The sequence below is a fragment of the Bos javanicus genome, chromosome 5 (assembly GCF_032452875.1).
Source record: "Bos javanicus breed banteng chromosome 5, ARS-OSU_banteng_1.0, whole genome shotgun sequence".
NCBI classification, from domain to species: Eukaryota; Metazoa; Chordata; class Mammalia; order Artiodactyla; family Bovidae; genus Bos; species Bos javanicus.
The window spans coordinates 101419483-101490721 of NC_083872.1; the positions used below are offsets into that span (position 1 = coordinate 101419483).

Sequence of the window (71239 nt, forward strand, 5' to 3'; positions counted from 1 at the left end):
TTCTTTTCTGACAAAATCTTAATATAACCCTGTGGCAAAATTATTGGTGTCCTTCTCTTCATTTCATAGCCAGAAAAACAGAGATGCCTAGAATTTGCACAGCTGGTCCACAGTTGCCCCAAACATTCACAAAGAGATAAAGTTCTCCCAACAAATTTCTTGCTTTAGTTCAGGAGCAATAAAGACAAAATTGCCCCAGCTTGTGTTTCATAGATAAGATGATAGAAGTGAAGGGTTAGAAAACAATTTACCTGAAACCTAAGATCAGATCCTCAACCACATACAAAATTTTCATATTCCAACTCTGGACTTCAAAATGAACTGAAGGCATTTCTCCAAATGACCCTCTATTTTTCTGCATTCTCTACTCCAAATGTATTCTCCATCTCATTTATTCACCTAGCCTACGGTGACAATGGACAGTTTTCCACACTTGATCGGTTAACTCACCTTCTTGCTGCTGTCGGTCGTCCTTCAGAGCTTGGCGTGCAGCAGAAGACTTAATTATGGAATAAGTAACATTGTCAGTCATCTTCGTCTAATATCTTTCACATTCAGTTGAGAGAATAAAATTATACAAGCATGAAGAGACAGGGGTAAGTGAGGAAACAGCCCAATCTCTAAACTGCTAGCAGGAAACTTGAAGGTTTTATAAAAAAAAAAAAAAAATGGGCCAGCATGACAAAAGCAGAAGTAATTTTTCAGGAAATGATTCAAACTCTGGGGCTGCCTATAGAAATTAATATTCTAAACTCTGATTTTTTTATGTTTTATTTAATCTCACGATACTCTCTAGATCCTCATTAAGTACAAATTAAATTGACTCCCTATCTCATCTAATTCTATTGACCAAGGAAACGTTGCCCTTAAATTCAGTAATTCAATTATGGAAACTGGAATAAAAATATGAGAGTGGTTCCTAGCTATGAATTTATTTCAGATTTTATATTTGCTCGTTCCCTTTTAAGAAAACAGATGAAAAAATAAATAAATAAATAAAAGGAAAACAGAGGCATGCCAAATGGGACTGATCTCATTGTTCCTTGGAGCTTTGGGTAGTGGTATAAGATAGAGAAATGGGAGGTTGGTTTGCATGTGGCTGGAATTATAGGAGAAATGGGCTCTTGCCCAGATATATGTTCTGTGAGTGTGTTATACCTCTGTGTTCCCCAAAACATTCTCCCAATTATGATTTAATCTTTACCCTTCACAGGCAAGAAATTTCATTTAATTTTCTCTCCTTGTTCTCTTATTTTTATATGCTGAGACAACCACAAAGAGGAATAAATTAAGTAACTACATAGTAAGGTGTCAGCTGCTATTGTTCAGTTGCCCAGTCGTGTTCAACTCTTTGCGACCCCATGGACTGCAGCACGCCAGCCTTCCCTGTCCTTCACTATCTCACAGAGTTTGCTTAAACTCATGTCCACTGAGTCAGTGATGCCATTCAACAATCTCATCCTCTGTCACCCTCTTCTCCTCCTGCCTTCAATCTTTCCCCAAATCAGGGTCTTTTCCAAAGAGTCTGCTCTTTGCATCAGGTGGCCAAAGTATTGGAACTTCAGCTTCGGCATCAGTCCTTCCGATGAATATTCAGTGTTGATTTCCTTTAGGATTGACTGGTATCGATAATTTATTTCAAATAGGTGAAATTGAAATAAAAAGTTAAAGACAATAAAAGGGAACTTAAATTCCAGGAATAGATAAGGTCACCAAGTCAGAATGTATAAAGACAGAAGCTAGGGAAGAGAAACAGGGAGAGCATAGTAATTAAAAACTAATAAAATTCTATTTCCGGCCGGGACAGAGTGATACTGGACTTGGCCTTCAGCCAAAACACTCTACATGACAAAATACATGAGGCAGCTGTTTTCAGGGATGGATCAGGCAGCCCTGTGACCCTTGAGAGAACACAACGCACAAAGGTAAGCGCTAAGGTCACTCTGGTATTCTGCCGAGGACCACTTTCCGGCCCAAAACAGGAAAATGAATCCTAAAATAGAGCAGGAGTCTCATGAAGCTGAGGAGGCAGAGATCCAAGTCTTGAGCTGCTTGTTGTTGTTCAGTCACTCAGTCATGTTTGATTCTTTGCGACCCCATGGACTGTAGCACGCCAGGCTTCTGGTCCTTCACCATCTCCTGGAGTTTGCTCATACTCAATGTCCATTGAGTCAGTGTCCATTGAGTCAGTGATGCCATCCAACCATCTCATCCTCTGTCGTCCCCTTCTCCTCCTGCCTTCAGTCTTTCACATACCTGGAATTTGCAGATCAGGGTGACTGACATGAGAAAGTGGCACAGAGAAAGGTGTCCAAAAGCCATCATGTGAGCTCATCCTCTAAGTCCCTGGCCGAGAGCCAGATGCACAGATAGAACAAGACTCTGTGGTCCCTGCTGAGATGAACTTCTGTGGTCGTGCACCAGTGGTGGTGCAGTGCTGACCAGGGCAAACAAAAAAACAAAGCACAACCGGACAAAAAGATCCACCAATAATTGAGCTGCCTTTGAGAATGAATGTTGATGCCCTTAAAAGGAAGACAACATAAACAAAATGTGGTCTATATATATGTTGGGGAGGAGGAAATCCCCCACACACACCCCTCTAGAGTACTTGTGGCTGGACTAATAATAAAATTGACACGACAGATTAACAGGAGAAAGAAAAACATTTTAATTCATGAACATGGAGGATTCATAGAAATTGGACCTAAGAGGTGACCAAAGCAGGCAGCTTTTATATTTCGCAGACAAAGAAACAATAAATTTGTGAGGAGCTGACAAGGCAAAGAAACTTGGGTTTTGAGTGACCAATCAGTGAAGAATATAGACAGAGTTGGGCACTGGGGTAATAAATAAAAGAAGTAACAAGGTTTGTTTATACGAGATTCTTGGCCCCAAATTCTGTCTTTGGTGATAAGGGTGGACTTCTATCAGTACCTCCAGAGGTGGGAAGCACTCCTTTCACAGAAGAGGCTTACTTCCTGCTTTCAGGGAGACAGAGAGGAAGGCCACAGAGTCACTCTTGAATAGGCCATTTCTTAAGTAACTTTAATTGAGAATAATCAATGTGCCACTGAGGCACATTTGGGGGTAGTCTACCCTGGGCCCCAACAAACACATACAGTGAAATAATATTCAGTCTTTAAAATGAAGAAAATCCTGTCACATCCCATAACATGGATAAACCTTGAAGGCCTTAGTTTAGTTTCTGCTTCACTCTTGTCCAACTCTTTGCAACCTCAGGGACTATAGCCTGCCAGGCTCCTCTGTCCATGGAATTTTCCAGGCAAGAAAAGTGTGTTGCCATTTCCTCCTCGGGAGGATCTTCCTGACCCAGAGATGGAACCCACATCTCCTGCCTCTCCTGCACTGCAGGCAGAAAGGAAATACACTGATTGCAAAAAGACAAACACTGTGATTCTTTCCACTTGTATGAAGTATCCAAAACATTCAAATTCATACAAACAGAAAATAGATTGGTGGTGGCCAGGAACTGGGGAGGGGGAGAAATGGGTTGTTGTTTAATGGCTTAAGAGTTTCAGTTTTGCAACATGAAAAACTTCTGGAGATTGGCTACATAACAATGTGAATATACTTGTATTAGCCTGCCTAGGCTGTCATGGCAAAATGCCATAGACTTAAACAATCGAAATTTATTTTCTCACTGTTACAGACACTGGAAATCCACAATTAACAGGCCTGAAGAACTGGGGTCTAGTGAGACCACCCACCTTGGGTTGCAGCAGCTACCTTCTCACTATGGTCTCACATGGCCTTTGCTCTGTGCAGGTATACAAAAGAGAGAGAGCAAGGGAGCTCTGTACTGTCTCTTCTGATAAGGACACTAAGCTGCTCAGATTAGGACCCCACTGTTATGAAGTCATTAACCTTAATTATTACTTCCTTACAGGCCCTTCTCCAATAGAGCCACACTGGAGGTTAAGCCTTCAGCATATGAACTTGGGGGTGGGAGGCGACACAAATATTCAGTCCATAACAATACTTAACACTACTGAACCGACAAACTTTAAAATGGTTAAGATGTTTTTTAAAAAAAAAAAAAAAGGAAGAAGGAAAAAAGGAAGGCAACATAAGAACCAGGGCTCCTTGAGGAAATGACTAATTCTAGGCCCAGGATGGAAAATACACAAGATGAACCTGGAGCATCTTTCAGTCTTTTAGTGCTGGAAAAGCTCCTGAAATCCAAAATGAAACAATTAAGAGCAATAAAATTAATTGGATTATATTGCAAGTATTGGATGTATTGCATTATAACCCAGGAATTAAAAAAAAAAATTTATGAATCCACAGCAACTTATTTTTATTTATTCTCAACAAATAAAGATTGTATACATTTAAGATATACAATGTGAAAGTTTTGATATAAGTATTCATTGTGAAATAATTACAATAAAATTAATAAAAATATCCATCACCTCCAATAGTTAACATGTGTGTGTGTGTGTGTGTGTGTGTGTGTTATGTAGTGGTGGTAACACTTGAAATCTGCTCTCTTAGAAAATTTCAAGTAAACGGTCATCACTATGATATACATTAGGTCTCAAGAACTTACTCATCTTATAACTGAAAGTTTATACCCTTGATCAATATTTCCCATTTTCCTCCACCCACCAATCCCTGGTAACCTTTCTACCCTGTGTTACTATGAGTTCAACCTTTTTAGTTTCAAATAGTGAGGTCATGTGAGATTGGTCTTTCTGCAGACAGTTTCACTTAGATAATATCCTCTGGGTTTATCTATGCTGTGGCAGAATGGCAGAATTCCCTTCTTTCTAAAAGTTGAATAATTTTCCTTTTTATACATACATCTCACATTTTCTTTATTCATTCGTCTATCACCAGACACAAAGGCTGTTTCCATATCACAGTCATTTTGAGTAATGCTGCAAAGAACATAATAGTGCAGGTATCTCTTTGAAATAGTGATTTTTTCTTGGATACATACCCAGAAGTGGGATTGCTGCATCATATGGTGGCTCTATTTTTCATTTTTTGAGGGGCCTCAATGTTCTTTCTCATAGTGATTATATAAATTTACACTTCCATTCATTTTGATTTTTCTTTGCCCTGCAGAAACAGTTTGATTTTGTGTGTGTGTGTGTGTTAGTTGCTTAGTCGTGTCCGACTCTGCAACGCCATAGACCACAGCCCCATCAGGCCCCTCTGTCCATGGGATTCTCCAGGCAAGAACACTGGAGTGGGTTACCATTTCCTCCTCCAAAAGGAACTATAGAAAGAAAGAAAGTGAAGTCACTCAGTCATGTCCGACTCTTTGCGACCCCATGGACTGTAGCCTCCCAGGCTCACCCATCCATGGAATTTTCCAGGCAAGAGTACTGGAGTGGGCTGCCAGTTCCCTCTCCAGGTAGATTTGCTGTAGTCCAACATATTTATTTTGGCTTAGTTGCCTGTGCTTTTGGTGTATATTCCAAAAAACTCATTGCCAAGACCAAGGTCAAGGAGGTTTCCCCCTATGTTTCCTACTAGGGGTTTCATGGTTTCAGATCTTACTTTTAATTTTTTAATCCATTTTGAGTCATTTTTGTGCATGGTGTAAAAAAAAAAAGGTGTGTGTGTGGGGGGGGGGGTGCAATTTCATTCCTTTGCATGTAGAAATCCTATGGACAGAGAAGCCTGATAGGTTATAGTCCATGGGGTTGTAAAGAGTCAGACATGACTTAGCAGCTAACAACAAAAACAATCCAGTTTTCCCAATATCATTTATTTAAGAGACTATCCTTTCTCCATTGCACAGACTTGATTCCTTTGTCAGAAATTAGTTGATTAATAAACATGAAGTTGACTTCCTTCATATACATAAAGAAGGAATGATGCAGGCAAAATGAAACTGTTTTTCCTACCATTTTTTTTTCATGGTTATTCTCAAGTTTTTGGCTCTGTTGTGTTGCTAATGCTTCTTACGTGAACTCCTGAGGTCACCCAGAGCAATTTTTGTTAGTAGATACCTGTCTAATTGTTGTTCTTTGTGGGAAGGACAGAGGTTGGACTCTCCTTCTTTGCCATCATGCTGATGTCACTCCTCTAAATCTGTACTGATTTAAATAAATAACTGAATAAATACATAAATGGGGGAGAAGTTAAAACTTTCCTTACAGAGATTCCAAACAATATATGGAGATATTCCTGCCTCATGATGTGCAATTTATTCCTTCTCCCCTTGAGCATTGGCAAGACTTAGCGACTCACTTCTGAATAATAAGGTATGGATGTGAAACACAGTAATTTTATGCCAGAGAAACCTGGCATATACAACTGAAACCCATGAACAGGGTTAAAAGTGTGAACCATTAGAGATGTCTTGTTGATATCATGCACCTGAACATGATGCAATGAGAAAGACACCTAATCACTAAAGTATATTTCACCAAAACCCTTAACATCAGACAAACATGAAAAATAATCAAATCACTACAGTCTGAGAAGTATTCTCAGTTCAGTTCAGTTCAGTCGCTCAGTCATGTCCGACTCTTTGCAACCGCATGAATCACAGCACACCAGGCCTCCCTGTCCATCACCAACTCTCGGAGTTCACTGAGACTCATGTCCATCGAGTCAGTGATGCCATCCAGCCATCTCATCCTCTGTCGTCCCCTTCTCCTCCTGCCCCCAATCCCTCCCAGCATCAGGGTCTTTTCCAATGAGTCAGCTCTTCGCATCAGGTGGCCAAAGTATTGGAGTTTCAGCTTTAGCATCAGTCCTTCCAATGAACACCCAGGACTGATCTCCTTTAGAATGGACCGGTTGGATCTCCTTGCAGTCCAAGGGACTCTCAAGAGTCTTCCCTAACACCACAGTTCAAAAGCATCAATTCTTCGGGCTCAGCTTTCTTCACAGTCCAACTCTCACATCCATACATGACCACTGGAAAAACCATAGCCTTGACTAGATGGACCTTTGTTGGCAAAGTAATGTCTCTGCTTTTGAATATGCTATCTAGGTTGGTCATAACTTTCCTTCCGAGGAGTACGTGTCTTTTAATTTCATGGCTGCAATCACCATCTGCAGTGATTTTGGAGCCCCAAAAAATAAAGTCTGACACTGTTTCCACTGTTTCCCCATCTATTTCCCATGAAGAGAAGTATTCTGAATATCTAATCACTACTCTTCAAATTCATCAAGGTCATAACACATAAAACACCAGAGAAAACTACAAAATAAGGAAAACTAAATGCAAATGTAAAAAACTAAATGCAAATGGGTTACATCCTGGAGTAGGAAAAAAAATAATAATGGAAAACTGGTGAGATTCAAAGAAAACCTGGAGTTAGTTAATAATAATGTAGCAATGTTTATTTCTTGGCTTTGACAAATGTACCATGATTATTTAAATGTTGACATTGGGGGAGTGGGGTGAAGGGTATAAAGGAATGCTTTCTACTATCTTTGAAACTTTGAAGAAGTTCAGCAGAGAAGTAGAAACTATAAAATAGAACCAAGTGAATATTCTAAAACAGAAAAAAAAATCCACAAATTTTTACTTTAACATTTTTTTTTAAATGAGATTAACAGCAAATTTGAGAGAACAAAAGAAAAAGTCAGTGAATGTGAAGATCTATTGCTAAGAATTATCTAATATGAAGAAAAGAGGAAGAAATGAACTTCTCTTGAGTTCCCAGAGTTTTAGTGACCTGTAGGATAATGTCAAGTAGTGTAACGTAAGTGCTATATTTATAAGGTTCTAGAAATACAGGAGAAATGTAATAGAGAAGCACAAGAATTTGAAGAATTAATGGTCAAATAATCCCCAAATATAGTGCAAAACTTAACAGCTATGAGAAAATGAATCCCAATGAGGATAAAAGGAATATCACACATAAAGAATAATGTGATAAAACTGCTGAAAACCAAGGATAAAGAGAAAAGGTTGCAAGCAGTCAGACTAAAATAACACATTAACAAAGGATAACAATGACATGAATGGTAGCTGAATTTTCATCAGAAACCAAAAAAGAGAAAGACAACAGAATGATATTTTTAGTAAGGTAACAGAATAACACTATTGGTTCAGCCACTACGAAAAACAGTATGGAGGTTCCTCAAAAACTTAAAAATAAAACTACCATATGATCCAGAAATTCCATTTCTGGGGACATATCCAAGGGAAATTAAGTCACATTCTCAAAGAGATACTGTGCCTCCATGTTCACTGCAGCATCATTTTTCATAGTTAAGACATGGCAATAACATGTGTCCATCAATTAATGAATGGTTAAAGAAAATGTAAGACATATATCTGTCTCACATTTATATATACATATACGTATGTATGCATGTATGTTCAGTTCAGTTCAGTTGACTAAACTGTTTCCACTGTTTCCCCATCTATTTGCCATGAAGTGATAGGACTGGATGCCATGATCTTACTTTTCTGAATGTTGAATTTAAGCCAACTTTTTCACTCTCCTCTTTCACTTTCATCAAGATGCTCTTTAGTTCTTCTTCCCTTTCTGCCATAAGGGTGGTGTCATCTGCACATCTGAGGTTATTGATATTTCTCCTGGCAATCTTGATTCCAGCTTGTGCTTCCTCCAGCCCAGCGTTTCTCATGATGTACTCTGCATAGAAGTTAAATAAACAGGCTGACAATATACAGCCTTGACGTACTCCTTTTCCTATTTGGAACCAGTCTGTTCTAACTGTTCTAACTGTTGCTTCCTGATCTGCATACAGGTTTCTTAAGAGGCAGGTTAGGTGGTCTCGTATTCCCATCTCTTTCAGCATTTTCCAGTTTATTGTGATCCACACAGTCAAAGGCTTTGGCATAGTCAATAAAACAGAAATAGATGTTTTTCTGGAACTCTCTTGCTTTTTCCATGATCCAGCAGATATTGGCAATTTGATCTCTGGTTCCTCTGCCTTTTCTAAAACCAGCTTGAACATCTGGAAGTTTACAGTTCACTTATTGCTGAAGCCTGGCTTGGAGAATTTTGAGCATTACTTTGCTAGCATGTGAGATGAGTGCAATTGTGTGGTAGTCTGAGCATTCTTTGGCATTGCCTTTCTTTGGGATTGGGATGAAAACTGACCTTTTCCAATCCTGTGGCCACTGCTGAGTTTTCCAAATTTGCTGGCATATTGAGTGCAGCACTTTCACAGCATCATCTTTTAGGATTTGAAATAACTCAACTGGAATTCCATCACCTCCACTAGCTTTGTTCGTAGTGATGCTTCCTAAGGCCCACTTGACTTCACATTCCAGGATGTCTGGCTCTAGGTGAGTGATCACACCATCATGGTTATCTGGGTCATGAAGATCTTTATATCATTCAGCCATAAAACAGAAGAGAAGGAAATTCTGCTACTTGTGACAACATGGATAGACCCCGAACTCATAGAAAGAGAAAGTGTAACAGTGGCTGTCAGGGACCAGGGAAGGAGAAATGGAGAGATGTTGGTCAAAAGGTACAAGCTTCCAGTTACAAGATGAATAAATTCTAGAGATTTAAAGTACAATATAGTGGCTATACCTAACAACACTGTATTGTATACTTCAAATTTGCTGAGAGTAAATCTTAAATGTTATTCCTGTCATAAAAAAATAAAGGTAAGTATGTGAGCTGACTGATTTAGAAATTAACTTTACTGTGGTAATCATTTCACAACATAAATATGTATCAAATCATCAGGTTGCACACCTTAAATTTACACAATGATATATGCCAATCATGGGCTTCCTGGATAGGTCAGCTGGTAAAAAAAATCCGCCTGTAATGCAAAAGACCCCAGTTCAATTCCTGGGTCAGGAAGGTCCCCTGGAGAAGGAAAAGGCACCCCAGTATTCTTGGGCTTCCCTAGTGGCTCAGACAGCAAAGGATCTGCTTGCAATGTGGGAGACCTGGGTTCAGTCCCTGAGTTGGGAAGATCCCCTGGAGAAGGGAATGGCTATCCACTCCAGTATTCTTGCCTGGAGAATCCCCATGGACAGAGGGCTACAGTCCATGGAGTCAAAAAGAGCCAGACACAACTCAGCAACTATCCACAGCACAGAGTAATTAAGGTGACTTTTTGTACATCTAAAAAAAAAAATGCACACATTTCTAAATAATACATGGGTCAAATTTTGAAAATATTAATTATTATAAAAACACAATAGGAAAATTTGTAGAACACAGCTAAAACAGAGGCTTAGAGGGAATTCTAAAGCTATAAGTGAATACAGAAGCAGAAAGACTTTAAATAATCAAGTTTAAGAAAATAGAAAAAGAAGGGCAAATTAAAACCAAAGTAAGCAGAAGAAAGGTCAGAATTTTAAAATCTGAACTCAAGCAGCAATAGAAACCAAGCAATAGAAATTTTAAAAACCAATCAATAGAAAAATTAACAAAACCAAAATTTGGTTCTTTGATAAGATTATTGACTGATAAACTTTTTTTCCTTAATATATATATTTTATTAAAGTATAGTTGACTTATAACGCTTCAGGTGCAGAGCAAGGTGATTCAATTAAACATATACACATATATGATTTTTAAGATTACTTTCCACTACAGCTTATTACAAGAGATTGACTATAGTTCCCTGTACTATACAGTAAACCTTTGTTGCTTCTTGCATATATTTTTTTAATTAGACATCTACCATTCTATTCATACTAAGTCAAGTAAGTGGAATCAAAATATCATAAATTTTTTACTTAGGCAAAAATTCATAAATTTTCTAAAATATATCTTATACATACTATTTATATATATGTATACAAAAGCTTTTCTACTATGCTTCATAAAGTCTTGAGAAAGAACATAAAAAAAATAGATGGAGAAACTGGAAAACATAAACTAAAATGGGATTACTGAATATGAAATAAAAAAAGTGAAACAAGCTAGATAAAAATAAAGATCATCATATAGTCCTGTTGTTTTTAAACATGGCTGCTCGTTAGAAACATATCTGGAGTTTTGGAGGGAAAAAGCTATAATACCTGGGCATTTGTATTTTTCAAAAAAATTCCAAGATAATTCTGATATACATCTGGATTTTTAAAAGTGATTACAGATTTTTCTATTAAATAGTAGTTTGGTGATATAGAATTCTATTATATTTCTGTATCTTGAAATAAAAGGAAGATTTACACTAGCTTACTTCAAGACTTATAAAATTAGAAGAATCAAGACAGCGTATTTTTGGCATAATAATAAACAAGAAGATCAATGGAACAGAATTAAGTCTAGCAATAGAACCACATTTATACAGTCAACTGATTTTCAACAAATGTACAAAGCAACTTAAGGAGAAAGAAAAGTCAACAAATGTTACTGGAAGACCTATATATCAACATGGGAAAAAAACTGACCTTGACTCAATTATACAAAAAAAAAATTAATTTAAAATTGGCTTAAATTGAAGAAAGTAGGGAAAACCACTAGACCATTCAGGTATGACCTAAATCAAATCCCTTATGATTATACAGTGGAAGGGACAGATTCAAAGGAAGAGATCTGATAGACACGGAGGTTCATGATATTGTACAGGAGGCACTGATCAAGATCATCCCCAAGAAAAAGAAATGCAAAAAGGCAAAGTGGTTTTCTGACAAGGCCTTACAAATAGCTGAGAAAAGAAGAGAAACTAAAGCCAAAGGAGAAAAAGAAAGATATACCCATTTGAATGCAGACTTCCAAAGAATAGCAAGGAGAGATAAGAAAGCCTCCACCAGTGATCAATGCAAAGAAATAGAGGGAAACAATAGAATGGGAAAGACCAAAGATCTCTTCAAGAAAATTAGAGATACCAAGGGAACATTTCATGCAAAGATGGGCTCAATAAAGGACAGAAATGGTAGGCACCTAACAGAAGCAGAAGATATTAAGAAGAGGTGGCAAGAATACACAGAAGAACTATACAAAAAATATCTTCATGACCCAGATAACCATGATGGTGTGATCACTTACCTAGAGCCAGACACCCTGGAATGTGAAGTCAAGTGAGCCTTAGGAAGCATCATTATAAACAAAACTAGTGGAGGTGATGGAATTCCAGTTATTTCAAATCCTAAAAGATGATGCTGTGAAAGTGCTGCACTCAATATGCCAGCAAATTTGGAAAACTCAGCAGTGGCCACAGGATTGGAAACGGTCAGTTTTCATCCCAATCCCAAAGAAAGGCAATGCCAAAGAATGCTCAGACTACCACACAATTGCACTCATCTCACATGCTAGCAAAGTAATGCTCAAAATTCTCCAAGCCAGGCTTCAGCAATAAGTGAACTGTAAACTTCCAGATGTTCAAGCTGGTTTTAGAAAAGGCAGAGGAACCAGAGATCAAATTGCCAATACCTGCTGGATCATGAAAAAAGCAAGAGAGTTCCAGAAAAACATCTATTTCTGTTTTATTGACTATGCCAAAGCCTTTGACTGTGTGGATCCCAATAAACTGGAAAATTCTGAAAGAGATGAGAATACCAGACCACCTGATCTGCCTCTTGATAAACCTATATGCAGGTCAGGAAGCAACAGTTAGAACTGGACATGGAACAACAGACTGGTTCCAAATAGGAAAAGGAGTACATCAAGGCTGTATATTGTCAGCCTGTTTATTTAACTTCTATGCAGAGTACATCATGAGAAACGCTGGGCTGTAAGAAGCACAAGCCGGAATCAAGATTGCCGGGAGAAATATCAATAACCTCAGATATGCAGATGACACCACTCTTATGGCAAAAAGTGAAGAGGAACTAAAAAGCCTCTTGATGAAAGTTAAAGAGGAGCGTGAAAAAGTTGGCTTAAAGTTCAACATTCAGAAAACGAAGATCATGGCATCTGGTCCCATCACTGCATGGGAAATAGATGGGGAAACGGTGGAAACAGCGTCAGACTTTATTTTTTGGGGCTCCAAAATCACTGCAGATGGTGACTGCAGCCATGAAATTAAAAGACGCTTACTCCTTGGAAGGAAAGTTATGACCTGCTACTGCTGCTGCTGCTGCTAAGTCGATTCAGTCGTGTCTGACTCTGTGCGACCCCAGAGACAGCAGCCCACCAGGCTCCCCCGTCCCTGGTATTCTCCAGGCAAGAACACTGGAGTGGGTTGCCATTTCCTTCTCCAGTGCATGAAAGTAAAGAGTGAAAGTGAAGTTGCTCAGTCATGTCCGACTCCTAGCGACCCCATGGACTGCAGCCCACCAGGCTCCTCCATCCATGGGATTTTCCAGGCAAGAGTGCTGGAGTGGGGTACCATTGCCTTCTCCGAGTTATGACCTAGATAGCATATTAAAAAGCAGAGGTATTACTTTGAGAACACAGGTCTGTCTAGTCAAGGCTATGGTTTTTCCAGTGGTCATGTATGGATGTGAGAGTTGGACTGTGAAGAAAGCTTAGCGCTGAAGAATTGATGCTTTTCAACTGCGGTGCTGGAGAAGACTCTTGCAAGTCCATTGAACTGCAAGCAGATCCAGCCAGTCCATCCTAAAGGAGACCAGTCCTGGGTGTTCATTGGAAGGACTGATGCTCAGGCTGAAACTCCAATACTTTGGCCACCTCATGTGAAGAGCTGACTCATTGGAAAAGACCCTGATGCTGGGAGAGATTGCGGGCAAGAGGAGAAGGGGACGACAGAGGATGAGTTGGCTGGATGGCATCACCAACTCGATGCACATGAGTTTGGGTGAACTCCAGGAGTTGGTGATGGACAGGGAGGCCTGGCATGGTGCAATTCATGGGGTCACAAAGAGTCGGACAGGACTGAGCAACTGAACTGAAGTGCTACTAGAGCCATCTTACAGAAAAAAACAAATGAACCTTTCAGCCAACCCAATATATAATTCAATTTTATATGAAATTCTGGAATAGACAAAATTAATCCATGGTAAAAATTTCAGAGCCTCTAGGGCTAGGAGAAATGACTGGAAAGGGGCATGAAGAAATTATCTTGGGTGATGAAATTTTTCTAAATCTGGATTAGAGGGTGTTATAGTTTTTCTAGTAGTCATGTATGGATATGAGAGTTGGACTGTGAAGAAAGCTGAGCGCCGAAGAATTGATGCTTTTGGACTGTGGTGTTGGAGAAGACTCTTGAGAGTCCCTTGGACTGCAAGGAGATCCAACCAGTCCATTCTGAAGGAGATCAGTCCTGGGTGTTCTTTGGAAGGACTGATGCTAAAGCTGGAACTTCAATACTTTGGCCACCTCATGTGAAGAGTTGACTCATTGGAAAAGACTCTGATGCTGGGAGGGATAGGGGGCAGGACGAGAAGGGGATGACAGAGGATGAGATGGCTGGATGGCATCACCGACTCGATGGATGTGAGTTTGAGTAAACTCCGGGAGGTGGTGACGGACAGGGAGGCCTGGCGTGCTGCAATTCATGGGATCTCAAAGAGTCAGACACAACTGAGCAACTGAATTGAACTGATAGTTGTGATGCACTTACCAAGATTCACTGAATTATATACTTAACAGTTGTGAATTTCATGATTTATACATTTTACTGCAACAACAAAAAATAAAGCTTTAAACAAATATTGAACTCTAATTAGTAGACTTTCTTTACCAGCTATAAAACTACTTCCTGTATTTTTCTCATGTATGAGCAAACATATAAATATACTGAATATAATTGGTGATGATGTCTCACCTTTGGCAAGATATATAGATTTCCTGTCTGCTGAGAAAGGCAAAAGCAATGATCACAAGTAACAATAAACATGCACTGTAATCAGATCTCAGTTTCTCAATACCCTTCTCCACTAAAAGGAACCAGGCCCCCTTTGAGATATGACTGATACTAGGGTAAGAAAAGTTCAAGACCCACATGGAACATCTATATACCCAAAAGTAAAAAAACTGCTCAAAAAATTACAGGGACCAGTCAAAAGGACAAAGAAGCCATCATAAAGAGGCTCCCACTGACAGTTCACCTAGTGACCCAAGTCCTCTGGCAATTTTTCTGTCATATCATCAGTCACCTGCAAATTCCTGTGGCAGGAACCACACTCTTTTTTCAAAGGCCTGAATCTCTCCCATGTGGTTGGCAAGGTAGCACTTACCTTAGGTTTCTAAGTCGCTTTCTTGTTAACTCAATTTCAGCCCTCAAGGCTGTAGCTATATTTTGTAGTTCCGACTTCTGCACAACTATTACAGTCCTCTCTTACCCCTTTTAGTAATTATTTTTTACTAAGAAACAATTCTTTACACAAAATTTTTCCTTAAAAATCCCTTATGTGGTGTCTGTCTTCTGATGGGATCCTGAGTGTGACACAATATTTCTGTCTTAGTCCTATCAAGCAATGCATACCTAAATCATGAGGCAACATCAGACCAAACCAAAATGAGAGACATTCTACAAAATAAGTGACCTGTACTTTTCAAAATGTCAAGGTCAAATATGATAAAGAAAAATGACAACTAATTGCAATGTGTCACTCTGACTTGGTTTCCATGGTTGGGAAAGGGAAAAAAGTGCTATAGATCCTAATTTTGATAATTATACTGTACTAATATAAGAATGTCTTTATTCTTAGGAAATACACACTGATGTACTTAGCAGTAATACTTAGTGGTAAAGGGGAACCTACCCTCATATTGTTCAAAATAAACGTGTATGCCTGTGTGTGTAGGGAGGATGGAAAAGCACGAGAGAGACTAACAAAGCAAATGGGGCAACATGTAAACACTTGGTGAATCTGGTAGTCTATGCAAGAGTTCTTTGTACTATTCTTGCATCTCTTCTAAAAATTTTAAGTTATATTAAAATTGAAAATTATATATTTAGTTCTTGAAATATGTTAAATATGATCATTTTTAAAAGGATAGCACCAATAAAAGTTCAAGATCGAAATCTGGTTCAAGAGGGCAAATTAAATACATGATGTATAATGGGACTGAGAAGCTACCAAACAAATTTTGAAAGATCACTGAACAGATCAGAAAATATAATAGAGTATATTTGATAGTGAAACCATAGAAAAATCCATTACACAGAATTCATACAGAACAAACCTGTTGAGAGCTTAAAAAAAGGCATTCCCAATGAAGTTCCCATCTCAATTTACTTTGTTTAGAAAGCAGTTCTATTGACATATACACACGACCTCAAAGCAATGAATTGAAGGAAGGATTCAGAATACCTAGCTCTTTCAAGCATCCTTCCCTTTTCTGCATGTAGGAAAGAAGAGGCATCCTTAGCATTTGATTTTAAGAACCTCCTGGAATCACTTTCTTAATACTTTTTACCAGAGTATTGTTGATTTACAATGTTGTGTTAGTTTCGGCTGTATAGCAAAGTGTCAGTTATACATACACATATATCCACTTTTTTTTAGATTCTTTTCCCATATAGGTCATTCAGACCAGTTCACTTTAGTTCAGTCGCTCAGTCGTGTCCGACTCTTTGCGACCCCATGAACCACAGCACGCCAGGCCTCCCTGTACATCACCAACTCCCGGAGTTCACCCAAACTCATGTCCATAGAGTCAGTGATGCCATCCAACCATCTCATCTTCTGTTGTCCCCTTCCCCTCCTGCCTTCAGTCTTTCCCAGCATCAGGGTCTTTTCAAATGAGTCAGCATCAGGTGGCCAAAGTATTGGAGTTTCAGCTTTGACATCAGTCCTTCCAATGAACACCCAGGACTGATCTCCTTTAGGATGGACTGCTTGGATCTCCTTGCAGTCCAAGGGACTCTCAAGAGTCTTCTCCAACACCACAGTCCAAAAGCATCAATTTTTTGGTGCTCAGCTTTGTTTATAGTCCAACTCTCACATCCATACATGACCACTGGAAAAACCATAGACTTGACTAGACGGACCTTTGTTGGCAAAGTAATGTCTCTGCTTTTTCATATGCTGTCTAGGTTGGTCATAACTTTCCTTCCAAGGAACAAGCGTCTTTTATTTATTTATTTATTTTCCTGCCACAGTATATTTATTTATTTACTTATTTTTTAATTTTATTTTTAAACTTTACAATATTGTATTGGTTTTGCCAAATATCGAAATGAATCCGCCACAGGTATACATGTGTTCCCCATCCTGAACCCTCCTCTCTCCTCATACCATCCCTCTGGGTCGTCCCAGTGCACCAGCTCCAAGCACCCAGTATCGTGCATCAAACCTGGACTGGCGACTCATCTCATACATGATAGTATACATGTTTCAATGCCATTCTCCCAAATTTTCCCACCCTCTCCCTCTCCCACAGAGTCCATAAGACTGTTCTATACATCAGTGTCTCTTTTGCAATCTCGTATACAGGGTTATTGTTACCATCTTTCTAAATTTCATATATATATGTTAGTATACTGTATTGGTGTCTTTCTTTCTGGCTTACTTCACTCTGTATAATAGGCTCCAGTTTCATCCATCTCATTAGAACTGATTCAAATGAATTCTTTTTAATGGCTGAGTAATACTCCATTGTGTATATGTACCACAGCTTTCTTTATCCATTCATCTGCTGATGGACATCTAGGTTGCTTCCACGTCCTGGCTATTATAAACAGTGCTGTGATGAACATTGGGGTACACGTGTCTCTTTCCCTTCTGGTTTCCTCAGCGTGTGTGCCCAGCAGTGGGATTGCTGGATCATAAGGCAGTTCTATTTCCAGTTTTTTAAGGAATCTCCACACTGTTCTCCATAGTGGCTGTGCTAGTTTGCATTCCCACCAACAGTGTAAGAGGGTTCCCTTTTCTCCACACCCTCTCCAGCATTTATTGCTTGTAGACTTTTGGATCACAGCCATTCTGACTGGCGTGAAGTGGTACCTCGTAGTAGTTTTGATTTGCATTTCTCTGATAATGAGTGATGTTGAGCATCTTTTCATGTGTTTGTTAGCCATCTGTATGTCTTCTTTGGAGAATTGTCTATTTAGTCCTTTGGCCCATTTTTTGATTGGGTCATTTATTTTTCTGGAATTGAGGTGTAGGAGTTGCTTGTATATTTTTGAGATTAGTTGTTTGTCAGTTGCTTCATAAGCGTCTTTTAATTTCATGGCTGCACTCACCACCTGCAGTGATTTTGGAGCCCAAAAAATAAAGTCAGCCACTGTTTCCATTGTTTCCCCATCTATTTGCCATGAAGTGATGGGACCGGATGCCATGATCTCAGTTTTCTGAATGTTGAGCTTTAAGCCAACTTTTTCACTCTCCTCTTTCAACTTTCAAGAGGCTCTTTAGTCATTCTTCCCTTTCTGCCATAAGGGTGTTGTCATCTGCATATATAGGTAATTACAGAGTGCTGAATAGAGCTTCCTGTGCTATTAAGTAGGTTATTATTAGTAATCTATTCTATGTATAGTCATGTGTATATGTGAATAAAATCACTTTCTAAACAAAGTAAACTAGTTTATTAGATTCCATTAGTAGACCCCATTACTTTGCGTGTGGGAGGAGAGGATGGATGTGGTGCAGTGTGGGGAGCATCCTTGCTAATGAAGAGCTACAGGCCCAGAGCAGGAAGGCAAAAATAACCTCTAACTTCAACTTGTACCTCTGACAAGATCCTTGAGATCAGTTCTGACAGATGGCTCCCAGAAAGGCCCCTGAGCCCAAGAAGCAGGGAGTGACCCAGGTCATTTGCAACTGGATGGAAAAGGAAGTTATCCCTTGCCCCCACTCCTGAAGAAGAAATTATTCCACTTTTGTTGTTGTTTAGTTTCTAAGTTCTGTCCAGCTCTTTTGCAATCCCATAGACTGTAGTCTGCCAGGCTCCTCTGTCCATGGGATTTCCCAGGTAAGAATATCAGAGTGGGTTGCCATTTCCTTCTCAGAGGATCTTACCGACTGCGGATTTAACCCATGTCCTCTGCATTGGCAGGCGGATTCTTTACTGGGAAGCCCTGCTGCTGCTGATGGTGCTGCCGCTGCTGCTGCCACTGCTGCTGCTGCTGCTAAGTCACTTCAGTCATGTCCGACTCTGTGTGACCCCATAGACGGCAGCCCACCAGGCTCCGCCGTTCCTGGGATTCTCCAGGCAAGAACACTGGAGTGGGTTGCCATTTCCTTCTCCAATGCATGAAAGTGAAAAGTCAAAGTGAAGTCGCTCAGTCCTGTCCGACTCTCAGCGACCCCATGGACTGCAGCCCACCAGGCTCCTCCATCCATGGGATTTTCCAGGCAAGAGTACTGGAGTGGGGACTGGGAAGCCCTACTCAGTTGCATTTCAGTACCTTTCTCCACCTCCCACATGTACACTTCTCTCCCTCCAGCCCAACACTACTCTGGGAAATGACCAAGAGGAAGACTTCTGAAATGACCAACAAATGAACATCAATTTTAGAATTAAAGTTCATTGTAAAGGGGATTTTTGCTTTTTTTCCCTGCTGTATCCCCCAAACTTGAATAAATTGAAAAGGTCAAATCAATAGAAATGACTTAAATGACTGGCAATCCATGCAGCTAATTATACAACCATTTAAAAATGTATTTGTAAATTTCATGATATGGAGAAATACTTAAGGTTTGTTTTTTTTTTTTTAAGAGGAAAGGAATAACCCTCATGAAGGAAATACACAACCTCGTGGTAACTTTATGGATTTTTGATTAATAGTACTGTGTTTTCTGATTACAAGTTACTTTTATTACCAGAAAGCAACTCATCTTTCAATTTTTTTTAAAAGACACATCCAAACCCAACCCAAATATGCCACCTAGCCTGAACTGAATGCCCCAGTTAATTAAAAACAAACTCAGGATGGATTCTATACACGTATACAACTAATTTGGAGAAGGAAATGGCAATCCACTCCAGTGTTCTTGCCTGGAGAATCCCAGGGACAGGGGAGCCTGGTGGGCTGCCGTCTATGGGGTCGCACAGAGTCGGACACGACTGAAGCGACTTAGCAGCAGCAGCACACAACTAATTTACCCCTAAACGATGAAAACTGAATGCTAACTCCACAAGAGCTGGGGAGCCCAAGGTTAAGTCAATTAACCTCCATCGCCTTTAATTTATTCATCTGTAAGATTGGGATAAGGTACTTCCTCATTAAGGTGAGCTTGGAGGTGAATTCATTCTCGTCTAAAGCACTTCCAACAGTGCCAGGCACCGCGGGGCTACGCAAGTGTTGGCTTCTTTTATTTCATTCAAAACGCTGTTCAAGCTCCGCCGAGTATAACTCAAAATCTAGTCCCCATCCGCCAAGACGGAGGGAGGCAAATGCAACGGAGGAATCCGAGCAGAAGGAAGCCAGCCTGAAGATGATAGGAGCAACCAGCGGGCACTCGAAGGACGAAGGAATTCCTTCTCAAGAGGGTGAGTCCCAGAGTCACTGGTGATCTGAACCGAGTTCTCACTACGGGTAGGGCTTCAACACGCGGCTAAGACGTCAGACCTGAGGGACACCGCAAAGGCTCTCGGCCAAGACGCAAAGACCGAAACGGAGTTGCTCGGGTCAGAATTGGTTACAGTGTTCATCACACAAAATGCCACAGGGGTGACAAGGTTAAGTCGAATAGTAACACTTCGAATAAACAAGTCGAATATATCACACTTTAGGGTACTAAACCGTAGACAGGACGTAAAGTGACGTTAACAAAGTCAGGATGACGACCCAGTCATCGCTCTCCACTATCGTCTAAGTGCCGACGTGGGACACGAAGCAACTCGCGGCCTGCACACGGCGAATCAGCGTCCCCCTCAGGCGGTAAACGTTCTGAGCCAGCACAAGAGAGATGCGGTCGCGCGCGAGAACTACAACTCCCGCCGCGGCCTGGGGGGCAGGCTCCGCCCCGCACTTCCGCTTCCGCCACCGCCCTCTCGGGCCGCCACCGCTCTCACGTGCCCCCTCCGTCCAACCTACCAGGGAGCGTGACCGCGCGTGACCCCGCGTGACTGGGGGCCGGAGCCGAAGAGGCCAGGAGGTGGGACTCTGGGACCCCCGTTAGTAGAAAGGCAACCCGAAAAGGTGGAACTAAACTTGCAACTCTCGATAGGGATTGGAGTTGTTACGGTAGAGGAGGAGCCTAACGCCCACGACCCTGGCCAATCAGCGTCCGGGATGATCTGAAAGGCCGGAAAGGGGAAAGGGGCCAAATGGTTCTGCGGTCACATGCCGCGGGGTCTAGTGGGAGGAGCAGTTGCCTAGAGGCCGCCCAGAGCTTCCTGTTTCCGGTTCCCAGAGTGGCGCTCAGCTAGTCGCTAGGAGGGACGCTGGCTCCGCCACGAGCTCTGGGACCCGGGTCTGTGGCCGGCCCCTCGCTGGCCCTGTCTCCCAGCGACGGGCAGCTACTGGGCCGGGGATTCTGAGCTTTGCCTGCTCTCTTTGCACGTGACATGTGAGTATGAGGGGCGTGGAGGAGGAGGGGCTGGAGAGTGCTCCCCCCTCGTGGCTGTGACGGGGTCCGGGATCTTTTTAAGTCTCGCTTGACCCGGGTTTTAGCCCAAAACTCCACATAAGGAGGCCGAGGGCAGAAAAACAAAGGTGTGAGGTTGGGGAGTCACAGAATCCCCAAGGGAGTGAGGGAGAAAGGATCTCCAAGACTGGAGAAGGGATTTAAGTGTTTGGAAGGCACGGAAAGGAAGATCGCTAAGTCTGGAGTCCGCTCTAGGTGTTACCGCATACCCGTAGACTGGGTTTTGGCCCGCATCGTGGAGGGAGGTCAAGGGGCATCATTTGTAAAGAGTATGGCCCTTAGTAGTTGGAAAGTCGGGAGACTAGACGCAGCGCGATTGTCTGGAGCCCTCGAAGAAGTTTGAGGGAGATGAATGTGTGTAAAGAGTCCTCATAGAGGAATTTGTGTTCCTCTTTGTAGGGAGCTTCCGCCCTTGGTCCATAGAGCTGATTTCCTAAGGCTTTCAACGTTGAGCGGTCAGCTAGTTAGGGCTACTCTTCCAGAAGTGTGAGCTACTAGAGACTGGAGATAAGGACCGCCGTGTCAAAAATGAGCCAGAGAGAAGAAAGTAGAAATTGCACTGACAAACGGAAAATGTTCATGGCTAGTCTTAAGGACTGGGAAAAGTGAGTGGTACAGGGGCCCAGCGATGTAAAGTTCTTTCCAGTTCCTGGCTCCATCATTGGTCATCCCATTGAAGGAGAGTTTTTTAGCATTAACCTAAATGAATCTATCATTATAGAACAAGAAAATTGAAAGGGATGCTTCAAAATCTTTAAGCCTTGCTGCTTAAACTTGCACCTTGAGAATCTTAATTGTAGCACATTAAAAAGAGACTCCCCAGCCCTTGGATTTCATTCCTTTGTGTGTGCTTGCTTAGATGCTCAGTCTTGTCCGACCCTTTGGGCTGTAGCCTGCCAGGCTCCTCTCTCCATGGGGTTTTCCTGGCAGGAATACTGGAGTGGCTTGCCATTTCCTTCTCCAATTCATCCCATTACTGATACATTGTTGCACTCCTTTTTTTATCAGAAAGTTTTCAGAAAATATCTTTATGCCATGATTCATTCCAGTTGCCTTACTAATAACTTCATACACCTTTTAATACTTGTATAACCTAAAGCAAGTAACTTCAGCTCTATAAGAATCAGTTTCCTCATCTGTGAAGTGGGGGAAATTATACCTGCTTTTCTGGGTTGTGAAGATTAATGAACATAATCTGGATAAAGCTCTTAGTGCATACACCACGGAATCAAAGAGAAGCAGCTCAAATGCAGCCAAACCTTAAGCAAGAAAGAGAAGACTATAAGTTTATTCTTATCCTATCTTTTTGAACCAATGAGCAAATAAAAGATAGCTCAAGTCAACTAATGCTTACTGCAGGGTGTTTAGCTGTTCTTCTTTTCCTAGTTGTGTGAGAGTCTGTTCTAATTTGGGAAAAGAAATCCTCAACTGTCAACAGATAAGGAACTAACTTTGAGGCCAGAGGACACAGCCTTCTGTGCGAGCATCCCTCCAGAAAACTGGTCCTGGAAAAAAGAATATCAATCTAATAAAAGGAGCCTCATCTCATTTTAGTCAGTTGGTCGCATTGTGTGTTGAGCAGTGAGTTAATTTAGGGAAGACAGGAATTGGAGGTCTGGGTTCTTCATTCTGCCTTCTGTTCTGTGAACTGTGAGAGGTCACTTCCCCTTCTTGCTTTGTCAAAAAGAAAGCAAAACTTTGGCAGCCTGCTCTGATCATCCCAAAAAATTAATGTGAAAGAAGATGTACATATAGTGGTTAAGTGTAGACAGTGAGCTCAGAGCCTGACTACCTGGTTCACACTGCTCACTTACTATGTCTAGTTTTCTCATCTGTAGAATAAGAATAATTGTATTTGCTTCATAGGGTTTGGTAAGGCTTAACTGGTTAATGTATGTTAAATTCCTAGCAAAAAGCAAGTGCTCTGTTAAGTATTTATTGTTGATCCTTTAAATGTGTTTATGGGAGAGAGTCTCAAATTTGGGGGGCTTCTCAGGTGGTATTAGTGGTAGAGAACCTGCCTACCAATGCAGGAGACTTAATAAGAGGCTTGGGTTCGATTGCTGGGTTGGGAAGATCCCCTGGAGAAGGGCATGGCAACGACTCCAGTACTCTTGCCCAGAGACTTCCATGGACAGAGGAGCCTGGTGGGCCACCATCCATAGGGTCACAGAGTTGAACAAGACTGAAGCAACTTAGGACACATGCATGCTCAGACTTTGGGGTTGGCTATACTTACTCTCTGCAGATACCTTAATGTTACTACAATGAATTGATGTTTGGATAACACCAAGTCAGGGAGATGACTTCCCAAGTATTGGTTGCCCTAGTGAATGTGGGAAACAGAACATCAAGTGTAATTTTGTTTTTGTGGTGCCTTGGAGGTATGGTGACCCACTTCAGGATGAAGCTGAACATCTCTTTCCCAGCCACTGGTTGTCAGAAACTTATTGAAATGGATGATGAACAAAAACTTCGTATCTTTTCTGAGAAGCGTATGGACACAGAAGTTGCTATTGACGCTCTGGGTGAAAAATGGAAGAGTTGTGTGGTCCGAATCAGTGGTGGGACCAGCAAACAAGGTGTCCCCATGAAGGAGGTGTCTGGACCCATGTCAGAGCCTGCACCTCCTACTGAGTAAGGGGCATTCCTGTTACAGACCAAGGAGGATTGGAGAAAGTGCAAATCTGTACATGGATGCCAGTCTGAGTGTTCTCAATTTGGTCATCGTAAAAGAGAAGAATATTCCTGGCCTCACTGATACAACTGTGGCTCATCACTTGGGGTTAGCAGAAGAGCTAGCAGAATCCACTGTGGTCTCTCTGTGTGGCCGCCAGTATGCTGTGAGATAGCCCCTAAACAAAGAAGGTGAGAAACCTAGCACCAGAGCACCCAAGATTCAGCATCTTGTTATTCCAGTATTGTGCAACACGAATGTTAATGTATTGTCAGAAGAAATAGCATACTAAGAAAAATGAAGAACAGGCTCCAGAAGATGCTCAACTTTTGGCCAAGAGAATGAAGTGGGCCAAAGAAAGACTCCAGGAACAGATTGCTAAGAGATGAAAGCTGTCCTTTCTCAGAGCTTCTTACCTCTGAGTCTTGAGTCCAGTCAAAAATCAGATGTTCTATTAAAAAAAAAAAAAAAAATGAGATGGTCTCAGGGTAACAAATAAGTAAGATCAGACATCAAAAAAAAAAAGTATGTTTAGGATAGTGGAGAAAATTTATTCAGGTACCTATTAAATTCTGCTTATTTTAAGTTTTAAATAGAATCAATGGAATCAGTGGACCAGCATGAAGAAGAATTAGAGGACTTGCCAAAGAACTGATGCTTTTGAACTGTGGTGTTGGAGAAGACTCTTGAGAGTCCCTTGGACTGCAAGGAGATCCAACCAGTCCATTCTGAAGGAGATCAGTCCTGGGTGTTCTTTGGAAGGACTGATGGCTAAAGCTGCAACTCCAGTACTTTGGCCACCTCATGGGAAGAGTTGACTCATTGGAAAAGACCCTGATGCTGGGAGGGATTGGGGGCAGGAGGAGAAGGGGACAACAGAGGATGAGATGGCTGGATGGCATCACCAACTCGATGGACATGAGTTTGAGTGAACTCCGGGAGTTGGTGATGGCCAGGGAGGCCTGGCGTGCTGCCATTCATGGGGTCTCAAAGAGTCAGACACGACTGAGCAACTGAACTGAAAGAGTATTTAAGCCAAAGTCTATAGACTTGTAGTATGAAAATATTTTATTGTAAGTGAGAAAAAGTTGGAAGAATTGAATCTTTGTATCAGGAAAATTGGTGATACTTTATAAAATTAACACGCAGCAATGGCCTGAGGGATGATTAATGAATACCAAAGTGAATTCTTACCAAAGTAAATCAGTGTATCCTGGGTATATAAAGGGGCTTCCCAGGTGGCGCTTGTGGTAAAGAACCTGCCTGCTTGTGCAGGAGATATAAGAGACGTGGGTTCGATCCCTGGGTCAGGAAGATTCCCCAGGAGGAGGTCGTGGCAACCCATTCCAGTATTCTTAGTTGGAGAATCCTGTGGACACAGTAGCCTGACAGGCTTCCCTGGTAGCTCAGCTGGTAAAGAATCCACCTGCAATGCAGGAGACCCCCATTCAATTCCTGGGTTGAGAAGATCCCCTGGAGAAGGGAAAGACTACCCACTCCAGTATTCTGGCCTGGAGAATTCCATAGAAAGAGGAGTCTGGCAGGCTACAGTCCGTGGGGTCGCAAAGAGTCGGCCGTGACTGAGCAACTTTCACTACAGTCCGTGCATAGGTGTACAGATGAGATTAGAGAAAAGAAAATGAGTTTGGAAAACAGAGCCACATGTTTCCATGCCTAAAACAGTTCAAGCATCGTATGAATTGGGTGTGTTAATTGTAAAGTGACTTGGTGATTCTCAAGAGTTATCAGCAACTGGAATGTAGGAAGACAGTTATACTTACTAGAAATCAAGAAACTCTTGAATTTCATGGCTTGAAGTGGGTTTAGAATACTTACTCAGACCACTGATCTGGACCTCATGAAGTTTGTTCATCCTATCATTTATAAATGGTTGAATGATTTTTTTTAGAGATGAGACAGAACAGATAGATGTCAAATCTTAGGTGCTGTGGTTATGTTAATCTCTTTATCATTTTTGTGATAAGTATGAACAAAGATTGTTAGATGCTTCTGAATATTAAAACAAGGACTTAGGGCCCAAAGTAGTCAGGTCTCTTTCTCTGTTTTACATCTTTCTTAATAACTTAATAACTTTCAATTAGGAAGTTGAAACACTTATCAAGTGTTCATTGTAATTCAAGTATTATCTTAGGGGGAGGATTTAAATAGTATTAATGAACTAGTATTAAACTTTAAATAATGAGACATTTCAACCTAACTTCTCACCAAATGGTGGAGACAAGGATATCTCCATCAGGCTGTCATAAGTAATTCTTTTATGTTCTCTGCTTTCCCTTTTCTCAGCCCTACAGTTATGTTCTGAAGGACTTACCTATGAATTAGACTGAAAGTGACTGATTTATATAGTTTCTTGACACAGGTGATAGATAACTATTAGTATATGTGTGTGTATATATATATACAGATGTATGGGTTTTCTGACACAGATATTAATATGTGTGTGTGTATGTGTTTATGTATAGATGTATGGGTTTCCTGACACAGGTGATAGGTAGATACTAATATCTGTGTGTGTGTGTGTGTGTGTGTGTGTGTGTGTGTGTGTGTGTGTGTAGTTGTATGGGTTTCCTGACACAGGTGATAGGTAGATATTAGTGTGTGTGTGTGTTTGGGTTTCCTGATACAAGTGATAGATAATGTGTGTGTGTATGTATGTGTGTGTGTGTATATGTATAGATGTATGGGTTTCCTGACACAGGTGATAGGTAGATATTATTATTATATATATTATATGTATATGTGTGTATGTGTGTGTAGATGTATGGGTTTCCTGACGCAGGTGCTTTGGCACAGAAATATTGAAAGGTACTATTTGTTGCAGGTGCCAAAGAATCTTACTGTTCAACAAGATCAAAATACTCTTCATTGGTGACACTTAAGTATTTTCTAAGCCATTGATTGATTCTTCTGACAATTTCTAGGACCAAAAATATATTCTTGTTTTATGCACACATTGCAGAAATCTCAACAACTGCCTGTCTACACTAACTCTGCTGTCCACTTTGTCGATTGCACATGAAAGGAGCACAGTAAGGACAGGAAATGAGAGTGGTGTCAGGTGAGGGAGTCGCATAGGAAGAGTCTTTTAAAATATGTCCTAAGACTTCCCTAGTTGCTCAGTGATAAAGAATCCACTTGCCAGTGCAGGAGACACAGGTTCTATTTGTGGTCCAGGAAGATTCCCCCATGCCCTGGAGCAACTGATCCCATGTGCCACAACAGCTGAGCCTGTGCTCTAGAGGCCAGGAGGTGCAACTACTGAACCCCACAAGCCCTAGAACATGTGCTCCTCAACAAGAGAAGCCACTGCAATGAGAAGCCTACGCACCACAACTAGAGAATAACCCCTGCTTGCTGCAACTAGAGAGAAGTCCATGCAGCAGTGAAAACCCAGCACAGCCAAAAATAAATGAAATTATTTTTTAAAAGATAACAAAAGTTTTGAAAAGAAAAAGAAACCTGACTTAAGCATCCAATCCTGTATATTAGATAATGGGGAAAAAAACTTGAAATAGAGACAAGAAAATAAAGCCCAGCATCATCATAATGAAGAAAACTGGCTAGTATAAAGTAATAGGTGGTGGGTGGAAGATTAACAGGTTTAAAAAAAAAGTGTTATTCATTTATTACACATTCATGTGCTCTATTTCTTTCCCCGATCCTCTCCCTCTTTCCCCGAAACACACACTCCTTGTCCCAAAAGGATGTCCCCCCTCCACAGCTCCTGGAGGACTGGCCTTCTGCTGCTGCTGCTCTTCTCTGTGGCAGTCAGAGAATCTTGGCAGACAGAAGAGAAAACATGCGACCTGGTGGGAGAAAAGGGTAAAGAATCAGAGAAAGAGTTGGCTCTCCTGAAGAGGCTGACACCGCTATTTAACAAAAGGTAAATGAGAAGAAACTTAAAGGCCTTGAGAAAACAACTTTATTAAAGAATCTCCTCTTACTAACTGTATTAATTTTTTTTTATATTACTACTGAATATAGAGGGGATACATGTATCATAACCTCCTCTGAGAGATGGTTCTAATCTGTACTTTAACAATATTGGCCTTATTTGGCCATGCTGTCTCACGTTCCTCTATGATGGAGAGCACGTGCTTAGCCCAGTGTTCAGCAGGGATGTGCAGGTACTTTATGCAGAAGAGTAGCTGTTTGTAAGATTGGACCCAAGAGACCAGCTTGATATTCAGAAGTATAAGATGAACATATTTAGGCCTACTACTACATCATCGTGGCTCAGACGGTAAAGCGTCTGCCTACAATGCGGGAGACCTGGGTTTAATCCCTGGGTCAGGAAGATCCTGGAGAAGGAAATGGCGACCCACTCCAGTATTCTTGCCTGGAAAATACCATGGATGGAGGAGCCTGGTAGGCTACAGTCCATGGGGTCGCAAAGAGTCGGACACGACTGAGTGACTTCAGTATATCATCGTAAGGGCTTCCCAAGATGGTTCAATGGTAAAGAATCTGCCTGCCAAGCAGAAGATGCAGGTTCAGCCCCTGGGTTGGCAAGAACCTCTGGAGAAGGAAATGGCAACCTACTCCAGTATTCCTGCCTGGAGAATCTTACGGACAGAGGAGCCTGAAGAATACAGTCCATGGGGTCACAAAGAGTCGAACACTGAAAATGAAAGTGAAGGGGGCTTTCCTGGTGGCCCAGATGGTCAAGAATCTGCCTGCAATGCAAGAAACCTGAGTTTGATCCCTGGGTTAAACATGACTAAACAACAACAATAACATATCACCATAAGTGTCAATAATCTTCAGATATATAAATCTGAAGATAATCTTTAAGGAACTAGGATATATATCATAAACGTACACCCTTATTCACAGGGAGGTACTAACTAATACTTTAGCGTAGTCTAGAACAATTATTCTAGAAATATCTAGAATACTAGCTGTCTTGGAGGCTGTATTTTCATCAGTCATCATCAACAGTTAGTCTGTCTGGGTCACAGTTAACCTCACAATGCAAAAGATATTATTCAGTAGGATATTTAGCCATGATGTTTGATAAATAAGTTGAACACACCGTTGTTTGAACAGAGGCTGCTCTTTCTAAGGCTGACAGCTCTAACTGTCCTCTTCCTCCTCTCTGCATTTCTGCTTTCAGCTTTGAGAGCACTGTGGGCCAGAGCCCAGACATGTACAGCTATGTGTTCCGGGTGTGCCGAGAAGCTGGCAACCACTCCTCTGGGGCAGGCCTGGTGCAGATCAACAAAAGTAACGGGAAGGAGACGGTAGTTGGGAGATTCAACGAGACTCAGATCTTCAATGGAAGTAAGAGTCTCACTGTTGATCAGCTTACTGAATCCCTCTGATAACCCTGTATGTCTCAGCCCTAACCAGGCTGTATCATATGGGTGTGTGTGGTTCAGCTCACCTGAGATACCTGCAAACCACAGAACACCCAGCTCCACCACCACTCCACAACCAAGGCTCAGGACATTTATATGTTTGTGTTAAAGTGAGATTAAGCTTTTTTGAAAGCCAGTCAGTCTATAAAAGTCTCCCCACCAACTTGAGTTATGTTGATAATATTTCTCAAAAATCATAAAATCATTGCTGGAAAGGACTATGTGAACAACTATGGTTTATTTTGTACCCTTAAGTAGATAAATAAGTGCAGATTGTTGTTGCTGTAAATAACATAATAAAAAACAAGGTCAAGAGTTTGGGGCTGGGGTCAGAAGACTAGATTTTTGATCCAGCTCATATTTACTTATCCTGTGACTTTGAAAAATCATTTGACTTTTTGTTTTCTCATATGCAAAATTGGAAGCAGAATCCTTACCTTGGTCACCTCGCATGATTATTAATCAAATGATATTTTGCAAAAGAAATTTGAACAAGTAAATACTGAAGAAGGAAAAGTGTCCCCAGTCTTCAAAGTCATCCAGTTTGAATTTATCTGTGGTTAAGATCTTAGGCTTTCCCTTGCCACCCAGTAATTGAATGGAGCCTCTTGATGTTAGCAGGTGTTCAGAAAATGTGAGTCATGACTAAGTACGGATCATAATTGTATTTGCACTATCGGTTGCCTACCTTTAGTGTGGGAAATCAAGATTATTCTTGTATGCATATGTGGTTCTTAGTTGTCCTAACAAGGGAACACAAGCTGTTACAAAGGGGTGGGTTTTAGTTGGTATTTCTGGTATACCAGAGCTCATCCTGCGGGGTTAACTAAAACCAACTTCACTGAACTTGGTTCCATGCTTCCACAGTGCCCAGGTCTGTCTCAGCTTTTCCCCCACCCCAAAGCTCCTTTTCCCTTGTCCATCCTCAGGTAATTGGATCATGCTGATCTATAAAGGGGGTGATGAATATGACAACCACTGTGGCAGGGAGCAGCGGCGGGCAGTGGTGATGATCTCCTGCAATCGACACACCCTAGCGGTGAGGCACCCCGGGGCCTGGGAGCCTAGAGAGGAGATGAAAGGACTGACCTGAGGTGGGACAGAATGTCCAGAGGGAATGAGATAACTGGGGTGGATGAGAGAAAACCAGACATCCAGGGACTTCCCTGGCAGTCCAGTGGTTAAGACTCCCCACTTCCAGTACAGGGGACATGAGTTCGACCCCTGGTTGGGGAACTAAGATCCCACATGCCATTTGGTAGCAGCCAAAAAATTTAGAAAACCAGAAGTTCAGTTTTTCCCTGAGTCATAGGCGTCCATCTTCCATCATACATGGAAAATGAGTTCTTAAACCAGGAGGAAGCAAATGTTTAGGGGGGTTTTGTGGGTTTGTGCTCCTTTTCAGACAAGCGTCAGAAGCAAACACCTTACCACATAAATGTTGTGTCTGTCCTCTTACCGTCAGGACAACTTTAACCCTGTGTCTGAGGAGCGAGGCAAAGTCCAAGATTGTTTCTACCTCTTTGAGATGGACAGCAGCCTGGCGTGTTCCCCAGAGATCTCCCACCTTAGCGTGGGTTCTATCTTACTTGTCACGTGAGTCCTTCTTCCTTTATCAGTCCAAGCCTTTTTTTTTAACTCATCAATCACTTGGAAGTATATGGGTCCAAATAGCGTGTGTGCATTTGTATGCTATATTATAATTGGAGGGGAAAGAAGTCTGTGAATATCCTCTTTAAACTCTGCAAGTTTAAAAAAATGAGACTTAATGTTTTATCCCCAATAAATATATGCATTTGGAGATGGGGGTTTTTCCCTACTGGAAGACTAGACAGTTTTTATTACTCTCCCATTATTAGATTATTAGAACTTTTAAAGAAATTGGACTGTTTATCTAATGGTGACTGTTCTCAACCCTAAATGAGTCACACGCTGTCTTGCTTTTTTCTGATCCAAAGGTTTTCTCAGGCAGGCAGCACTCTTAACTGGTTTTCTCAGGCTCTACCGGCCCCTTTTTTTTTTCAACTGACTACTCCTTTTTTGTTTTTCCATTTTTATGGAACAGAGCTTAGGAAACAGGTAACAATGAGCTTTACTGATTCTCAGTTTTTGAGTATGGATGTCTTTCTCCCTCACAGGCTTGCATCACTGGTCGCAGTCTATATCATCGGGGGGTTCCTGTACCAGCGACTGGTGGTAGGAGCCAAAGGAATGGAGCAGTTTCCTCACTTGGCCTTCTGGCAGGATCTTGGAAACCTGGTAGCAGTAAGTAACAGGGCAGCTGGGAGACAAAGCAGATGACCGACCATCCGTCCTGGTTTGCCCAGACCGAGGGTTTCCTGAGACACAGGACTTTTGGGTGCTAAAACCACCCCAACTTCCAGCAAACCAAGACAACTGGTTGCCCCAATACAGGGTAATAAGCAACATAGCACCTTAATGTCTGACCTTCCAGACTGACTGGAAGAACGGTACTGTTGCTTAGATTTATGAATCTGATCCAGCTATTTGGGGGCCTACATGAGGAGAGCGTGTTTCCCCAAATTCAGTTTAGGCCAATCACTGGAGCTTTGGGGTTTTCTCTTCATTATCCCTGGAGAAAACTAGTTCTTGCCACCTTCTCAGACCATAAACACTGTGCCCACCTGAAAGTTGCTGATTTCACATGATCACTTTTGCTCTTCTCTCTGTAGGATGGCTGTGACTTTGTATGCCGCTCTAAACCCCGAAATGTGCCTGCTGCCTATCGTGGTGTGGGGGATGATCAGCTGGGGGAGGAGTCAGAAGAAAGGGATGATCACTTGTTACCAATGTGATTGCACTTTAGATGTCCAGCTTCTTCAGCCCCCAAACCAAAGCGTCCTCCGGCAGATTTCTGAAGCAGTCTCTCATCTCACCCTCAGTCTTACTCTTGCTTTCTGGTTTGCTTTTGGTTTGCATCCACCTGTCAGTAGAAGAAATGCCTTTCTCTTTGTTCCCTGTTTGGTTTTCCCTCCTCAGAGATACAGCTGCAGGACAGAGATAATATAATAGGGCCAATCACAGTAGAGGCTGTTGCACTGTCTTCATACCAGAAAGTACAAGTAGAGGAGTTACTGTGAGCAAAAGGGTGCGGCAGGCTCCCTCTCTTTTTTAAACACATTTTCATAAGTTTTTGAGACACTGGATTTAATTAAAAAAACAAACCAAGAAACATTATTTATAGGTTTGATTGCTTTCATGCTGTTACTCTGCCCTACAGTAGTCTCCATGAGAGTCTGGATGGAACTTGCTGCTGGGAACTGTTCTGCAGTGATTATTTGGTCACAAGGACTGCCATTTGGTCTCAGCCTGGAGAGGTTGTACACTTCTCCCACCTCGGGTCAGGATGGAAACTGTGAAATTTCCCAGGATTACAAGGTACCAAACATTGGCTGGCACTGGAGTGACCTCACAGCTGGAACTGGGCCCTGGGTCGTCATCTTGGTTACTGGTCCATCTGCAGCTAATATACCTAATCCAGAAGTACAGTCCATTGGAAGGGACACTGAAATGGACCTCCTGTGCCACCAGGGTTCCAGAAGCGCGAAGTCTGTTTACCTTGTAGTGGGATATCCTTGGCGGCTTGCTTCTCCCACTTGCAGTCAAAGCTGGCAGAGCTTTTCTAACTCCTAAAATGTTCCCTCTACCAGTATTTCTAAACATGTTGCACTTTCCTTCACAGGCATTTGGGTTTTTTTTGGTGCCCTCCTATCTCCTGGAAAGGGAATGGAAGCAGAAGTGGGACATGCAGGGCTCTGCCATCTTCGGCCCTGGGTGCAGGCTCCTGCCACACCTGTCCTTGCTTCTGGCTCAGGGATGTGTCTTCTTGCCCAGCCTGTCTCCATGGGGAGAGGGGCTTAAACCTCTGATGCTTCCGCCCTTCCATTTAGGCCATGTGCCCAGAAACCTGGCCTGATCTTTGTGTGACAGGGAGCCTGGGCCACTGAAGAGGAACGTGGCTCCCCTGGCCACATGAGGACGGAATCAATAAGCAGGGGGCTTTTTTAGCCTTTAGGAAAGAAAATGAAATTATTTCATCTTTGGACTTTTAGATACTATTGGAATGGTATTTTTTCTTTTCTAAGCAGGGAAAATGATGTTATAAAATCATTTTTCTGTTACTTGTTTGCATCCCTCCCCCATACTCTGTTTTAAAAATGCGAAAAATATATATACATTTTTTGTACAAAAACTTAAAAGATTAAAAAAAAAATGTCGGCCTAGTCATTTGTGTGGAAGAAGCCAGTAGCTACACTGGAATGATGAATTAAGAGACAACCGAGACCAATTTTCATCCTTTTACTGAGGAGGGAAAAAAATATTTAATATTTTTGTTGTATAAGGAATAGCGCCCAAGGCAGGTCCTTCTACTCCTGACCTCAGCCCCACGCGCTCCTGCTTTATAAAGCTATAGGACAGAGCAGAGTTGGAATGGAAAGAAAAGTAGAGTAGAAGACAACAAATTGGAAGGGAGCAGGGGGGTGCAAAAAGAATGACGACAGCCACATATGTACCCAATACTTTGTTTCTGCAGCAAATCAGAATGATGGCAACCCAGTCCCTACACTGGCCAGTGAGGATGCAGGAGAAAATACCCAACACTAAGGGAGTGACAACAGAAGTCTGGGCCACAGCTACAGTCGGGAGGAGCCGGAGGGAAGAGGGAGGACCAGGTTTTCCTACTTGTGTCACACAAGCCCCGCCACCACTGCCGAGGCACACCTACAGTCCCCCCATTTTCTTGTCTCACCACACTGTACATTCCTCCTCCTCCTCCTGGAGAATTCAGACCCTGGCTAGACACTCCACTCCGGGATAAGGCTGAGCAGTCCTAGTTCTCTAGACTGCCTCTTTCACAAAGACTGGATTAGGGTAGGTGAGAATTGTGAAGATTTAAAAAATAAAACCCAGAGAAACGTCAAAGCTGCCACCATGTAGCACCAGCGACCAGTTCTTGCACGGTTCTTCCCTGTCTCGGTGATCCCCTCCTGCAGAAGACAGCACAGCTCTGTCTTCCTCATGGAGTCTCTGCTGGCACCAGGTTATAACCTGGACGGTGGGGAGTGTCTGCCTTAGGCTGGTTTGTGCAAGAGGGCCACCTTAGGTCTCCTTGAGGACATTTATCTTAGCACAGATCTTGAGGGCAGGACCCAGCTTGATGTTCATGGCACTCATGAGATGTTCCTCTTTAAGTAATAAGAGGGCCTGTCCATCGATCTCCTGGGAACGAAACTCTTCTGCAATCTCTTGGCAGCCTAGGAGGAAACGGTGGGGTATGTATGAGAAGCTACATGGTAGCACCAAAAGTACTTGTCCTAAATCCAGTGATACAGTGGCCCAAGATGTCAAGATATGGAAGCAAAATGAAACCAGAGCACCTAGCTATTTTTTTAAAAAAAGAGCCAAGATAAAAGAACTAAGGTGTTCCACCAACTAAGCTGTTCAACTCAGATAACTTGAGGAAGGGAAAGGAGAGAGCAAAATACAGTGTTTTCTTTGACACTGCCAAGAAAATCAGCGTTCATGCCATCTCTAAGGGCCCAAAATTCAGACAAAATAGCGAGAAGGGTAGGATGGTTTTCCTTTCTGGAGAAAACTATCCCTTGTCAAGTGCGTGCGTGTATACATGCTCAGTCCCATCTGACCCCATGGACCATAGCCCACCAGGCTCCTCTGTCCACGGGATTCTCCAGGCAAGAACAGTGGAGTACGTTGCCATTTCCTTCTCTGGGGGACCTTCATCATACCATACTTAGGCCTCTACATTTCCATCTACAAAGCCCTGTGGGATGGCCTCAAAAAAACCATAGGAAAACAAAGCAATACAGATGACCCAGGTTCTGGCGGACAGGCCCTTGATACCTTGTAGAGAAGCAATGAACTCATAGACTTCCTCTACGCTCCAGCGGCTAGGATTACTGGATAGGAACACAGGGTTGATGCCATGTAATTCTGGGGTGGGTGGAGCTGTGTTGGGATTCCCCAGATCACGTTCTCCATGCCCTGCTCTCACGGATAAAGGCCCAGGAGATGTTGGAGAGAGTGCTTCATCGTAACTGGAATTATCTGAACCCCGGCTAGAGTCCTCTTGACCCTACAGGAAAAACAGTGAGATCGTAAGTGTCATGAGGTCTCCCTCTCTCCCCCCATCCTAGGTTTGAGGCACAGAGGAAAAACTAATCCCAGCACAAGTAAAGTACTCTGTACTTCATATGCAAATGCCCAAAGTCACTAGTCTGCTCTCAAGTGCCTTTCAAGTGTGAACTGTGTCCCTCTCTTGGTTCCCTTCTTCTGCCAACAACTCCCCTAGATTTTCCCTCCTCTAACAAGAGGTAAGGATTAACAGAAACAACAGGTAAATCAGATGAGAAGAGACAAAAAGATAAGGATTTCGGAATCTGGAGCGATGTGATCCATGTGAAACCAGAGTTCTGGTCTCACTTTTTTTTTCCCAGGGGAAAGGAGCTGCTCTGCGGGGGAGAGAAGGAAACAGGCCCGGTTTGCAGCATCGCGCCCCACAATGATGGCTCACTCGGTGGCGCTTGCCCTGGATCTTGGCACGGGCGATGTCCGAGGAGCTGCGGCGGGGTCCGCGCCTGCGAACACGGGCATAGTTGGCTTCCTGAAATTCTTTCATTTTTTTCCTCTTCAGCCGGAATTGGTGGCTACAGCTCACATTATACCTGTGGGTCAGGGAACATACACGAGGTCAGGGGTGCTGCTATGCAAGACCACCTTGCTCCTCTGCTCTACATGTGAACTAGGATTTTAGGGGCCAATTTGGAGAAGAGAATGAAGGTGAAGGAGACGTTAGCTCTGAGTCTCCAGCGGATCCTGGGGAAGGGGTGTCCGAGGGAGGAGGGCGAGACAGGAGCCTACTGTACCTCTTAGCGCAAGTCATGGAGCAAAATCTCTTGGAGCCGCGGAATTGCTCGGCGGGGGCATACTTCCCACAGTACTCGCACTTCAGGAGGTTTGCCTTCTTATCTAGCTCTGAAAACAAGGCAGCGCTGCAGGGCTGCATGGGTTCCTGCTGCCGCTCAGGCCACCCTCAGGCCCAGCACTGGACTCTAATTACTCTCAGCGTTCCCCTCAAAGACCTACTCAGCCTAACTGAGAACCCCGAAAACAAAGTTCAAAATCCAAAACCATAAAGACCTGTCCCTCAAGACATCACAGTCTTCCTAACCTTAAGCCAGATGATCTCCATTTTAAATGACTAATTTCTTCATAATTCGTAGTCTCAGATTTGACTGCACTTTTCCACAGGAGAGAGGAACTAATTACTAATGCCTGGAAAGATATGAGATTTCTCCCTCCCCACCCCACCTCCCCACACACACAGACACAGAAGTTTTCAAAAGCAGGAGAGGGGAAATGTAAACAAGACTCCTTAACATATATCACAGAATCTAAAATAAGGAGAACTGGAAATTAAGAAACAGCCTATTTCATATTATCCTTTGAAAAATATATCCTTATAGTAAATAATCCAACAGATCAGCTTGATAAAATTCCCCTTAACCCTATGGGAACAACTTCTGTGTGATTCTAGGTATACTGATGTAGATGGACTTCACATAATTCCCACTTGAAAGAGCTAATTGCTATTTTACGCTAAGTCCTCAAACACATCTCCATCAGCCTCGTTCCTAGATGGGTCTCTAAATGAATACTCACCAGCAGATGGGCTGTCCCCACCCAAGGGACCACCCGACTGATTCTCATTCAGTCCTGTGGTGAGGCCAGTCTGCAGGGGCTTCTCAGACTCTTTCAATAACTGAGAACAGCCCACCTGTTCCAGAAAAAGGTGAGTTATATTAGCCTAACTCCTTTCTATAGCTTTCCCCACCACTTCTCACCACCATGTCTTTGCCTCGATCTCAGAGTTAATGGCCAAGTCACGCAGACAGAACCATTTTCAATATAGCAATCTAGAGTCTCTAACTGGCTTTTTTCAGATTAGCTGCTGGAGAAGGGGCTCCTACCCCAGCTCCCTATCTTGTCCTTTTCCTTCCTAAACTGCAGGGAACACACTTGGAAGCAAGAGACCTGTGTTCTAAGTCCTGCTTCTGCAACTCATGGTATCCAGAAAAGTCTCTCAACTTCTCCACCACAATTTTCTTCACTATGAAACAACCTAATTAGAGACTTCCCTGGTGGTCTAGTGGTTGAGACTCCAAGCTCCCAATGCAGGGGGCCCAGGTTAGTACCTGGTCAGGGAACTAGGATCCCAAATGCTGTACAATGCCCGAATGCTATACAAAGGGGCCCAAAAACAAACAAATAAAAAACAACCATGACAGCCTTAAAGGTCACTTTTTCCCTTTGCTTCTCCTCTCCCCACTATTTTCAGTTCCTGGTCTACATAGTCTTTCTTCTTCTTTTCCCTTCCTTCTTCATAGCTAATCCTACAAACAATAGAACTGAACCGTTCTCTAATAATTAAATAGTTCTGAGCCTTCTGAGTCTCTGGAGTTTGAAAAGACAGCCCAACAGACCAAGTCCCCATGTGAAAGCCCCACCTTCTGGCCCTGCCCTCACCGGGAAAGGCTCTGCTCCTTCCTGGATAACGAAGCCTTCAATGATGTGAGTGAGGATCTGGGGCTTCACAATGGCCTGGGGGGGCTTGGAGTCACCCATCTGTCTGGACACCATGGCCAGCGAAGGAGGGGGCGCTGATGGGGCAGGAGCCAAAGCTACAATGTCACTGCTCAGGGTGTTAGTGTTCGCGCTGGTCACTGGCTCAGCTTTCTCTAGAAAATAAACACGAGATTAAGGAACAGGGAGGGGATGACCTAAATGATCCAATGATGAGCCAAGCCAGCCTGATCGTCCACAGTAGCACATCTTCCTCTTTGATCAATCATCCTGGCTTCCCTGTGTCCAGCTCTCCACCAAGTTCAGGCCCACATTCTAATGAATCAGACTAAACTCTTAACTCACTCAGAGCTTTCCTCTCATTTCTGTGCACTCGGCAGTCCTGCAGAAGTCCATTCCTCACCTCCAAGACCACCCTTCTCCTCCATGGCCTTTGGGCTCTCTACCACTGGCGATGTCTTCGTGGGAATCATTGAACTCAGTGTGGAGACATCATCTCGCTCCTCCTCAGACTCAGCCTTGCGCTTTACAGCCAGTGTCTGGGGTTTGCCCTATAAAGTGAAGAACAGGAAGGAAAACAAGATTTATGAGCAAAGGATAATCATGAAACGCAATTACTCCCATACTGTCCAAGAAAATTTTCTTAGTTCTAGATTCCCCAGTGTGTGTATGTCCCATGGTACAGTAAAATTTCTGGTCATTCCCAACAAGTGTAATTTCTACATCAAGACAAAAGAACATACAACATTATTTAGTCCTGACCTAGACCTGGAGACCCGGGTTCATCACAGCCCAACTGAGAATTGCTGTTTCTTTAAAGATTGATTTTGGTGGTTAAAGCTGTATCTTAATATAACTTAGTATAGATCCAAAAATACAGAATTTCATGTAGGAGTACGACATTCAGGTATTATATACGTTGATGTCTCTTATGAAAGACTGAATACATGCCAGGATCTTAACCTTCCATTAAAACTCTCTCTTACAAAAGAAGCACTAATATCCTAACCTCCTCAACCCTTTATTCCCTTCCGAAATTAAGCTCAGGTCCCCTTGAGAATGACGTGTGCTCACAATCACGGGGCAACACTCACCGGCAGGTGCACAGACTGCATGTAGAAGGCGGCAGGGACCTGCGCGACCACCGGTGAGGAGGTGGTCGCCCCTCCCTTCACCACATGCGCCGTCCCCTGCACAGGGGCCAGGGTCATCCCTGAGGCCAACGTGGGTGGGCACTCCTGCAGCGCACCGGGGGCCTGGGATGAAGGCGGCGAGGAGGCCAAGTGGGCCTGGCCTGGCGGCACTGTGCCTGGCATCCCCCGGGAAGTGGGGACTGCAGCTGCCAGCTGGGCCAGCCCCAAAGCCTGGGCCTGGGCTGTACCCGGCTGCCGGCTGCCCACCACCTGCACAGGGATGTGGGGTGGGGGCTGCTGGGCGGCAGACATCTTGGCAGCCCCTAGCTGAGGGGGCTTGAGGGGGGCTGCCGGCGGTTTGGACTGGATGGGAATAGGGGGCTTGGGGGCGGGGTCCGGTGGCAGGGATAGCGGTGAAGACTGCAGCATGGGCTGGACGACCAGGGTCTGGGCTGGCTGCTGGGATGGGGACGGCGGGACCGGCTGGGTCGGGGGACCCGGCGGAGGCTGCGGGGCAGTGAGGGTGGTGGCCTGCTGTTGCTGCTGCTGCTGCTGCTGCTGCTGGGCCAGCTGGAGGTGCGTGGCTGTGTGCAGAAGCTGGGACTGGCGGTGCGGGAACTGCTGCTGGTGGTGGATGGCGATCTGCTGCTGGATCACCACCTGCTTCTGCTGGAGGTGGATCTGCTGCTGCTGCTGAATCAGGGAGTGGGGCTGGATCTGCGTGTAGGTGGCTGCGGGAACGAGCCCCCAGAGACACAAAAGGAAGGGAGAGCAGACATGAGCAACATCATCAAAGGCGCCAGTCAAAGCAGCTTTCCAAGGTGAACCTAGTTGTAGACTCAAACTACGAATGGAAAGCGAGCTGGAGGGGCCTGACAGGCCACCTGGTTTACACTCTTTCCTCTGAGTCGGACGTTACCAACCATCTCCAGCCTTAAAGATGTCAGGGAAAGACCACCTTTGCTCAAGCATGTAACAGTCCTCACTAATTTCCTGCATTTATCTAACTCTTTTTTCTCTTTTTTTGCTTTATGTAAATCCTATTACTTGGCACTCAGCAAGGACAATGGCGGGCCCAATCTAATCTTCATGGTTAGATTCTTCTCCTCAAGCGCCAAGTCCACATTTCATTCGTTTTTACATCCCTAGAACCCAGCCCAGGTCCTGATACACAAGAAACACTTAACAGTCACTGAAAGAATAAATATGCACAGAGGTAAAGCTACCAACATCTTCCCATGATCGCCTCGGGTCTCCACGATTCATCAGTTTAGGTCACCACCCATGAGAAGTTTTAAGAGTCAGCCGCTGTGGGCTCAGACTTGACCCAGTTCCCTCCACTGTAAACTGGAGATGGGATCTCCCCTGCTTCACACCCTACCAGAGTGCCCAGAAACTATATGTGACATGAAAGCACTTTGATATTACAAGTGCCATAGTTTGTAAAGTGCCATACTAGGTGTTAGGAAAACAAATGATAAGTAACTCTTAAATTTGGGGAGTACATTACTCAAATATACAACACTTAAAGTACTAGAAACAAGGAAGCAAAAATAAACACTACCAGATAGGGTATCCACATCTAACTCTATCCACAGCCTGAAAGCAAGCACTACCCTGGGTTATTACTATTATTTATTCTTTTTAATCCTTACCATCCTTACCATCAATACAGATGATCACAAGTTGGACTGTATTAAAGCAGGGCTCTATCTGCTCACCCTAAGTACTCGAAGGCACACAGTCTTTGCTCTACACTGCCAACTGACCAACAGTAAATGTGTGAGGAAGAGAACTCATCCCTTACGATAAATTGCAAGCTCCATGGGCAGAAGAGTCTGTTTTTCAATGATGTATTCCAGTACCCTCCCTAGAACACAGCAAGCTATTCAAAAAGAACTGAGTGGGAACTTCCCCAGTGGTCTAGTAGTTAAGATTCCACCTTCCAATGCAGGGAACAGGGGTCTGATCGATCCCACATGCTTGGGACAATTAAGACTGTGCACCACAACTACAGAGAAGCCTGTGCACAGCAATGAAGAACCAAATGCTACAATGAAGACTGAAGCACTTAGTTGCGTGCTACAACTAAGACTCAGAACAACCAAATTTTAAAAAAAGAAAGAAAAGAGACCCTAGTGAATGAAAGGGTAAAGGGAGTAAATTGAAGAAGTCAGGACCTAAGAAGGAGAGGACAAGGCAACTTGTAAACTGACTGCTGCCTGGCAGAAACAGACAAGATCCCTCTCTGCTACCTGTCATCCTGTCTCCTGGACTAATACAAACAAGGCTGATGTGATTCTTTCCTTTCACTATTTCAGGACCAAAACGAGCAAGAAGGGCAAAGACACGGACCCTGAAGACTTCAAGCTAGCCCCGAGGGAATAAGAACATTATGGGAAGAGACAGAGTACCTGAGCTAATGAGGGTCTGGCTGGGAGCAGGAGTGGCGGTCCGGGTGAGGTTCATGCCCACATTCTGCTGACCAGTTCCGTCTGCTTCTGCTTTCTTGGCTGCTGCGCTTTCTGCTTCTGTCTGGCTGCCCTGACTCACAGTCACTGCCTGGGCTGCAGGCAAGGGCTGCACCACTCCAGTGCCCTTCCTGGGGCAGCTCCCACCACCACCCATTCCTGAGGAAGGTAACTGCCCCAAGCCCCCAGGAGCCTGGCCGCCTCCTCCAGGACCCATGGACCCTGGGATGCTAGTCCCACTGCCTCCACCAGCTTGACTGAGGTTGAGGGACTGGCCTGAGGCCCCAGAGGAAGCCTGAGCCACCGCAAGGGCCTGGCTAGAGGCCTGGGAGAGGCTGGAGACAGGGGAGGCCCCAGGAGGGATGGCCTTCTGGGCAGAGCCTTGCATTTGGGGTCCTTGGGCAGAGGCCTGCTGGTTCCTGACGGCCAAGTTCTGCACCTGAAAGATAGGAAGCAAAAGGCAGATTGAGAAACTTGGGGAGCAAGGGCACTAAAGTGAAAGACTACCATGACTGAGTCAGAAGCAGTGACGACAGCGACAGATATTCCACGGCCCCCTCAGCTGTACCCTCACCTGTACACACAGAGAAGGTCTTCCCAGAGAGGAGCTCTCAAGTCATATCTGATTCTCAGTCTCCTTCATTCTCTACAAAATCTGTCATCAAGTTCAGTTATTTTATTCCTTCAAGATGTCTCAGACTTTCCCTTTCTTCCCCATTCATTCAACATCTACCAACTACTGCACTGGATACTGGGAATGCAGAGATCAAAGACACAAGCCCCTGCTTTTAATGAGTACTTTCTACTCGAGAAGACAAGAAAACCAAGTTACACCATGCACAGATATGCACCCAGTGCTAGGGGAGTGCAGAGGAGGAAGAGTAGTAACTCAGACAAAGCGCATGAGGGAAGACATGCTAACACAGGCGATGTCTGAGCTGAGAACCAACAGGGTTTGAAGACACAGGTAACAACAATGCAAGACCACTGAGCCAAGAAAGAGCACCGTGTTTTTGGAAATGATAAATATTTCATTATGTTTGGGGAAGGCTGCAGGGAGTGGCAAGAAATGAAGCTATGCAGGTAGGCTGAGGCTAGAAAGAGGCCAGATCTTGAAGGGCTTGGAATGTTAAAATGAGAAATTCCCAGCACCGAGCACAGTGCCTGACAGACCGCAAGTGGTCCAGTGTATCAACGGAGAGAAGGGATGACAAGCTCTTAATGAATCACAGGAAGCCACTGAAGAATACTCATCAGAAAGACCACGATCAACTCTATTGTCAAAACCATTCTTTGAGCACAGCCACTCTGGAAAACAGTTTGGCATTTTGTCCTAAAGTTGAAATATTCACACATGCTCTAACCCAGGAGTCCCACAAGAGAAGTGCTCACTGTAGACAATGGGAGGCATGTGTAAGAATGGTCACAGCAGCACGAGTCATCCTAACAAAAGCCTAAAAACCAACCAAATGGCCACCATCAGAAGAGAGGATGAATGAACTCTAGTATATTCACACAGTGGAATATTACATGGAAATCAAAACAAAGTACAATGACATGCAACAATACAGATGGATTTTGACAATAAGTCATTTAATGAAGGTATTCCCCAAAGGATTATATACAAGGTAAGTACCTTATAGATTTAAATACAAATTTATATTTATATATATATATATATCCACATGGTATCTGGAACTTGCTTCTAAATAATCCACAGATGAAGGGAAAGGGCCTGGAGAAATTGACCACATGTCAATAAATGCTGAAGTTGGATGATTAAGCACATACAGATTCATATTTCTTTGTTTTTATAAATGTTTGAAATGTTCCATATTAAAAAGAACATTTTAGAAATATAGTAAAGGCAGTAAAGCTATATACAAAAAGGGTTACAGGGAAGGATGAATCAGAATGAACGTCACCATGGATGAGTAGGGGCAGGCAGTGGAGCTCCATCTGGAGCTGGGGCTGGCTTATTACATGATTAAAACTTACAGAGTAAATGTTTTAAAAAGTGGACCATGAATGAACCATTGATGAGAGGATGCCACGAGTCAAGGATTATTATGATTCATCAAATTCTGTAGGCCAGAGGTACAATTAAAAATGTTAGGGAAGTTTGTGAGAGAATGGATATATGTATGTGAATGGCTGAGTCCCTCTGCTGCTCACCTGAAATTATCACAACAAATGTTAATAAGCTGTACTCCGATACAAAATATAAAGTTTTTTTTAAAAAGTAACAATGTATATCTTCTTATTAAAAAAACTTATCCTGATAGTAATATGGGAGAGGATTAGAGACGGAAGCAAATAAGGCTGAAATTAAGAGGCCAGTTAGGAAACTAGTAGAGTAATTCAGGTGAAAAATAAAAAGAACCCGAATTCAGACAATAGTAAAGTAGAGAAATAACAGCTTTCGAGAGAGATTTACAAAAATCATCAGGACTGGGTACTGGGCCACGTACATATTACCTGGCAATTACGAAGATTCTTCTCATCAGCTTCCTTCCCGTCATGGCTATTTAAAACTTTCCTCCTCTCCCTGCCTCTGAACCACTTCCTCTTTCCCCTCTCACTGTTCACTCCCACAGAGATGATACCACCACCTCTGGTCCCACCGCCAAACCTGGCCCTGTACCTCCGTCAGCCCCCATCATTCTCCCCTCACCCCGGCCACCTTCTCTCCTTCCTATCAAAGGCTCACTAGGCTCAGGATCTCATTCCCTCCTCCTCAATTCTTTCCTGTCCCTTCACTCACCTCTCCTCTGCTGGCTCCCTCCCACCGGCAAGCCTGAACCCCCTCCCCAAGCCCAGCTTCACCCTCCTCTCCTGTTCCTACATTCAAGGCTGAGGAATGTCGCCTGTGTGATCACAAAGAGAGCCAAACTCTTAAACACTCACTGTGTCCAGGCACTGTTCAAACACTCAGACACATCAACTCACTGAGTCCTCACAACATACCCTGGGACAAGTATTTTATAACGGCTATTTAATAGACAAAGAAATTGTGGCAAGAAGATGTTGGGCCATTTGCAGGGGTCACAGTAAGTCAGAGTTGGAACTGACCCTAATGAAGATTTACACTTTCAACCACTACTCTGTCCATCCACAGACCAACACACAAACATCTGATGAACAGATGTTTAAGTGAAAGAACTGCTATGGAAGCAGGTTCTACCTCATCCTGACGCCACCACTACTGCTGTAGTCTAAACCAAAGGCTGTATCTGTAACTGACCCCAACAGTTTCTCAGCAGGTTCCCTCATTTCTCTTCCTTCTCCAGGCACAGGCTCCGAAATCAGTCTTTCTCAAGTAGTTTCCTGACTCTCTTAATCTGCTGCTCAAGTCAGCAGTGCCACTCCTACCTACAAAGTCACGTGGCTTTCAGATTTGTCCTTAACAATGCCCTTTCCTGCCACAAGCTTATTGTCTCCACTTTATTCACTCATCTCCAACTCACAGTCACATATCTGAGTAGTCAGGCTTTGACACATGCTATTCTCTCTCTCTAGTGTTCATGCTACTCCAAATCAAATGCCACCCATCCTTTCAGAATCTGCTCAAGTTTACTGAAATGGAGAGCTCAGTGTTTACTTGCTGACTGATAAAAACTAAAAGAATGAAATAAGTACCATGAGACCCTAGTTTGTATGCCATGCAAAAGAAGCTAAAACACTGCTCTCTCTATATATATATTTTTGTTTGAGATAAGGCACAGAAAACACACTGGTGAGGAAGATTATACTGGGAACACCTTTGAGTGAAACAGACTGCTAAAGGTTGAAAGCTATAGTAACTCATAGAGAAGAAATCAAGTGTTCTGCCAGCAACTCAGCTTGATGTCTGTCTTACCAGAATTCCCTCCACCACCCCTTATCTTCCAGAGAGTACTGCAAGGACAAGGAACTAGGACTTTCTGAATAAACCAGCTATGGAGAGCTAAAAGGAGGGCAGGGACACCGGTCCTGTATTAAGAATAAAGCTTCCCTGGATAAGGGGAGTTTGGAGGGAAAATGGATACACATATATGTATGGCTGAGTCCCTCTGCCGTCCACCTGAAATTACCACACCATTATCAGCTATACTCTAATATAAAATAAAAAGTTTTAAAAAAAAGGAGGTGGCTTCCCATATCCCCAGGGCTGTTTTCAGTTAAGCCTACTTCCCTTCCTAATTCAAATAACTAAAAAGGTGTAAGGGATTCAAGTTCTACAGAAATTGAGGGTGGGGTAGGGGGAAGAATTCTGAAAAGTTGTAATGGGGTGGAAGGGTGATCCCTGGTCCAAGGCCACTCCATTCGCCCTCCCCAGGGCCCGTCCGCAGGTCAAGTGGTCACCACTGACCTGATCAGCATCTGTGTGGACTCCAGGAGACTGAGCAGATGGCGCCTCCTGCTGGACTGCAGCCACTGCCCCGTTAGGCATCAGGATGAGTTGGGAGGCTAGAGGCACATTCCGGCCCAGGGTCCGGTTTACCTGCAATAGGTTTCCCAGCTGTGGCTGGCAAGGAGAGGATGAAGAGCAGAGGAAACAGAACAAGAGAAAGGGGAGAGAGACAGAAGAAACGGAAGGGAAGGACCACAAGACAAAATAAACAGAAGATACGAAACTGCTAGGCCCTGCCCCTTTCCACACCAACCCAGGAGACCCTCATCCTCCACGTGTGATGAATCGTCCGAAGAAAACCTGGAACGTGTATAAACTATACACTGACAACAAAGAATCAAACATCAAAAAGGCTGAGACAATGAGTTGGGAACAAGGGTTTATATATACTAAGCAGACAGGCCAAGAGGTAACACTTAGGATTTGTGCAAGTGAGCCATGGCTTTAAAGATTAGACTATATCTGGTGCAAATTTCTTTAAAACTGAGGTGAAATCTTCTAACTTAGGATCTCAATTGTTTGTAAGCTACCTGTGAACACTGAGCGTCACATCTAGAGGTAAGTCAGGCATAGGAAGCAGATCCGCTTGTCCTAAAACATCTGGGTAACCATGATGACATGGACTTCCCTTGTGGGTCAGCTGGTAAAGAATCCGCCTGCAGTGCGGGAGACCTGGGTTTGATCCCTGGGTTGGGAAGATCCCCTGGAGAAGGGAAAGGCTACCCACTCCAGTATTCTGGCCTGGAGAATTCCATGGACTGTATAGCCCATGGGATCACTAAAAGTTGGATACAACTGAGCAACTTTCACTTTCAACCATGATGACATAAAAGAGCTTTCACTCTGGGAAATTCCCTGATGGTCCAGTGGTTAAGACTTGAGCCTGGGTTCAATCCCTAGTTGGGGAACTAACATCCCAAAAGGTGCACAGTGCAGCCAGAAAAAAAAAGGCTTTCACTCAACAAGTCAGAGAACAATTATGTCCCTGGGACAATGGTGGCTGTGGCTTACCCGTAGATACATCTGGGCCTGGGACTGGTTGAGGGGTGGGGAGGTGGTGTTCCCCAGTAGCACAGACTGGGTCAAAGTGGTAGCACTGGGAGAGCTCACACTCTGGGACCGGCTGATGAGCTGGGCAGCCGATGTGGTGGCCAGATTGATCTGTGTGGTACAGAAGGGAACCAGGACTAAGGATGGGGGAAGAGACACAAGGAAATACACATGACTGACAAACTCAGAGTGACACCAGCAAAAGCAGAGTATCTCACTTTCACAGAGTCAGGAGGAAATGAACACCTTACCATCCACACCTGTTATCCTGGCCTCTAAAGGCTATCAGCAAAGTACAGAAACCAGGCCCTAATCACCAGTGTAAGAGCTGAGGAGCAAAGGACGAAATGGAATAGATTCTACTTCTCAGTCAAGAATCCAACGATTAGCCCTTGGGACCCTTTGATTCCTCCTGCCCAGGATTTTCTTCCTCCTTAAGACACCTCTACAGATCCATGCTGGTTACTCTCCCTTTTACTGATATTCTCTACGCACGATCAGTAAATACCATCAATGGTGAAATAAACACTCTCAGATCAGTGGCACAAAGTATTGGGTTGGCCAAAAAGTGCACTCAGGTTTCCTGAAATATCTTACAGAAAAATCTGAATGTTGGCAAACCCAAGAATTTAACTGAAAGACACAGACCCAGGGAGGAAAGCCCCTCGGTGGGGACAGGCAGTACTCACGGAGGCCTGGGTGGTGGTGGTCTGCTGCTGTGCAGTGCTGGTGTTTGGGGAGCTGGCCTGCCGACTGGCAGCAATTGTAGCCTGTTAGAGGGCAAAGACGACAAGAGAGAACAGAGACAACGAAGGCAAAGGCTCTGAATCTTCCAGGAACAAATCACAGGCACAAAATATAACTGAGATTTCAGGTAAGAGCAGTGAGCCTCTACTGTGGAGCAAGGACAAGTATGTTCACTATGTCAATCACCCTCATATTACTGCATATGCTAACCCCACGACTCCCACTTAACCCGCCCTGAGCAGTTGGCAGCCCTTGCTCTTTCTCCTGCTTTCTTTTAGTTGGAAGAACCTTTGGTCAGGTCACATCAGAAGTCACTGCTAAGTCCAGCCCAGAGCTGCCTGATCAATACAAATGTAAGGTGAGCCACCTATATCATTTTCTAATATGAACATTTTTCAAAGAGTAAAAAGAAACAGAAGTAAACTTTAAAAATTTACTTTATTTAAGCTGATCTGTCTCATTTTAACACATACCAACATAAACGAACTTCTAAGCTTTTTCGAACTAAAAAGTCTCTGAAATCCAAAATCTTCTCCCATATCTCCATCTGGACTAGCTGCATTTGTTGGTTTTTTTTTTTTTTTTTTAAGGAGACGGATTTTCTAAAATATTTGGCTGGGTCCCGTCTTAGTTGTGGTACTCATAGTCCTCATTGCGTCCCGTGGGATCTTTCATTGCAGCCCAGACTCTCTCGTGGTGGCGTGTGGTATCAGTAAACTACAGCATGGGCTTAGCTGCTGCAAGGTGTATGATATCTTACTTCCCTGACCAGGGGTTGAACCCTCGTCTCTTGCACTACAAGGCAGATTCTCAACCACTAGACCACCAGGGAAGTCCTAGAGACTAGCTGTATTTTAAGTGCTCAACAGCTGCCTGTGGCTAACGGCTACTACACTGGACAGTGCAGGGCTAGCACACAGCCGTGCTACCTCTAAAAGACAGTTCTCCCACGGTTCTTACTGTGAGCCCACACGCCGAGGTCCACTCATCCTCCTGCAAAAGGACAGGAGGCACGGGACACTGTTCCCAGCCTGGCTCAGTGGCGGGTGTGGTGTGTTCTGACCCACCTGTACTGCCTTTCCCCTCCCTCCTGGGCCAGCTGGCTGCTGACCTCTCACCTGCTGGACGGCAGCCAGGCTATGCAGCTGGGCATTGCTGAGCTGCTGCTGGAGCATGAACTGGTGGAAATACTGAGCCGCGTTGGGCTGACGCTGCAGTGCCTGCAGAGCCTAGGGAGAAACAGAAGGGAATCATTCCACTTGGGATGAACCACTCCTAACACCTATACTGTGGAAATCACTGGGATCCTGGGAAAGGGACACATGGGGAGGAGAGAAACAAAGGAAAAGATAGGTATCTGGTTAGCCTGTCAACATCTGATATGTCCATTTTTATATTAGAACTAGTGAGTTCATGTAGTCCTTAAAAAGTAGGGACACGATTAATTGAAAAATACAGCAGTATAATCTCACATGAACTTGTATTTCCCAAAATGGAATCTGGAAATCTCTGATATAACAATGAATTAGGACTAAACTGGCTGAAAATAAATGGAATGTTGATTAATGTAAAGAGAAGAAAATAAAAGACCATATTCTAGGGACACAGTAAAGGTGATAGAGCCCTGCCTGTGTGCGTGCTCAGTCGTGTCCAACTCTTTTCAACCCCATGAATTACAACCTGCCAGGCTCCCCTGTCCATGGAATTCTCCAGGCAAGAATACTGGAGTGGGCTGCTATTTCCTTCTCCAGGGGATCAACCCAGGGATCAAACCCGTGTCTCTTGCATCTCCTGCACTGGAAGGCTGATTCTTTACCACTGAGCCACTTAGGAAGCCCGACAGGGCTCTAAAGGGTTGAAAATGATGAAAAATAAAATAAACAGTGACTATGAAAGTCTGTATCAGGTAAAATTTTCAAGTAACTGGAATTTTTAAACATCTACAGTATAATGCTAACAGGTGTTTATAAAGACAGTATCAGTAATTCAGTTTTGGCGTTAACTTCAAAGCCAAAACTACATTCCTTTTTTTTCTTTCCAGGAGCCGAAATAGTTGAGGTTCTTAACTTCCACTACCCAGGGTGATTTTCAAGAAAGACCCAAAAATAAAAACCTGACAATCCTTGAAGAGAAATGGTTAGTGAGATCTAGCAACATGAACTGAATGATATAAAAACCTTAAAGACTGATATCTCGTTCTGCCTGCTTGCTCAAACTGTTGTAAACCCCAAAGGTTCTCAGACCTGCAAGTGACCTTTGTCATCACCTGATCGTACTTGCTCAGTCTGCTGGAAAGAAACCAAGGGTGATTATCTTCCTGCATCCTTGCCCACCCCAAGCCAACGCTCACAGCCCCTCAGTGCTGAGCCTCACCTGCACAGCCTGCCGTTCATACAGTGACATTTGAGCGATCTGGGGCCGAGAGCTGCCCCCAGAGCCAGAACTCCCATTGGTGGAGTTGGAGTTCTGTTCACTCTCAGTCTCCATGATAGAGGTCCAGGGTCCCCACGGCTGGCGCTCTGACTCCAGACCTAGATGGAAGAAGCAACGGGTTAAAATGTACACCTGATCTCCAGTGACTATTTCATGTTATTATTTATTCAAGTTACCTAAGAACCTTCCTTTTCTTCCAGAAGCCATGATTGCTCTGTTTTAATAATGACCAAATCTTCAATACACTTATAACCGTATCTTCCCCACCATCTTTTGAAACTAAGCGATGTCTCAAAAAACACAACTTTAACCTATTTCCTCCTGGCTGTCATTAAATAGAAAATGGCCTGAATGTAAGATGGTTCCTTATAAGAGTAAGGCTATTTTATATCCCCATCACACCTTTGAACAGTTTAAAATCATCCCATTTAAAACTTACTGTTTCCTCATTTTTATCTCACATGCAACATCACTATCAGCCTCACCTTAACAATGGCACCATGTACCGAGAAGTCACTGGGCGCCTCCTCTCACTGGGCTAGGCCTTCACCGCCATTATTTATCAGTGCTTTACGGTAAATATAATTATCTTCACTTTACAATTGTGGAAATGAGGTTTTCAGAGGTTAAGCAAGTAGTCCTAGTTAAGTATCAAATCTTTCGCTAGGACACAGGTCTTCAAACCAAAAACAATCTGTGGTTAAGGCCGTGTCACTCACTTCGAGTACCCATTGTCTTCATTCTATGGAGGAGGGGCTTATGGTACAGAAAGGACCAAAGCAACATAAAAAGTCATAAAACTGGGAGGCAGAAGAGCTAGACTATAGCCCATCTCACCCAAAGAGCTGCCTGGCTGGAGCTGGGGCTACTAGTAACACCTTGGCCATGGTACTTTATCTTCTTCCACCTCAGTTCCCCTGGATGCAGAGAATTCCCAAGTAAATATAACACATCATTGTAACAAATGACTTACAGGTATTAAACATAGTAAAGAGAGCAATCAAAGCTTCAAGAAAGTAAGATTCAATGTTTTCGCCCACTAAAGTAACCAGAATTTATCCTCTGGGGTCTACTCTAAAATTTGCAAAGAACACATGAAAACATTGCTAAGAACACAGCAAAGAAACAGATGAGAAGGAAGAAGAAACATGCCATCAAAGCAGCGTTAAATGACAATAAGTTTCTTTGGTTCTTTCTTTTCTTTGTCCCCTTCTTTTGCTATTTTTTCTCTACTTTTGAGGCATGGAGGAGCCATTGGAAATATCAGGTCAGCACAGCACAATTTGGTTTAGGAATGTAAACAACAAATCAGAATATCTGCTAAGGTGTGCCGATAGTTTCACTCAGGTGAATCCATTTTAATGATACCATCCAAAACAAAGAAACTAAATAAAATCAAACTGCTTGGCCTTGGAAATTAGAGTTGGGGAGATTTCTTATGGGTCCATTCCCAGTTATAATCTGATTGCATCCTTATCCTCCAAGAATTCAGTTGTCCAGTAAGAGCAAATGTCATTGCAAACATGGATATAACCCATGAAGTATACAGGAGAAATCACACAGGCTTCAAGTCTAGCCTATCTTCACCCCACATCTTTTGCCAAAATATCAAAGCACTAAACAGATACAGACCCATGAATCCTCATTATCAGCATGCGGAGGAAAAAAAGTGGGTAAGCATTAGAGGCAGCACGGCATAGTTGTATAGAGGATGGGACCTAGTTCACTGGACTCAGAGGGAGGAGACCCCCTTTACTAGCTAGAGGAGACATGAATTCCCTTCGTAGATGAAAAGGCTAATAAACTATATGATCCCCATCTCCCCCCAAAATGGAAGTCTTAATAATTTTTCAGGTTGTGAAACAAAAAAGAGGTGGAAAGAGACCAGTTTAAAGTCTTAAACAAAACCAGGAGAAACTGTCATCAAAACCAGGATTCCTGGATCCCAGGCACATAAGTCTATTCATTTGTGCTCAGCTTCGAGACTGTAAAATCAAATACAGAAAATGAAGACAACAGAAAGTCTGGGAGGCACAGTCAATTTAAATTTTCAGAATTTAACTGGAAGAGAAAGCATGAAAAGCTGAACCATAGAGGTCCCCTGAATCACGAAACTAGGGTCATCCTGAAATATAGTATTTGGGGGTTGTGGGGCTGGGCTGGAGTAGATCTTTGGCAAGGAGCTAGAGGAAGATAATGAAGTGGACCAGGTTCCGGGCCTCCTGAGCCAAGAGTTGGAGAAAATCAATTTCCCCAAGCATGAAACTCTTGCCTCCCAGGAAAGATGGGGCATAGATAGGAAGGGGGGAAGGAGAAGGGGGTGGGTTCGGGGGAGACTGTGCCACAGAAATCGAAGCCATCTGAAGAATAGGAGTAGACGCCCCCAGGGGTCCTTGTATCTAGAACCTTGATGAGAACGAGTTCCCAAGAGGAGTCAACCCCACCCGGAGAAGGGGGGCTCACGGAGCGGTGGTGCCAGGAGTGAACCGACCCCAAGTGAGCGGAGAAGTGTGCTTACTGATAGCGGGGAGACAGGCAGGAGGGAGACAGAAATCGAGGAACTGGGAGGCTGAGGAACCCAGGGGACCAGAAAAAAGCAGGGAGAGAACTAGACGGCACGCTTGGATGGGAAAGCCAAAGTCAGAGGAGGGAAAATGAATGAGAGAAGGAGCGGTCAGGAGCAACTAGGGTGACGGACAGACAGCAGTGAGCACAGCTCTCTGTGTGAAAATGAATAGAAGAGCGAGAGGCTCGGGCAGCAGAGCGAAGGACCGCAGGGCGAGCGCCAGAGGTAGGCAGGGAAAGACGCCGGGGGAGGTACCTGGGGCGTTCCACAGCCCGCGGCGGCTGCAGAAACATCCCCGCGCGGCCAAGCCCCCGGAGGTCCTGCCCCTGCCCCGCCGCGGCCGCCCGCTTACCTCCGCGCCTGGCTCCGCACCCGGGCGCTCCCGGGATAGGGGGTGGGGGGCGTCCACCTCACGTGCCGGGGTCCCCGGGCGCCGGGCCGGGTGGGGGGCGCGCTCGGCCTCCGCGGCGGGCTCCCCTCGCCTCCTCCCCTTCCTGGAGGGGCGGGGGCGCCGAGGGCGGGGTGGGAGGCGCCCGGCGCGGCCGCGGCTCCCCGCCCCTCCCGCCGCTCCGGGTGCGGGCCGGCCGCGGCTCCGCCAGGCCTCCGGGGCTCGCTCCGGGGCCTGTCACTTCCTGCCGGGCGGAGAGGGTGGGGGCGGCAGGCCGGGGGCTGCGGGCCCGGCTGGAGGAGGGGGCTGGCGGGGAGGTGCTTCCGGGGCAGCCGGACCCCTCCCCCGTCCCTCCCCCTCCCCTCCGTGGCCTCCCCCCTCCCTCCCGCGCGTCCCTCGTTTCCTGCCGGCGCCCGTTGCCATGACGACGCCGCTGCCGGGCCTCCGCGCTCTAGGCCTCGGGGTTTTTTTTTCCCCTCTCTCGCTCTTTCTCCTCTTTTTTTCCCTTCTTTCTCTCCGAGCGCTGCTCGTCGGTGGGAGGGAAGAAACCGAGAAAGTGGTGGCCTCTAGCGGGGGAAACTCACCTCTCAGAAAAGGAGAGGGAGATGGGAGAAGGGAGGGAAGTGACGTGAAGAAGAGGGAAAAAGAAGGTATTTTCTGGAGCTTCTGGGAATAAGGGATAGAAAGAAAGGATCAAAGGGACCAACAGGCTGAGCGGGAGAAAGCCAAGCAAGGACCCTAGAGAAACGGTAGACGGGGGAAGGAAATAAAGCCGAGGAAAGGAGAGAAAAGGACAGGAAAAAAAAAAAATTGAGGCAAAGGGGAGAGAATGTTGATGGTTTAATTCCGCACCCCTCACCTCCACTCGGAGAAGGCGGGAAAAGCTGTACGGCAAACAGTGAACCCGTTAGGAGTTGACATTCCTTCAAAAGCTTCCGCCTAATATAACTTGCTTTGAATAACGTGTTTAAGTCTGTTATTTCAGGGTTTGGTGTTCGTCTCTATTCTTAGATTTAAATGTGTATGTGAAAGAACGACAAAAACAAGGGAGAAGGCAGTATAAAGAGAGTAGAACAATGGGGCTGTTTGGGAAGGCTAAACATTTGATGAAGCTGTGGCTTTTGTCACTTTTTTAAAAATCAGTTTTTAATTCTCTTAGCCTTTGAACACTCAACACATATTTCTAGAGCACCTACTAAGTGCAGTCCGGTTTTGGAGGCTTAAATTACATCAGAGCACAGAACAAAGATAACTCATTAACCTGTACGGATCGAGCCAGGGCTGCCTTGCGGATAAATAACGAAATTTATGCTTTTTCTGATGTTATCATAGTTGAGTAGCTATTTTTTTTAACCTTCTATCTTTTCCTAATCACCGTTCTAGTCAGTTATTTTTCTGTCAACTAGCTCTTCATTCTCTCCTTTAAAAGCCAAGACGTGATTTATTTTTGTAAAGAAAATAGAAGTATTCTCTTTGTTTATAAATTAGATCTATTTAGATTTGCATTGAGAAGTGTGTTTGCGGGGGGGGGGGGGGGCGGTGCTTAATTTGTGGTCAGAGAGAAATCTCAGCCAAGCTTCTAGAAACCAGTCAGACAAGTATGTGAGGGAAGAAAAAGGAGGGCAGCCAAAGGACTGGAAAAGCAAAGACATGAGGTGTGAGGAGGTGAAAGGCTATGTTGTCAGGATGGGTAACAGCTTTGGCTGAGGATGAATCGAAAAGATTCTGGCAAAGAACTGGTGGTAGAAACTAGGTAAAGCGTTAGTCATTTAATTCAAACCTAGATTTTTGGCATGCCTGAGAATTTTAAAGGTCTCTTGCGGAGGCTTAGAATGAATAGATTGAGCCTAAGCTGAATTTCCTGGCACCAATGAAAAAGTTCTATCTATAGACAGTTTTTAGATTCTAAGACATTCAGGTCGAGAAACCTTATTCATGTTTCCATGGCAGTTTTATCACTGTGAAGTGTTTAAAGAAGGCCTGTAATATATCCCAAGGAGACAAATGCAGATGCCAGAGTGCATGCACTCATTTTTCCAATAACCTGTGGGATTTCGTACTTAGAGGGTACCTGGCTATTCCAAAGCCATTAGATCCCCTGGAGGAGGGCATGGCAATCCACTCCAGTAGTTCTTGCCAGGAGACTCCCATGGACAGAGGAGCCTGGCAGGCTACAGTCCGTGGGGTCGCACAGAGTTGAACATGACTGAAGCGACTTAGCACGCACACACAGAAGTAGAACAGAATCACTACCTTTGCATATAATTTTATTCCATCCCTAAACATTTTTTTTCTTTTTCCTGGACCCCTCTGTATAAGTTATACATTTAAAAGTTATACGTTTAGATGATGTTAGGGAATAAGGTAGTGATGTTACATAATTTTGTTGAATCTCTGGTATAAGTCTAGGCTACAAATACTCGTCACAGAGCCTGCCATATTGATTATGGGCCTTTAGTTTAATTTTCATGTGTTAAACACTTGTATCCCGCATGTCACAGTAATTATTTTCAAGTTCATTTCTCTCTCCAAGACAGACCAGACTTCCAGGGTCATAAGCCTAGCCAATTTTCCAAAGACAAATTCCGCTTAAAAAAAGAGATGTATTAACAGCAAAGTGAAGTATTAGAGAAACCTCCACCCATAAAATCCTCATCAAAGACTCAATCAGCTTGGGAACTGCTACTGAAATGCTTACCTCAACCTCAACAGAGCAAAACACTGTGATCCCTAGAAAATCCTCAACAGACTCCTTTCTTTCCTTTTGTTTTTTTGAATTTGTGCTAAACTGTCTCATTTTCATTTAATGATTATGCTGAAATTAGCCTTTTCTTTTTCAAACCAAATAGTCTTCTGAATAGAGGCCAAATAATTTCTTTACTCTGCATAACACTGAAGGCCATTAACCTAAATAGGTGAAAAGGAAATGCATTCTACCTGGTGTGTAGAAATTGAAGCCCTCCCCCTGCAAAACTTGTCTGAATAAAGAAAGATCAGGATTTGAAGGAAATCAACCATTTGGCAGCAACTAAAACAAATAGAAAGGAATATAATTTTGCATAGCCACTGAATTTTTCAGGCTTCTCTTCTAAACCTAGCAACGTGCAATAAATTGTGAAGCAAGAGAGGTGTTAGTGTCAAGTATTTACAAATAACCAAGTAAGTAAGCTTGTGTGATCACATTTTTATGCAAATGTGGATGGGAAAGAAGTAGGGGAAAAAACATAACCTTTACTTTTTTTTTAGTGCTTTGATTTATTTTTTTAATGTAAATGTATTTAATTGGAGGCTCCTTAATAGGCTAATTACTTTACAATATTATAGTGGTTTTGCCATACATTGACATGAATCCACCACAGGTGTACATGTGTTCCCCATCCTGAACCCCCCTCCCACCTCCCTCCCATAACCTTTACTTTAACCGATTTTATTCCACCATGATTCTATATGCCACTTCAAGGTCTAGTTGGGAGAAAATGAAGATTAAAAAGATTTATAGACTCCTATATTTGCTTAAAACTCAACATTCAAATAACTAAACATCTGGTCCCATCACTTCATGGCAAATAGATGGGGGTAAAAGTGGAAGCAGTAACAGATTTAATTTCTTGGGCTCCAAAATCACTGCAGATGGTGACTGCAGCTATGAAATTAAAAGACACTTGCTCCTTAGAAGGAAAGCTATGACAAACCTAGACAGCATATTAAAAAGCAAGGACATCACTTTACTCACAAAGTATAGTCAAAAGTATGTTTTTTCCAGTAGTCATGTATGGTTGTGAGGGTTAGACCATAAGGAAGGCTGAGTGCCAAAGAATTGCTTTCAAATTGTGGTGCTGGAGAAGACTCTTTAGAGCCGCTTGGATTGCAAGGAGATCAAACTGTTTAAGGGGAAGCACACTGACTGAAACCGCCCACCCTGGCCAGGGTCTCTAGTAACCATTCGCATGAGTTGTTTTACGACAGGAGGTCCTGATAAGGAATATGGAACAAATAAGCCACCACCAACCGGAAGAGTTCGGGAAAGGTCAAAAGGAGACCTTTTGATTCACTTCCGAAAATCCTTCTCGCTAGCATCCATCTTGGCTAAGCGATGCGTGCGCCACCAGGAAGGACTCTGAGTCAGAATGATTGGCCAAAGACAACCCGGAAACTAATCCCATCACCATAAAACCCAAGACTTCGAGCCATGTGGTAGAGCAGTTCTCTTGGGTTCACTTACCCTGCTGCTCTCCTCCCGGTTGCCTTCTTCCAATAAAGTCTCTTGCTTTGTCAGCACATGTCTCCTCGGACAATTCTTTTCCCAGTGTTAGACAAAAGCCCGCTCTTGGGGCCCTGGGGGGAGGTGGTGGGGGGTGTGTGGGGAGCCTTCCTACAACAAAACCAGTCAATCTTAAAGGAAATCAACCCTGAATATTCATTGGAAGGACTGATGCTGAAGCTGAAGCTCCAGTACTTTGGCCACCTCATGTGCAGAGCCGACTCACTGGAAAAGACCCTGATGCTGGGAAAGATTGAAGGCAAAAGGAGAAGAGGGCAGCAGAAAATGAGATGGTTGGATGGCATCACTGACTCAATCGACATGAATCTGAGCAAACTCTGGGAGAGAGTGAAGGACAGGGAAGCCTGGTGTGCTGCAATCCATGGGTCACAAAGAGTCTGACACAATTTAGCAACTGAACAACAAAGTATTTCTAAAGCGCGCGCCCGCACTCACACAGAGACTTACTCAAGCCCCTCGATTTTAAGCGGTAAATCGGGGGCTACTCTCTAGTCGTGGTGCACAACCCTTTCCTTGCAGTGGCTTGTCGTTGCAGAGCACAGGCTGGAGGTACACAGTCTCAGTAGTTGTGACACACAGACTTAGTTACCCCAGAGCAAATGGGATCATCCCAGGCCAGAGACTGAACTGGTGTCCCTTGCATTGCAAGGCAGATTCTTAACCACTAGACCACCAGGGAAGCCCCCAAATGAACTTTTATTTGCAGCCTCCTGCTTTATTTTATTGATTGACAGTGTCTAATCACCTGACCTTAACATAGGAAGATTACCCTACGTTATCTGGAGGAGCCCATTGTAATTATGAGTTCTTTAAAATGATAAGTGGGAGGCAGAAGAGACAGATTGAGAGATGTGATGGGAGAAAGATGCATCCTGCCATTGGTGGCTTTGAAGATGGAAGGGGCCCATGTGCTGAGCAATACAGGAAGCCTCTAGAAGCTGAAAAAAAAATCCAAACAAACAAGGGGATGGATTCTTCCCTAGAGCATCCTGAAAAGCCTCCTGATAACACCTTGGTTTTCACCTAGTGAGATGCATGTCCCACTTCTGATCTACAGAACTGTAATATAATAAATTTGTGTTGTTTGCAACCACTAAGCTTGTGACAAATTGTTGTTACAGCAGCAATGGAACGTGAACACATAAGCTAACTGGTATTTCAAAAAGCAGAAGCTAATCTTCTACGTTTCCTGCTGCCTAAAAGTCCAGCTAGTTGCCAACTTCTTTACTCTTTGTTTGCTAACAACTAGAAATTTTATCGTATCACATGCTTGAGCTAATCAATGAGAAAGTGCTCAGGAATTATTTAGAGTGGCAGCTTTTCAGTTCTGTGAAAATGCCATTCAAGTATATTTTCAAAAAAGTAGAATCATAACTCTCATACAAAAATAAAATGAACATCTGTCAAAGATTGTATATAACTTGTTAATTAATGAAAGAATCAGTAAGATACTAAAATCAGTTCAAAATGCATTTGAGGAACTTCCCTGGCAGTCCATTGGTTAAGACTGCCTTCCAACACAGCAGATGTGGGTTCATTCCCTGGTCAGGGGACTAAGATCCCACATGCCTCACAACCAAAAAAAAACAAAACACAAAACAGATGCAATATTGTAACAAATTCAGTAAAGACTTTTAAAATGGTCCACATCAAAAAATTTTTTCTCTTGAAAAGTGAATTTGAAAAATTGGATCTTTAAAGGTAATTTGATAAAGGAATGTTAGAGAAGATTGCTGAGTTGGATATAAAATTGGTTAATGTCGTATCCGACCATAAACCATATTTAAAGATTATCTTTTTCACTACTGGACAGGAACTATTTGAGGTTTGAGTTCATGTCTGCCTCTTCAGGGTTGTAAAGTAATTCAATCAACAGGAAATCATTGCAAGGCACAAGTTCAACATCAAACTGAAAGAACACCTAGGAACCTCTTCCTGTTATTTCTAGTTTTTGGATCATTTTTTTGTTTGTTTGGTTTTTGACAACTGGGAAAGTGAAAGTGACATTGCTCAGTCGTGTCCAACTCTTTGCAACCCCACGGACTGTAGCCTACCAGGCTCCTCCATCCATGGGATTTTCCAGGCAAGAGTCCTGGAGTGGGTTGCCATTTCCTTCTCCAGGGGATCTTTCCGACCCAGGGATCGAACCCGGGTCTCCTGCATTGTAGACAGACGCTTTACCGTCTGAGCTACCAGGGAATAGCTCGTTTATACAGGCGTAAATCCGAATAAAGAAAAAAAAAAAGGTGCAATCTGTTTGTAGGACATATAATCTTAAAAATGCATTTCAGTATACATTAGATGCAGACAAATACTGTTTAATTCCATTTATACAAGACACCTAGCATAGTCAAATTCATAGAATCAGAAAGAACATTGGTATGGGAATTTGCTATATGACTCGGGGAACTCAAACTAGGGCTCTGTAACAACCTAGAGGGGTGGGATGGGGAGGGAGGGAGGTTCAAGAAGTCGGGGATATATGTATACCTATGGCTAATTCATTTTGATGTACATATGGCAGAAACCAACACAATATTGTAAAGTAATTATCCTTGGCAGAAACCAACACAATATTGTAAAGTAATTATCCTTCAATTAAATTTTTAAAAAAGTGGTAGATGCCAGGGGGAGACGGATGATGGTGAGAGTTACACAACTGTGTGAATGTACTTAGTGCCACTGAAGTGTATAGTTGTGCACAGTATGCTTTATATCATGTGACTTTTCCACAATTAAAACAAAAATTAAAAAGAATGAAAGAAAAAGAAACTGTTAGAGTTAGCAAAGTCAGGGAGAATAGGTCTCCTCACCTAAGCTCCCTGCCGGAGTTTTCCTCCCTGCATTCTAGAGATGGGGATGGCAGAGCACCCAACAAGTGCAGCAAGCCTGTTCCTCTCTCAGACTTCCTCAGCTCAGGAAGCAGCAATCCCTGATGTCTAGCAAAGACACCTTGGAATTGACCTCAGCTCTTCTCTTTAGTTCATAGCCTACATCTAATACCTCTAATATATTTGGTATTCTTCAAAAATAGTTTGAGGACCTACCTTAAGACAGTAACTTTTTTCTCTCATGTGTGTCTATTAGTAGACAAAACAGACAAGAATCCTTATCTTCATGGAGTTTGCTTTCTGGTGGGGGAGAAAAACGAGAAACTAAATATAAAATATATGGAATGTTAATGATGACAAATACAATAGAGGAAAAATCTTAAATGGAAAGAGATTGGGAGAACTTGGAGGTGGGGATAGAATCTAAATACAGTTGACTGGGAAGACCTCACAGGGAAGGCAGTACTTAAAAACAGAGATGGGACTTCCTTGGTGTTCCAGGGGCAACACGCTCAGTGCAGGGGGTCTGAGTTTGATCCCTAGTCAGGGAACTAGATCCCACATGCAGCAACTAAGAGTTCGCATGCCCATAACTAAAATGCATGCCCAAATCCAACAACTAAGACCTGGTGCAGCTAAATAAATAAACTCTGGGAGTTGGGGGTGGACAGGGAGGCCTGGCATGCTTCAGTCCATGGGGTTGCAAAGAGTCGGACATGACTGAGCGACTGGACTGAACTGGACTGAACTGAAAAAAAAAAAAAGAGAGAAAGAGAGATGAAGGAAGGAAGAGAGGCAGCCATGTGCATATTTGTTCCAATCAGAGGCATCATGTGCCAGTGTGTTAAAGAATGAGGCAGACACGATACTGCAAAATATGACACCTTGTATGCATACGTTCTCAGTTGTGTCCAACTCTTTGCCACCCCAACTGCCGGGCTCCTCTGTCCATGGAATTTTCCAGGTAAGAATACTGGAGTGGGTTGCCATTTCCTACTCCAGGGGATCTCCCCAATTAGGGATCGAACCCTTGTCTCTTAAATCTCCTGCATTGGCAGGCAGATTCTTTACCATTGGCTCCAGACACCTTGGCATATTGAATATTTTAAGCTGAAGGCTTCTGAGAAAACAGCAGAAACAAGGTCAGAGTGACCTTCTCCCTGCCCTTCTCCCTTGAAACAAGTTATAAACTCTTACCTGAGAGGTCCTCTCCCTATACCTGGAGGAAAGGGGCATCCTTACCTCTGAAATCAGGGAGGCCAGAAACAGCCTAACATACAGGTCTTGTTGAGTTTCCCGCTGTTGACAACATTCCTCTCATACTCTTTGACCTGTCAGATTTCTTTCAGATCTCCTTGACTGTTCATTCTTCATCAAACCTAGCATAAAAGTGCTTGAGTTTAACCATTTCTACAGGTCTCCATTTCCTTATGAAGGCTCCCTGGTCACATCAAAATTATATTCAATAAATGTGTATGCTTTGGAGTAGGAAATGGCAACCCACTCCAGTATTCTTGCCTGGAGAATCCTCATGGAAAGAGGAGCCTGGTAGGCTACAGTCTATGGGGTCCCAAAGAGTTGTATACGACTGAGCGACTGACACTTTCTTCTGTTAACCTATCTTTGTCAGTTTAATTTTCAGACCCAGCCAGGAAGCTTTTTCCTCTGATACAGGAATAGCAAGCACAATGTGTCTGGACCAGAATGAGGCAGGAGGAAAGGAATGGGAGATGGGGTTGGAGGTGTAAAGAAGCGTGAGCATGCCAGGGGAGGAGGTAGGGAGGGAGAGAGGAAACAAGTAATGATTGTAAAACCTGTTCTGCTTTTACTCCCGCTGAGAAATGTTGGAAGGATTTAGTAGAGGAGTAATATGATCTGACTTACTGTTTTTTTTTTTTTTGGCCATGCTTTGAGGCTTGTGGGTTCTTAGTTCCCTAATCAGAGATTGAACCTGGGCCTCTGGCAGTGAGAGAGGGAAGTCCTAACCATTGGAACATCAGGGAATTCCCTGGTTTATGTTTTTAACAGGATGGCTCTGGCTGCCAGGATAAGAACAGGCTTGAGATACAAGGATGAGGATCAGTGAGGAGGAATTTGCAGTAGACTTGAGTAACAAGAGTAAAAATGATGAAAAGTGCTCCCGTATCAGATATATTTTAAAGCTAGGACCAGTAGGATTTACTGATGTAATGGATGTGGGATGTGAGAAAAAAAAAGAAACAAAGGCACCTCCAAGGTTTGGGGCCTAGGAATAGACCTTGGAGGTTATTCTATAACAGCCTGCATGGAGCTGCCATATTCTAATTTAATGATTGCATTTTATTCCCTTGTGTCGCTACGTTGAATATCTTTGTCATTCTATAATATAGATACATTGATAGACATTTTTGCTATTTGTAATAATTTCCTTAAACATGTATCAGTACACATAGATAAAGCATAACTGTAAAATGAATTTCTTTCTTCTTTTAATATATATTTATTTATTTGGCTGATCTTGCAGCATGTGGAATCTTCCATCTTAGTTGCTGCATGCGAGATTTTTTTTTTTAGTTGCGGCATGTGGAATCTTTAATTGTGGCAAACTCTTGGTTGCGGCCTGTGGGATCTAGTTCCCTGACCAGGGATCGAACCCAGGCCCCTGGCATTGGGAGTGTGGAGTCAGCCATTGGACCACCAGGAAAGTCCCTAAGATGAATTTCTTTCTTTCTTTTTTAAGATTAATTTCTTAAAGTGCAGTTGTTAGGTCAAACTGTATGCATATTTTATATTTTAGTAACTATTGCAAAATTGCTATCCATGGAGGTTGCGCTCATATTTTGCTAAGTGGATAGATTAATTCTGAAAGCCAGAAGTAGAAATAACCTTAGGTCTCCTAACGGAGATGAGTAAGTGCAAGGATGGCATGTAAAATGTCATCTCTGATTCATGGTAAAGTAGAAAAATGATTTTTTTTAAAAAGCCCTTAGTTTTAGATGACTTCTTATCTAAGCCTTGCAGTTTTATAGTTCTTTTCCTATCTTTTTAATTTTTTTCTCTTTCTCTCTGCCTTTCTAACCCTCCATACACACACCCACCAATCCCACTCACTTCCACACACACACACACAGAAAACACATCTCCTGTGGACCCTAGTTAACTAAAGTTAAGCTATACTTCCCATAGAAAGATAATTACTATCAACAGAATACACACTTTTGATAGTGTTGCTTTTTTCTCTTTATTGGCTGCACCACACACCTCATGGGATCTTAGTTCCCTGACCAGGGATTGAACCTGGGCCACAGTTACCAAGTCATAACCAACTGGACTGCCAGGGAATTTCCTGTAGTGGCATATTCTAATAATCTTCAGATGTCTCACTTATAAACCCTGAATTCATATACCTGAATCTAAAATTCTTTACACAAATATAACACCCTTTAAAGAATTAGTAAATATTTCCTGTGATTTAATTATTTACTTTAAGGCATTGTGCTATATGTTATTGATGTATTAAAATGAATAAGAATATTCATTCATTTTCAAATAACAATATAATTAGGAAATAAAGTCAGGTATACATATTAAGTCGGTGGTTAAGGGCATGAACTATGAGATCTGGATTTGGATCCTGATTCTGCTACTTACCAGTTCTGTCACTTACATGGTCCTGGGCATGTAATACAACCACTGGAAGTCTCGTTTTCCTTATCTGTAGAATGAGGGGGCCTATCAACCTTGTTGTGAAAATTGGGTAATGCATAGTATTCATTTAGCCCATTGATTGTCCTTGGTAAGTACTCAAAAAAGATTGATTGTTATTTTATTATTAATTATCAGCTAGAGTTGATTACATTGCTGACAAAGGTCCATACAGTCCAAGCTAAGGTTTTTCTTGTAGTCATGTAGCTATATGCGAGTTGGACCATAAAGAAGGCTGATCACCAAAGAATTGCTGTTTTCGAATTGTGGTGCTGGAGAAGACTCTTGAGAGTCCCTTGGACTGCAAAGAGGTCGAGTCAGTCAATCCTTAAGGAAATCAATCCTAAACATTCATTGGAAAAACTGAAGCTGAAGCTCCAATACTTTGGATACCTGATGCAAAGAGCTTACTCATTAGAAAGGACCCTGATGCTTGGAAAGATTGAGGGGAGGAGGAGAATGGGTTGACAGAGGATGAGATGGTTGGATGGATCACTGATTCAGTGGACATGAGTTTGAGCAAACTCCAGGAGATAGTAAAGGACAGGGAACCCTGCCATGCTGCAGTTCATGGCATCACCAAGAGTTGGACATGACTGAACAACTGAACAATCAACTAGAGTGTAAGGCAGGATTCCCAAGTGGTACTAGTGGTAAAGAATCTGCCTACCAGTGCAGGAGACACAAGAGATATGGGTTCAATCCCTGGATCGGGAAGATCCTCTGAAGTAGGAAATGGCAACCAACTCCAGTATTCTTGCCTGGAAAATTCCACGCATAGAGGAGCCTAACAGGCTATAATCCATGGAGTCACTAAGAGTTGGACACAACTGAGCACAGACACACACAGAGTGTAAGGCAGTCTCTATAAAAAGACTATGCATACTCAAAGATATGAAATTCCCATCTGGTCTCCAAAAGAGCTGCCCTTCCTACAAAAAAAGAGAAAAATAATATTTGAGATAAAGTTTTGTCAGAATATGAAGGAATCAGAGGGAATATCTCATAGAGTTTTATCTCAATCAAACTGGCATTTTATCTCAATCAAACTAACCTTGACAAGCATTTATATTAACTAACTATGCCAGATGATTTTTACTTATTACCCATTTAATTTTCACATTGATCCTGAGAGATCATGATTACAGGATTATAAAAAATTAATAATCAGAAACCACAAATAAATACAGCTGGGAGACAAGGATGGGGAGACCTCACACCCTGCGGTCACAGCAGAGCCCAACAGGAAGAAGAAAGATTCTTTCTTTCTTTCCTGGCAAGGACTTGGCCAATGAAAACCCATGGACTCTGTTTATTATAGCCCTCCCAACTTTCTTCTCTCTGTAAAAGTGTTCTCCTTTCCTTGATGTGCAAGGACCTGCACTTGGCTCATCATGATTGCAGACCCCGAACTGCAATTCTGGGCTAATCCAGAATAAATCCATCTTTGCTGGAAAAATATCTGACAGTCTATTGGTTTCTGGTCAGAAGTGTCTTATCTAGATTTGGAGGTTGCTTTAATGAGCCTGCACTCCAGCTCTGTCTCTGGTCTGGCTTCTTGGAAGTCCTTAGAGAGAGCCAGATAGAACCACTGCAAAGAAGCAGTGCATAATTGATTTACTGGCTGTCCTCTGCCTCAGCAACCACAGCCCAAATCATGTCATTGGTTTCTTGGGTTGTAAACCTCTAAGGTTCCTTGTGCCAAAAGGTGAACTGTAGGGTGAACTCAGGAAATATCCCCAATGTTTATTCTTTAGCTGTAAATGAGTATAATATCGCCTTTGTGTTCCCATGATATTTTAAGTATAAAACAAAATAATCAATTGGAAAGGGCTGTAAAACAAAAGCAACAAGTTCTAGGAGAGTAAATTGAAATTTATTGAAAGATTCATTTGTGAGTTAACCCAGTTCCCTAGAAGTCAGACACTTTGCAGGAGAAAATAATCAATATATGTGTGGCCCAAATAATGTTTTCAACACTGTATTAGGCAATATAAGAGATACAGAAGAACTATAAAGCATTGCCCTGGGACTTCCCTGATGGTCCAGGGATTAAGAATCCACCTGCCAATGCAGGGGACACATGTTCGATCCCTGGTCTGGGAAGATCCCACGTGCCAAAGAGCAACTAAGACCATGCGCCACAACTACTGAGCACACACTTTAGACTAGTGCTCTGTAACAAGAGAAGCCACTGCAATGAGAAGCCCAGGCACCATAATGAGAAGTAGCCCCAGTTCACCACAACAAAGACCTGCTGCTGCTGCTAAGTCGCTTCAGTTGTGTCCGACTCTGTGTGACCCCATAGACGGCAGTCCCTAGTAGAGATAAAAATTAGTTCATTAACCAAAATTTTACCAAAAAAATTGCCCCTGTTCTCAAAAAGCTTATAATATGGTATGGTCAAAGGAAATTACTCCTGTGAATTGCAGCAGCCAACAAACAGGTACAAATTTTTCTTTATGGAATGTACTAAAACCAAATGATACGTTATATCTGGGCAGTGAATGGAAGAAAAGAGGGAAACTAATACTGGGCTAAGCGATTTTACATGTGATGTCTTGGTTGTTCCTTCCAGGCATTCACTGAATTGAGGACTGTTTTCTCCATTTTTATAGATGAGGTTACCAATGCTGATATGCTGAATGATTTGTTCGTGGTAACATAAATATTAGTTTGAACACAGACTCTCATACCAAATTCTAAATCTCGTATGTTTTTAGCATATGAGGCAGCCTTGAAGACGTGTCACAAGGGTTCCAGATCAGTTCTTCTTTGGGGCAATTGATAGGCTTGTACTTCCCCATCCATTGGAAGTTGGATACTTGTGACTTGCTCTGGCCAATGCAATGTGAGTGGATGCAATGTGCATCCTTTCTGGGCAGGAGCCTCAAGAGCCAGTGCACACCGCATGCTCTCCTCTCCTCTGCTACAATGTATACCAATAAATCAATAAATAGAGCAGCTGTTCAGTCACCTTGGGTCCTGGAATAAAGAGCACCTGGAGCCGAGGCCCTATCCACCCTTCCATGGACATGTAAAATGAGGAGTCAATGCTTTTACCTTTTTTTTAAAATAGTTTTGTATCTTTTAAAAATATGTTTATTTATGCTGGGTCTTTGTTGCTGCTCAAGCTTTTATCTAATTGCAGAGAATGGGGGCTACTCTAGTTGTGCACAGGCTTCTCATTGTGGTGGCTTCTCTTGTGGAGCTCAGGCCCTAGAGCCTTCAGGCTTCAGTAGTTGCAGCGCGTGGACTCAGTAGTTGTAGCTCCCGGGCTCAATAGTTGTGGCGCCCGGGCTTAGTTGCTCTGTGTGGCATGTGGGATCCTCCCAGACCAGGGATCAAACCTGTGTCTCTTGCTTCGGCAGACTCATTCTTTACCACTGAGTAGCCAGGGAAGCCCTGCTTCTACTTCAATCATTCAGCTTTGAAGTTATCTTGACAACTTTACCTAATCAATCCTGACTCAATAGCACTAGGAATAAGGTGATTTTCTCATTAAATTCCTAAAATATGTAACTTTAGCTTCAGGACCAGTCAGCAGGTGATGATGAAATTTATTGGAGACTGAAAGTCTGGGAAAATATATTATTTTATCTGTAATAACTTAAAGCCAGATAATGGGTTTGATGATATTATAGTTCTAGAAGACATTGGAAAATAGAATGTCAGGAGTGTATATCGGTTATTGCATTTGACGGAATTTGAATAGGATCTACGAGAGATGATCATAGCAAAGAACTGGCCATTTTTGTCAATCAGGAGTGAAAAGGGAAAAAGTGCAGAAAGTGGGTTATGGGATTGGAAGAGGCAGTTGTGTGGAAAAGCTTTTGAATAATAAAAGCTGATTCAGTCTTAGCTTTATGGCAAAGGTCAAATCAAGTTATGGTAGTCCCATTAGTTGTCAAAACTTCAGGATGGATTAATGTATTGCACAGTAAATTCTTACATTAGAAATACTAAAGGATTAAGCCATTAGACAAAATTTACTAAAGCATTAGGGGGGAAAATGGCTTAGGGTGTAACTTCCTACCAAAGCTTAGAGTCCTGAAGCATCCACAATTAAGAGGTAAGTTTTTAATTTTTTTTGGCCACACTGCAGTATGTGGGAATGGTCTTGATCCCTGTTTCCTGTACAATGTCATGAACCTCATTCCATAGTTCATCAGGCACTCTATCTATCAGATCTAGGCCCTTAAATCTATTTCTCACTTCCACTGTATAATCATAAGGGATTTGATTTAGATCATACCTGAATGGTCTAGTGGTTTTCCCTACTTTCTTCAATTTAAGTCTGAATTTGGCAATAAGGAGTTCATGGTCTGAGCCACAGTCAGCTCCTGGTCTTGTTTTTGCTGCCTGTATAGAGCTTCTCCATCTTTGGCTGCAAAGAATATAATCAATCTGATTTCGGTGTTGACCATCTGGTGATGTCCATGTGTAGAGTCTTCTCTTGTGTTGTTGGAAGAGGGTGTTTGTTATGACCAGTGCATTTTCTTGGCAAAACTCTATTAGTCTTTGCCCTGCTTCATTCCGTATTCCAAGGCCAAATTTGCCTGTTACTCCAGGTGTTTCTTGACTTCCTACTTTTGCATTCCAGTCCCCTATAATGAAAAGGACATCTTTTTTGGCTGTTAGTTCTAAAAGGTCTTGTAGGTCTTCATAGAACCGTTCAACTTCAGCTTCTTCAGCGTTACTGGTTGGGGCATAGACTTGGATTACTGTGATATTGAATGGTTTGCCTTGGAAACAGACAGAGATCATTCTGTCGTTTTTGAGATTGCATCCAAGTACTGCATTTTGGACTCTTTTGTTGACCATGATGGCCACTCCATTTCTTCTGAGGGATTCCTGCACGCAGTAGTAGATACAATGGTCATCTGAGTTAAATTCACCCATTCCAGTCCATTTCAGTTCGCTGATTCCTAGAATGTCAACATTCACTTTTGCCATCTCTTGTTTGACCACTTTCAATTTGCCTTGATTCATGGACCTGACATTCCAGGTTCCTATGCAATATTGCTCTTTACAGCATCGGACCTTGCTTCTATCACCAGTCACATCCACAGCTGGGTACTGTTTTTGCTTTGGCCCCATCCCTTCATTCTTTCTGGAGTTATTTCTCCACTGATCTCCAGTAGCATATTGGGCACCTACTGACCTGGGGAGTTTCCCTTTCAGTATCCTATCATTTTGCCTTTTCATACTGTTCATGGGGTTCTCAAGGCAAGAATACTGAAGTGGTTTGCCATTCCCTTCTCCAGTGGACCACATTCTGTCAGATCTCTCCACCATGACCCCTGAATGCAGAGTTCCAAAGAATAGCAAGAAGAGATAAGAAAGCCTTCTTCAGAAATCAATGCAAAGAAATAGAGGAAAACAACAGAATGAGAAAGACTAGGGATCTCTTCAAGAAAATCAGAGATACCAAAGGAACATTTAATGCAAAGATGGGCTTGATAAAAGACAGAAATGGTATGGACCTAACAGAAGCAGAAGATATTAAGAAGAGATGGCAAGAATACACAGAAGAACTGTACAAAAAAGATCTTCACGACCCAGATAATCACGATGGTATGATCACTGACCTAGAGCCAGACATCCTGGAATGTGAAGTCAAGTGGGCCTTAGAAAGCATCACTACGAACAAAGCTAGTGGAGGTGATGGAATTCCAGTTGAGCTATTCCAAATCCTGAAAGATGATGCTGTGAAAGTGCTGCCCTCAATATGCCAGCAAATTTGGAAAACTCAGCAGTGGCCACAGGACTGGAAAAGGTCAGTTTTCATTCCAATCCCAAAGAAAGGCAATGACAAAGAATGCTCAAACTACCGCACAATTGCACTCATCTCACACGCTAGTAAAGTAATGCTCAAAATTCTCCAAGCCAGGCTTCAGCAATATGTGAACTGTGAACTTCCTGATGTTCAAGCTGGTTTTAGAAAAGGCAGAGGAACCAGAGATCAAATTGCCAACATCCGCTGGATCATGGAAAAAGCAAGAGAGTTCCAGAAAAGCATCTATTTCTGCTTTATTGACTATGCCAAAGCCTTTGACTGTGTGGATCACAATAAACTGTGGAAAATTCTGAAAGAGATGGAAATACCAGACCACCTGATCTGCCTCTTGAGAAATTTGTATGCAGGTCAGGAAGCAACAGTTAGAACTGGACATGGAACAATAGACTGGTTCCAAATAGGAAAAGGAGTTCCTCAAGGCTGTATATTGTCACCCTGTTTATTTAACTTCTATGCAGAGTACATCATGAGAAAGGCTGGACTGGAAGAAACACAAGCTGGAATCAAGATTGCCGGGAGAAATCTCAATAACCTCAGATATGCAGATGACACCATGCTTATGGCAGAAAGTAAAGAGGAACTAAAAAGCCTCTTGATGAAAGTGAAAGTGGAGAGTGGAAAAGTTGGCTTAAAACTCAACATTCAGAAAACGAAGATCATGGCATCCAGTCCCATCACTTCATGGCAAATAGATGGGGAAACAGTGGAAACAGTGTCAGACTTTATTTTTCTGGGCTCCAAAATCACTACAGATGGTGACTGCAGCCATGAAATTAAAAGACGCTTACTCCTTGGAAGGAAAGTTATGACCAACCTAGATAGCATATTGAAAAGCAGAGACATTACTTTGCCAACAAAGGTTCGTCTAGTCAAGGCTATGGTTTTTCCAGTGGTCATGTATGGCTGTGAGAGCTGGACTGTGAAGAAGGCTGAGCACCAAAGAATTGATGCTTTTGAACTGTGGTGTTGGAGAAGACTCTTGAGAGTCCCTTGGACTGCAGGGAGATCCAACCAGTCCATTCTGAAGGAGATGAGCCCTGGGATTTCTTTGGAAGGAATGATGCTAAAGCTGAAACTCCAGTACTTTGGCCACCTGATACGAAGAGTTGACTCATTGGAAAAGACTCTGATGCTGGGAGGGATTGGGGGCAAGAGGAGAAGGGGACGACAGAGGATGAGATGGCTGGATGGTATCACTGACTCGATGGACGTGAGTCTGAGTGAACTCCGGGAGTTGGTGATGGACAGGGAGGCCTGGCATGCTGCGATTCATGGTGTCACCAAGAGTCGCACACGACTGAGCGACTGATCTGATCTGTGCAGTATGTGAGATCATAGTTTCCTGACCAGAGATTCAACCTGTGCCCCCTGCATAGGGAGCATGGAGTCTTAATCACTGGACCACCAGGGAAGTCCCAAGAGCTAAGTCTTAGAAAAAAGAAATACAGATATGACT

General features: G+C 43.3%; 3 protein-coding genes and 1 pseudogene across 10 annotated transcripts in view; 2 read left to right on the forward strand and 2 right to left on the reverse strand.

The window, feature by feature from the left end:
• Positions 1-648, reverse strand: part of KLRG1 (killer cell lectin like receptor G1) — an 18429-nt gene extending 17781 nt beyond the window's left edge. For both annotated transcript variants that reach the window (XR_009736630.1, XM_061417961.1), the window contains exon 1: positions 451-648. Coding sequence is in view for 1 of the 2 variants with exons in the window: in XM_061417961.1 (XP_061273945.1) it covers positions 451-532 (82 nt within the window). In the remaining variant the exon portion in view is untranslated. The remainder of the gene's footprint in view (positions 1-450) is intronic.
• A 20096-nt stretch (positions 649-20744) lies between these two features.
• M6PR (mannose-6-phosphate receptor, cation dependent) lies at positions 20745-32581 on the forward strand. 2 transcript variants are annotated; one of them, XM_061417970.1, is made up of 7 exons: positions 20745-20833; positions 27727-27906; positions 29140-29306; positions 30313-30422; positions 30849-30979; positions 31522-31648; positions 32077-32581. In XM_061417970.1, the coding sequence occupies exons 2-7, from the start codon at positions 27728-27730 to the stop codon at positions 32197-32199; spliced, it is 837 nt and encodes a 278-aa protein (XP_061273954.1). In that variant the 5' UTR covers positions 20745-20833; position 27727; the 3' UTR covers positions 32200-32581. The 2 variants fall into 2 exon arrangements, with proteins under 2 accessions (XP_061273954.1, XP_061273953.1); XM_061417969.1 differs by having other exon boundaries at positions 20814-21247.
• Positions 21254-24501, forward strand: LOC133248164 (small ribosomal subunit protein eS6-like; annotated as a pseudogene).
• Positions 32582-33688: 1107 nt separating the features above from the next.
• On the reverse strand, positions 33689-53238 carry PHC1 (polyhomeotic homolog 1). 6 transcript variants are annotated; one of them, XM_061417964.1, is made up of 15 exons: positions 53151-53238; positions 50173-50330; positions 48918-49028; positions 47742-47822; positions 47014-47163; positions 45961-46092; positions 41553-42048; positions 39100-39869; positions 38409-38556; positions 37949-38160; positions 37085-37199; positions 36289-36397; positions 35937-36087; positions 35267-35498; positions 33689-34659 (listed from the first exon to the last, which is right to left on the reverse strand). In XM_061417964.1, exons 2-15 carry the CDS (start codon positions 50284-50286, stop codon positions 34505-34507), a joined length of 2976 nt encoding a protein of 991 aa, XP_061273948.1. In that variant the 5' UTR covers positions 50287-50330; positions 53151-53238; the 3' UTR covers positions 33689-34504. The 6 variants fall into 6 exon arrangements, with proteins under 6 accessions (XP_061273948.1, XP_061273946.1, XP_061273947.1 ...); XM_061417962.1 differs by having other exon boundaries at positions 45961-46116; XM_061417963.1 differs by lacking the exon at positions 53151-53238 and adding an exon at positions 51070-52995 and having other exon boundaries at positions 45961-46116.
• Between the last annotated feature and the right edge of the window lie 18001 nt (positions 53239-71239).

What these genes read in the sequence shown, in the direction of transcription:
- M6PR (XM_061417969.1), top strand. An exon ending in ACACCGCTATTTAACAAAAG is followed by an intron (nt 27,907 to 29,139) that starts GTAAATGAGAAG and finishes TTCTGCTTTCAG; the next exon opens with CTTTGAGAGCACTGTGGGCC. An exon ending in GGTTCTATCTTACTTGTCAC is followed by an intron (nt 30,980 to 31,521) that starts GTGAGTCCTTCT and finishes TCTCCCTCACAG; the next exon opens with GCTTGCATCACTGGTCGCAG.
- PHC1 (XM_061417962.1), bottom strand. Translation starts at nt 50,286, where the DNA reads ATGGAGACTGAGAGTGAACAGAACTCCAACTCCACCAATGGGAGTTCT. An exon ending in ATGAACGGCAGGCTGTGCAG is followed by an intron (nt 49,029 to 50,172) that starts GTGAGGCTCAGC and finishes GTTTCTCCCTAG; the next exon opens with GCTCTGCAGGCACTGCAGCG. An exon ending in CCAGACCCTCATTAGCTCAG is followed by an intron (nt 39,870 to 41,552) that starts GTACTCTGTCTC and finishes TCGTTCCCGCAG; the next exon opens with CCACCTACACGCAGATCCAG.